At 37.5% G+C, this 72,089-nt stretch overlaps 5 protein-coding genes across 5 annotated transcripts; 3 read left to right on the forward strand and 2 right to left on the reverse strand.

Moving 5' to 3' along the window:
• Positions 1 to 5,645: 5,645 nt before the first annotated feature.
• Positions 5,646 to 9,321, reverse strand: LOC126696282 (uncharacterized). The gene is made up of 3 exons (XM_050393048.1): positions 9,313 to 9,321; positions 6,680 to 7,036; positions 5,646 to 6,610 (listed from the first exon to the last, which is right to left on the reverse strand). The coding sequence occupies exons 1-3, from the start codon at positions 9,319 to 9,321 to the stop codon at positions 5,930 to 5,932; spliced, it is 1,047 nt and encodes a 348-aa protein (XP_050249005.1). The 3' UTR covers positions 5,646 to 5,929.
• Positions 9,322 to 11,380: 2,059 nt separating this feature from the next.
• Positions 11,381 to 15,983, forward strand: LOC126712905 (protein FAR1-RELATED SEQUENCE 6-like). Its single transcript, XM_050412436.1, has 3 exons — positions 11,381 to 11,543; positions 12,238 to 12,296; positions 13,333 to 15,983. Exon 3 carries the CDS (start codon positions 13,334 to 13,336, stop codon positions 15,338 to 15,340), a length of 2,007 nt encoding a protein of 668 aa, XP_050268393.1. The 5' UTR covers positions 11,381 to 11,543; positions 12,238 to 12,296; position 13,333; the 3' UTR covers positions 15,341 to 15,983.
• LOC126712906 (vesicle-associated membrane protein 711) lies at positions 15,853 to 18,139 on the reverse strand. Its single transcript, XM_050412438.1, has 4 exons — positions 17,765 to 18,139; positions 17,332 to 17,522; positions 16,905 to 17,068; positions 15,853 to 16,321 (listed from the first exon to the last, which is right to left on the reverse strand). Exons 1-4 carry the CDS (start codon positions 17,979 to 17,981, stop codon positions 16,231 to 16,233), a joined length of 663 nt encoding a protein of 220 aa, XP_050268395.1. The 5' UTR covers positions 17,982 to 18,139; the 3' UTR covers positions 15,853 to 16,230.
• A 31,308-nt stretch (positions 18,140 to 49,447) lies between these two features.
• LOC126712907 (14 kDa proline-rich protein DC2.15-like) lies at positions 49,448 to 50,151 on the forward strand. The gene has a single exon (XM_050412439.1). The coding sequence runs from the start codon at positions 49,511 to 49,513 to the stop codon at positions 49,883 to 49,885; it is 375 nt and encodes a 124-aa protein (XP_050268396.1). The 5' UTR covers positions 49,448 to 49,510; the 3' UTR covers positions 49,886 to 50,151.
• A 21,227-nt stretch (positions 50,152 to 71,378) lies between these two features.
• LOC126696297 (uncharacterized mitochondrial protein AtMg00310-like) lies at positions 71,379 to 71,987 on the forward strand. The gene has a single exon (XM_050393063.1). It carries the CDS (start codon positions 71,379 to 71,381, stop codon positions 71,985 to 71,987), a length of 609 nt encoding a protein of 202 aa, XP_050249020.1.
• Positions 71,988 to 72,089: the final 102 nt, after the last annotated feature.

The raw sequence follows: 72,089 nt of genomic DNA on the forward strand, positions 1-72,089 counted from the left end.
CATTCTCGGATGAGATTGAACGGGCACCCATGCCGAGCAGATTCGCGCGCCCACCATTCAATTCCTATGAGGGGAGGACAGACCCCGTGGAGCATGTCAGTCATTACATCCACATGATGTCGTTGCATGCGCACAACGACGCATTGATGTGTAAAGTATTCCCCTCTAGTCTCGGCTCTACCGCACTGAGGTGGTTCAATGGGTTGCGGAAAGGTTCTATACACAGCTTCGCCGAACTGATTCAGGAGTTCGGCAGCAGGTTCGTAACATGCAGCCGAGTGCAGCAACCGGTCGACGCGTTGCTTTCCATGAAAATGAGGGTCGGGGAAACCCTTCGGAGTTATGCCAGCCGATACTGGGAACTCTACAATGAGATTGGTGGGGGAAACGAGAAGATTGCGGCTAGCACCTTCAGGATGGGGCTCCCCGAGGATTCTGAACTACGGGAGTCGTTGACAAGAAGACCCCCGGAGAACATGAGGCAACTGATGAGACGCATAGAGGAGTACAAACGCTTGGAGGATGACCGGCTGCAAAGCAGGGGGAAAGCCCCTTTTTCGGGGAGATCTCGGCAAAACATCTTGCCGCCAAAGCCGAAAAGGGACTTCAGAATGCAGGAACCCGAGGTGCAGTTCGAAGGGGTTAATGTGTTGTTTAAAGAGCCCGTACACAAGATACTGGAACAGATAAGGAACGAGCCATTCTTCAGATGGCCGAACAAGATGGGGGGCGACCCATCTCGGAGGAACCAAAGCCTATACTGCACTTATCACAGAGACAAGGGGCACACCACCGAGCAGTGTAGGGTATTGAAAGATCATCTCGGGCAGTTAGTGAAGGCAGGGCACCTGAAAGAGTTTGTAGCAGATTTCACTGACCGGGAGACCGAGCAAAGCACCCCACAGAGAAGGAATCCCCTTCCACCACCCCGGGGAGTAATCAACGTCATTCATGCCGCACCGAGAGGGGCAGCGGCGGCTAGGATGGTGATGACAGTGGCTTGCACGGAGGGAGAATCATCCAAGAAGCAGAAGAGGGCTGGACGGCTAGACATCTCGTTCGGAGAAGATGATTTCGAAGGAACCATCCAACCACACGACGACGCTTTAGTGGTGACAGCCCGGATAGGCGGATTCCTGGTGAAGAGGGTGATGATTGATCAGGGCAGTGGGGCTGACGTCATGTACCCGGACCTCTTCGAAGGGCTCGGGTTAAGAACCCAGGATTTGGCGAAGTATAACACGCCATTGGTCTCGTTTGACGGGAGAATTGTGATTCCCGAGGGGCAAATCTCACTCCCAGTGGACATGGAGGGCAAGGAGGTTGCAGTTACGTTCATAGTAGTCCGATCGTTCGCACCTTACACTGCAATCCTGGGGAGGCCATGGATTCACACCATGGGGGCTGTTCCGTCCACCCTTCACGTGAAAGTAAAGTTTCCTACTGAGTACGGAGTTGTAGAGGTAAGGGGGAATCAGCAGGTGGCGAAGCAATGCCTCGTAGCCGCGGTCCAGTGGGAAAAGGAACAGCTCGGCCAAGCTGAGCACGCCGAGAAAAAGACTGCATAGCAATTACAGATACCCCAGGAAAAGGGGGCGGACGTTGCCGAGGAGGTACTGAAGGTAAGAATTCTCCCAGATAGTGACAAATACTTCCAGATGGGTACAAGCATGAATGACCGGGAAAGGGCAGAGATGTTGCTGTTCCTATTGCAGAACATAGATGTCTTCGCGTGGAACCCGTATGAAGTGCCCGGCGTAGACCCCGAGTTCATTGTTCACAAACTCAATGTGGACCCATCATTTCCTCCGAAAAAGCAGAAGCCGAGAAGAGCGTCAAAGGAGCACGTCGATGCAGTAAACCTGGAGGTCCAGCGGCTGAAGGAAGCTGGGGCCATAAAAGAAATATTCTTCCCGAGATGGCTAGCAAACACTGTCGTAGTAAAGAAGAAAAGCGGTAAATGGAGAGTTTGCGTGGACTTCACCGATTTAAACAGAGCGTGTCCCAAGGATCCGTTCCCCATGCCCAAGATTGATCAATTGGTGGATGCCACGTACGGGCACCCGAGAATGAGTTTCCTAGACGCCTTCCAAGGCTACCACCAGATTGCCTTAGCACCCGAGGACCGAGAGAAAACAGCGTTTATATCCCCGAACGCAAACTACCACTACGAAGTCATGCCGTTTGGACTGAAGAATGCCGGGGCTATCTACCAGCGTATGATGACAAGGATGTTCCGGGAGAAAATTGGTTGCACGGTTGAGGTTTATATCGACGACATGGTAGTAAAGAGCAGAAAAGAGTCGCTGCATACTGAAGACCTTCGGGGAGTATTCGAGATACTACGGCGACACAGGTTGCGCCTCAATGCCGAAAAGTGCGCTTTCGGAGTGGGGGCTGGCAAGTTCCTGGGTTATCTGATCTCCACTCGGGGAATAGAGGCTAATCCCGACCAAATAGAGGCAATCAATCGCCTAAAACCACCGAGCAACCCTAAGGAGGTGCAGGTGCTCACCGGAATGCTGGCCGCCCTGAACCGATTCATCTCCAAGTTTGCCGATCGCTGCCGGCCATTCTATCAGCTTCTAAAGAAGTGGAAGGGGTTTCAGTGGGACGAGAGCTGCGATGAAGCTTTTCGAGAACTAAAGGAGTATTTGGCAAAGGCACCGAGGTTGACGGCCCCGGAACCCGGGGAGGATCTGTTTATGTACCTAGCAGTGACCAAGCATGCCGTAAGTGCTGTATTACTAAGGGACCGGGGAGTGCAAATACCAGTGTATTACGTAAGCAAGACCTTGGTCGATGCCGAGACAAGATACCTGCCTCTTGAAAAGCTGGTTCTGGCCTTGGTACACGCCACGAGGAAGTTACCACACTACTTCCAGGCACACACAGTGTTCGTCCTCACCGAGTATCCATTACAATCACTGTTGAAGAGATCCGACTTCACAGGACGGATTGCTAAATGGGGGACTCGGTTGGGATCGTTTGACATAAGATACCGACCTAGAAGCTCGGTGAAAGGGCAAATTCTCGCTGATTTCATCGCAGAATTCACACCTAAGAATGAAGGCCAGATAATCTGTAGTGCGGAGATTCGCCCGTGGAGGTTATTTGTGGACGGCGCATCGAACGCTATGGGGGCCGGGGCTGGTATTGTCATAATTACCCCTGATGGTATGCGACTAGAACATTCCTTCAGATTGGGGTTCAAAGCCTCAAACAATGAAGCCGAATATGAGGCCCTGTTGGCCGGACTAAGGGCAGTATTGCATCTGGGCGCCAGGGACGTAGAAATCTACTCAGACTCACGGCTGGTCGTTTATCAGATCACTGGGGACTTCGAAGCTCGGGATCCTCGAATGAAAGCTTATCTGAGTACGTCAAAGCAGATTATCGGTCAGTTTGAAAAGGTAAAGATATCACAGGTGTCCCGGTCGCAGAACAAGCATGCAGACTCTCTTGCTACGTTAGCCTCATCGGCTACCGAGGACACCCCGAGGCTTATCACGATTGAACTTGTTAGGGAACCAAGCATCTCTGTACAGACTGCCCTCAACCGGGCCGGAGTAGAAGTGGCGCAGGTGGCGGTGGCCGGACCAAGCTGGATGAACCCGATCATAGACTTTCTTTCTGAAGATAAAGTTCCAGAGGATGAGGCCGAGGCTAATAAGATTCGACGAATGGCTCCCAGGTACTGGTTGTCTTCGGACCGAAAGTTGTACAGGAGGTCCTTCGCGGGCCCTTACCTCTTGTGCCTGCATCCTGAAAAAGTTAAGGAGCTTCTAACCGAGCTTCATGGAGGAGTATGCGGCGGGCATGCCGGGGGACGATCTCTAGCACACAGAGCGATGACGCAGGGGTTTTGGTGGCCACAGATGCAGAAGGACGCCGCTGAGTACGTTCGGAATTGCGAACAATGTCAAAGGCACGCCCCGATGATCCATCAGCCTGCCGGACATCTAAATCCTGTCAGCAGCCCGTGGCCATTTGCACAATGGGGGCTTGACATCCTCGGTCCATTCCCCCGAGCAACGGGGAACCGCCGTTTTGTATTGGTGGCCGTGGATTACTTCACAAAGTGGGCTGAAGCTGAAGCCTTGGCCAATATCCGGGATACCGACGTGAAAAAGTTTGTGTGGAAAAACATAGTTACAAGGTTTGGGGTGCCGAATTCACTAGTGACAGACAACGGGCTACAGTTCGACAGCAACGCTTTTCGGACCTTTTGCGGCGAGCTCGGCATCAAGAACAAGTATTCAACCCCGGCGTACCCCCAGAGTAACGGCCAAGCCGAAGCAGTAAACAAGACTATATTGAATGGGCTCAAGAGAAGGTTGGATGGAGCTAAAGGAAGGTGGGCAGAAGAACTACCCAGCGTCTTGTGGGCCTACCGCACAACCCCCAGGAAATCCACGGGGGAAACCCCATTTTCTCTGGCATACGGAGCAGAAGCAGTGATACCGACCGAGGTAAGCCTATGCAGTGCGCGGGTTGTTGGGTTTGACCCTGTACAAAACGCCGACCTTATGATGGAGCAGTTGGATTGGCTAGAAGAATGCAGGGAGGCGGCGACCGTGCGTCTTGCCGAGTATCAACAGAAGCTAGCGCAAAGGTACAACCGAAACGTAAGGACCAGGGAATTCAGTGCCGGGGAATTGGTGTTAAGAAGGGTAGTAGGGAACATGCGGGACGTAACTGCAGGGAAGCTTGCTCAGAGTTGGGAGGGACCATACAGAGTCACAGCCGTCGCAGGGGCAGGGGCTTACTACTTGGAGGACCTGGACGAAAGGCCGCTCCCCCGACCATGGAACGCCAACAACCTGAAGAAGTTCTACGCGTAACCATCGATGTAAGCCTAAACTTGTATTCTATGAAGATTAAGAGTATGATGAACTTTTTTGTCTTTGCTGCTTTTTCTTTTTACCCTGTAGCCGCACATCAAGAGAATCTCCGAGCAGGTGCAAACCTTACAAACAAAAGCCTAAGGACAGAAACCTGACCCTCGGCTCGATCAATATCGCCGAGCAGGTGAAAACCTTACAAACAAAAGCCTAAGGACAGAAACCTGACCCTCGGCTCGATCAATATCGCCGAGCAGGTGAAAACCTTACGAATAAATCCTAAGGACAGAAACCTGACCCTCGGCTAGATAATATCGCCGAGCAGGTGAAAACCTTACAAACAAAATCCTAAGGACAGAAACCTGACCCTCGGCTCGATCAATATCGCCGAGCAGGTGAAAACCTTACGAATAAAGCCTAAGGACAGAAACCTGACCCTCGGCTCGATCAATATCGCCGAGCAGGTGAAAACCTTACAAACAAAAGCCTAAGGACAGAAACCTGACCCTCGGCTCGATCAATATCACCGAGCAGGTGAAAACCTTACAAACAAAATCATAAGGAGGGAAACCTGACTTTCGGTTCGGACAAAATCACCGAGCATGTGTGAACCCTGCAATTAAATCAATGAGGGCGAAAAAATTGATTCTCGGTTAAAATCAAACGTCCGGACAAACGGAAACTTTGCAAACAAATGCTCGAAGGACGGAAACTCAATTCTCGGTTAAACCAAAACCTGATAAAAACCTGACCTTTTTTTAAAAAAAAAAAAAAAAACAAAGTCCAAATAGCGCTCTCAAAACTACTCACAGCTCCGCACAACAGGTTCTCGGGGGTACATTCTATTGAGCGGCCATAGCATTGGTGTGATTCAAACAGGGCACAAACGGATATAATTTCATTCAACCAAATTGAAACAGGAAAAGAAAGCGGACTTCCAATTAAAAGAGTAAAAGCAAATTGTTCAGTCACCACAGCCCGGTGACATAGGCAAATAAAACCAATAAATTAAAACAAAGGTTCAATCACCACATCCCGGTGACATAGGCAAATAAAAACGAAATAAAAATAAGCTAAAAATAAAATCAACTAGGGGGTTGAGTCGGTGGTGGCACTTCCTGTTGGACGATCAGGGAGAAAGGCTGGGCCTCGTCAAGAAGTTCCTGCACGGTCGGTGTGCTCGTAGCCTCCAGTTCCTCGGGCTCGGCATGAGAGTCTATTTGCTCGACCAACTCCCTCATACTGGCCGTCTCCTCCTCATCTGGAGCAGCCGGGACGTTCTGGATGGCTGGTACAGGACTCGGAAATGGAATCTGGCCGGGGTCTCTCAGCGGCGAATCTTCAGGAACTCCCATTGCTTGAAGAGCAGCATACCACCCGGCCTCGAAACCCATATGCCGAGCCCGAGCCACCACCGGCTCTGCGGAGTTCTCGGCGTCGGCGAAGCCCACGTCGTACCACTTCTGCTCCGCGGCCGCCAAGCCCGCCCTGAGATCAGCTATCTCCTCGGCATGAGAAGTGTTGAGACTGAGGGCTTGGGCCAGTTTAAGTTCAGTCTCATTTTGCCTGGCCAGGAGGTCAGCACACCTCTTTTCGGCAGATGCTCGGAACTTCTCCGCGGCAGCAGCCTTATTCTCGGCAGACTCAGCAATCTTGGCCTTTTCCTTTGCCGTTTTTACTGCTGCCTCCCGCGCCGCCTTCTCGCGCTCATTTTCCTCGTCAAGCTCCCGTGCCCGGGCAGCCACAATGTGAGCTAGTTGAGCGGCCTAGCAAGCGTGAAGGTTAGCAAAGTGGCAAAAGGAAATTCACATGGAGTAAATAGACAAAAGAATTACCGCAATGGCGTGCCACTCTAACCGGCGCCCCACGGACTCCTCGGACCCGTCCTCAAAGGCGTGCACGTCCTCGGGAAGTTGGAGAGCTCCGGCCAAGGTTTGGGCAATGCGGCCGCCCTCGCCCTTATCCCATATCCGGACAGAGGCCGTTGATGGCAATGGTTTGCCATCCAGAAGGAACTTTGGCTCCCACGCCGGAGCCACTTGGGAGGAGGATGCGCCCCCCGTGCCGGCTTCGGTCTGCGGCTCGCGGATGACAATCCCCCCTGTTGGTCGGGGAGGAGTCCGGGCAGAGGCGTCCCCCGGGGCCGTGGAATGTGGCTCGGCCACTTTCTGTTTTTTCCGGGCACGTCCGGACTGCGAGGTTGGTTGAGGTTGAGAAACTGGACCCCGACCCTAGGTAGGCGGGGGCTGGTTGGTCGGCCGGGCACCAGGCACGAACCTGTCTAGGGTCATTGTTTGCCTTGCCACCATGCTTGCACCGGGCTGGATCGCTTCAGCTAGCAGGTTAGCCGCGTCTGTCACTTGCTGTTGATGCTCGGCGGGTGGATCCTCGTGATGGGTCTGCTCTTGGGCTTGGTCCCCTTGTTGTATAGCTTCGTGGGCTCTCTCTCTAAGGCGCCGGGATACTTGCTCCGCGGAATCGTCTCGAAGGGGAACTCGTTCGTCCGCGGCAGTGAACCGCCTACCAAATTCCCTCGCTTCCCCGGTTGTAAGCTTCGGCGGCAAGAAGTTCACGTACCGGACGTCTATGTACGAGAGCAGGGGGCTGTCAACTATCAACGCCTGCTTGAATGATTGCCAAGTGGAGTAAACTGGTTCCACGCCGAGGATCAGGTGTGAGGCCCGGAGTTGCCCGTCCCAGTGCACGTAGATCTCGGAACGAAGGACGAAGTTTAAGTCGTTGACGTGGACGGCTCTGAGGTCCTGAGTAAACACTTTGCCGTCTGCAGAAGAACAAGTAACACGTTAGCTTTTAACAATAAAAGATTTTCTTTTACTCAAACAACTATAAGAAGGGGAAGGTACGAACCCACTTCACGCCGTGTGAGGGGGCAAGGGATCTCCCCGGCAAACCAATTGCCGCGCATCCTGACAAACTCCCCGGCGGAGTTCCTGTTCGAATCGGGTAGGCACGATATCAGCCGTACCCGAGCATCCCTTGTCTTTAAGTAGTAATTTGTGGATTTGCTCCCACAAAGGCTGTACATTTGGTTAATATCATGGTGGTCTAGTTGTAAGTTAAAGGTATGGTTCAACTGGCCGACACAACTAACTACCCGGTAAAAATTGGGGGGAAGCTGGTCGGGGCACAGCCCATAGTAGGTAAGTGTGCTTATCAGGAGGGGATCTACCGGGAACCTAACCCCACCTTCTAAGATGGACATCAAAGGGAAGAAGGCCGTACCATGCCCTCGGTGGAGTTCCATATCACTCTCATGGCAGTAAGCCACGTCCACGTCACTGGGGATACTAAACTTATTCCTAAAGTTGGCCAAAGCAACCGGGGTATCTAGAAGGTAAGAATAACCCATTTATAAAGCCTAAAACTACGAGAATAAAATCAAAGAAACAAAACTGAAGGAACAGGAAGGGAAAAAGAGACTTACGTTGGGTTCTAAGGAGGAAAAGAGCGTTGAGCAAGCAAGCACACAGAAATGTGGTCGGCAGAGAGTAGGCGCTAAAAATCAGAGGCAAAGGAAAAGTGGAGTGACGTTTGGAGAAGAACTATTTATAGAGCCAGAAGAAATGAGGAGAGAAGAAACGCTTGATCAAACAATAAATGGGCACAGCAAGCGAGCGACCCAGCAAATGCCAGGCGTAACTGATTTGCGCACCGCTTCGGTTCACGAACCGTCAGGCAATAATGACGTCTGCGCCTGGCGCCACGGAACGGCGCGTCTTTTGAGATGGCTATTAATGAGAAATGACAGCCAGAAGTCCCAGACTAAAAGATTCCCGAGGTCAAGAAGCCCAGGCAGCTCCTTGATTCTCCTCGGCAACCGAGTATGAATCAAGGGGGGGCTATTGTACGGCACGGAGCTCCCAAAGCCCATACAGGCCTTGGGCCCAGACCCATCTAGGCCCCGGGCCCAAGCCCATACCAGCCTTGGACGCAGGCCCGGCAGATAGTTCCCGTTACCTTATGCCCTTCTTAAAACTGCCTTAGGGCCAAAAAACAAGTTTTGGTTATCAGGCTCTCGGGGTTGACCGGTTAACATTTCCCGGTATAGCGCGTGAGTCAATACCCGGGAAGGTCATGATATGCACGGGAACGTGAGTCGCCGAACACAATCGGTGAAAAGGGAGCCAAGTTCCAAGATCATAAATGCTGCACCGCCCTCTCACCTAAAACAGCCACTTTAACCAGATAATACTGGACCTTCAATAGCACTAACGATGAACATAATCATGGTCTCCCCACTAACATTGGCTATAAATAGAGGAAAGTTGGGAGAAGAAGGGGTTCAGAAAGATGGAGAGAAAATAGTCAAGGAGAGAGCTTTTCAACTGAATGTTGTTTTGAGTCTCTCTGCCGAGAACGACCCATTGTAGGAAATCCATAAACCCACTACAAATAAATTGTGAGCCCAAGGGATCTAAGGCCCAGAGTTCTTGTACTTGGTTCTTACAAATACCATTCTTATTGGCCGTTTTGAACAAGTGGTCACCTATGAGGGCATCCAAAGACTATGTTTCTCTTGTGGCAGAGTAAGGCACAAAGTTGAAACATGTCCATACACTATCCAAAAAGGGAAGGAATCGCTAATCTCGACAGAGGAAGTGCATGGTTCTCAGGTTAATGACGACGGCAATGGTCATGAAAACCACCGAAATTTGCACAATATTGACACGCATAATGCATGCGAGGAAACGAATAAAGATGGGCAATACGGGCATTGGATGATTGTGAGCAGGAAACGACACGGACAAAAGGTAATAAGGACAGGCCATAGCACAGGAGGTACTAGCAGCTCAACCTGGAATTCACCACCCCACTTTGATCCAAAAATTCCAGATAAAGTGAACACAACCTCTGGTGGTCCTACCCCCAGCAAAATTTGGTGTAGGAGAGATAAAAATCTTAAGGATAAGGCCAACTCCAATAAGGGGGAGATGAACTGGGCCTCCAAATTCCTAAGCCCACTAACCCCTCAACTTGCGAAACACCAAGGTATGGTGAGTACAGGTCCAATTGAGAACCAAATGGAATGCGGAAATCCTTTGTGTGTTGAAGTTGACCAAGAGCAAGGCACAAGCCCAAGCCCACCATCTCGAAAACACTTAACCTATCCTTCCTCGGTGAAAGAAAAAAAGGTCATTGCAAGAGGCAAATCATCTAATATTTCTCACAAGCACGCCGCTACCTCTTAGTTACCAAGTTTAGCTGAAAAACTCACATCCCTTTCCTTCCTTCCGCCCTCCCCTTCTATCCATAGTCCCAATCAAACCATCAGTCCCACTTTTGAATTCTCGGCGTCTACCAATATCGAGAAGGAATGTAAGATTGGAAGGACTGATCTCGGAAACAAGGAAGTTATTCAGGCAAGGGATGCACCGGTTCAAGCTCAAGATGGGAGGTGCAAAGAGCTCACCCTTCTCACTAATAAAGGGATGCATGAAAGTGGTGCCAATGAAGGTGGTGCCAAAGACAAAGTGGAAGCTCGTTTGCCACCACTGTACTCGGATAGTAAAGGTGAGAGTATTGAAGATGACTAGATGGTATTTGAAAAGGGAAGCGAAACCCCTCCCTCCTCCTAAAATGTGCTCCGCACCCTCATTTCCAGTTCATCATAAATATTCTAATTTGGAATAGCATGGGTGCCCTGAAGCTCAATTTTCAGGGTCATATCCGTGACTTAGTGCAAGAGCACGACCCAGCCATTTTTGTGGTGATGGAGACCAAACTAGGTGGTGAAAGAGCTAAGGCGATTATTGAAAATTTACTGATGGATGGAGCCATTCATACTGAGACCATTGGTTACTCTGGCGAGTTATGGTTACTATGGAATTCAAACAAAGTGGAGGTGGAATCGTTGGCCAAAACAGAGCAGAAAATTCACGTTGAAATCAAGGCACGATCTTCTAACCTTGCTTGGATTTTCTTTGCTATCTATGCTAGTCCTAGGAGTGAGGAAAGATGCATTTTGTGGGAGAATCTTGCCAAAGTTGTGGAGTTAATTGTGAAGAGCAAGTCCGAACAACACTCCCGCTGCGTAGCTTTGCGTCGGCAACAAATACGACGTCATTGCCATATTACTCTAAAGTTTGAAAGTCGGAAATTCGAAGCTGACGTTAAGTATATACTAGCATTTTGTGGAAGTTGTAATTGAGAAGAGAACAATTCTTTCTTAATTTTTTGAAAGGAAAATCTTATAAATTTGGAATCAAGATTCAAAATAATGAGAACAAATGAGTTCCAGTTAATTTAACTGGTAAAATATCTTAAGGTTGAATAAGAGACGTGAGATTCAATATTCGTTTATAAAAAAAATCGATTAGTGTTTTGATTTGATAATAAAGACTATTATCAGAGTAGACGCACATAGGTTGAAAGTTGAAACTACCTTTAAAAAAAAGTTTTTTATGTTAAGAAGAAGAAAAAAAAAAAAAAAAAAAAAAAAAAAAAAAAAAAAAAAAAAAAAAAAACCGAAACAAAAGGTAGAAAAAAACAGTGCCCCCATATTTGAACCCACGTGTCAGCTTACCAAGTCGAAAGATCCCTCATTCCTCTGTAAGCCCCAGTGTGACTCACAATTTCTCCTTTGGCTAGCCAACTCGGACTGAGGAGTGTTGGACTGACTCACCCCCAAATCCCACCGTCGATTTTGCTTTCCTCCGAGTCCGACTCGGTGAATTCGCTGTAAGATCGTCTCAATTCTCACTCTATTTTCCTAATTTTCGAGCTCAACACTGTAGAATCTAGATAGACCATGATTTGCTTTGACTTAGGGCTTCAATTTTTTCGTGCTTGTTTGGTTGCTGGGAAAAGCTTGGAAAATACAGACAATTTTAGATTTTGGGGTGGGAAAAGACAAGAAGGTTGTAGAACTTTTGTATCGAGCTACGAGTTTTCATTTGATTTTCTCATTAATTTTCGTAGCAACCAAACATAACAGACTGACATGGATTCTTTTTTGTACAAGTTGGTATGGTCAAAACTTTTGGAAGTGTGTTACAAATTAGCTCACATTAAATTACACACACTGCACACGTGTGTGCATATATCTATATATAGGTATGCATGTCTGTTATGTATATTATATATATATATATATATATAGGACAAAACTTAGGTACAATTTCTTACCTGCAATACCTTAGATTCCCCAATTAAATTCAAACGGATAACTGGATTGAACTTAATTTTACTTGGAAAAAATGTTACAAATTGTGGGGTATTGGTAGATGCAACCATGTGTTTGAATATTTTGTGAGTCGCACGCGTGCGGTTGTGTTATTTAATGTCAGTTCTTAAATTTAATTCATTTGGCATTTTCATTAGATGGTTGATGGTTTAGAGCTTTACTTTATTTTTGATTTGATGATGGAGCCAGGAAGGTGATATTCTTCAGCACCAACAGCATGATCAGCAATGATATAGTTTAATCTGAAGGTACTGTTACTAGTGACATTGGATATATTTTTTTTGCAGCTTCTTATACTAGCTTGTGGAAGTTGTAGAATTCCTCAACTTGAATGTATTAGTTGCATGGTTTAAATCTCTGTCTTATGAGTAGTGTTTATGTTTCTCTTTTAAGTATATGTATCAAACACCCAAGATATTTAAGAAATATCCTTTTATATACCCAATTAAAGACATGAAATCTTTGTGTGTATCTGTCGCCATAATGTTTTTGTACTCTTACTCCCCCATGACTGGCAAATTGCTGTCAAATATTAGAAAGAATGTCTATTAATTGAAGTTTGGTCCTTGCCAAGAGCCTTGTAGCTCAACTGGTTGGCACCTCTTGGTGTCTCCAACAAAGACATCCAGGGTTCAAATCCTCCCTCCCTGTTGTAATTATCAAATTATCAACAACAACAAAAATGTTTGGTCCTCCAACTTAAATCTCAAAAAAGCTTTGATATAAAGAATCTACAAATACTTTACTTGATTGATAAAATAACAATATTCCGAAATACAACCTGATTTTACTGCAAATCCTTAACAACTAATAACTTTGGAAGATTTGCTGTCGTGCATTGATTGCATTCCAAAATAGGATTTGGAGTTCAAGGTTACCTTTTGAATATGACGAATTGCTAATGGCAGTGTAGTAGTAGCCAATGCACTGATCTCGTATGTAAACACTTTTTTGAAAGAGTACTTATTATAGATTAGCTTGTCAATAGACCTGATATCAGAGATTAAAGGTTTTGTCACTTTTTAAGTAGGTTCCACATCTGCCCTGTTATCTTCCAAAATTGCTGAAAATTACTGAAATTTGGTTCTTCTTTGAGTACTGTGAAAATGGCTGTGAAGCACTGTTTTGATAATTTCCTGTGGTTCATTATGAAAATTGATGCTTAAAGTTGTCCATGTCATCTGGGATCTTGTTTCAAAATGATGTTCTCAAATTATGTAAAATATAAATAAATGCCTGTGTATTATGCTGCAATTGAACTGTGATGTTCAACTTGCATTTCAGGATGGAAGAAGTTTGTCTCAATAGCGAGCCAGTTTTTGATGAAGGTGATGAGTATGACGTTGAAGGAGACTGCACTCTGGTGGAACATGATGATGAAACTGGGGAAACACAATTGAAGAAGGAACCCCCATCGCCAACTGTGGGTTTGGAGTTCGATTCTTTTGATGAAGCTTATGATTTTTACAATATGTATGCTAAACAACAGGGTTTTGGCATCAGAGTGAGCAATTCATGGTTTAGATCAAAGAAAAAAGAGCGGTATAGAGCAAAACTTAGCTGCAGTAGTGCTGGTTTTAAGAAAAAGAGTGAAGCCAACAATCCAAGACCGGAAACAAGAACAGGTTGTCCTGCAATGATAGTCATCAGACTGGTGGACTCCAAAAGGTGGAGAATAGTTGAAGTTGAGCTTGAACACAACCATCAAGTGAGTCCTCAAATCAAACGGTTTTATAAGTCGCATAAAAAGATGATTCTTGCTGCCAAAAAGGCACAACCATCTCCAGAGCCTGTTACAGAAGTACATACCATTAAGCTGTACCGAACAGCTGTTTTGGAAGCTGACCATATTGGATACTCAAATTTCAATGAAGGTATTAATCCTGTTGATAACTCAAAACATTTGGAACTTAAAGAAGGTGATGCTCATGCAGTTTATAACTACTTTTGTCGCATGAAGTTGACAAATCCAAACTTCTTTTACTTGTTTGATCTTGATGATGATGGGCGCCTGAGAAATGTGTTTTGGGCTGATGCCAGGTCCAGGGCTGCATATGGTTACTTTTGTGACACAGTTGCAATAGACACAACATGCTTGGCCAACAAATATGAGATCCCGCTGATTTCTTTTGTTGGTGTGAATCAACATGGGCAGTCTGTGTTGTTGGGTTGTGGCTTCCTTGGACATGAGTCAGTAGAGTATTTTGTTTGGATTTTGAGGGCATGGCTTAAATGCATGCTTGGATGCCCTCCGCAAGTTATTATTACTGATCAGTGTAAACCCTTGCAAACTGCAGTCTGTGAGGTTTTCCCTAATGCTCATCATTGTTATTGTATGTGGTATATCATGCAGAGAGTTCCAGAGAAGTTGGGAGGATTGAAGGGATATGAAGCAATCAAAAGACAACTGAACAAAGCAGTGTATGATTCATTGAAGATAGCTGAGTTTGAAACTTCTTGGGCTGACATGATCAAGCAGCATGGACTAGGGGATAATAAGTGGCTTCAAACATTGTATGAAGACAGGCAAATGTGGGTTCCAGTTTACTTGAAAGACACATTTTTTGCAGGAATGATTCCTATCCGAGAAAATGAGGGCTTGAATGCTTTTTTTGAAGGTTATGTACATAAGCATACATCTTTTAAAGAATTTGTTGATAAGTATGACCTGGCTCTACATAGGAAGCACCTCAAAGAAGCCATGGCAGATCTGGAGTCAAGAAATTCAAGCTTTGAAATGAAAACAAGATGTAATTTTGAGCTGCAAGTCTCTAAGGTGTATACAAAAGAAATTTTTAAGAGATTCCAATCTGAGGTGGAGGGGATGTACTCCTGCTTCAACACAAGGCAGGTGAATGTTAATGGGCCTATAATAACGTACATAGTCAAAGAACGTGTTGAGGTTGAGGGAAATGAGAAGGAAGTTAAATATTATGAGGTTTTGTATGAGACAACGCAGGTGGATATCCGCTGTATTTGCAGTTTGTTCAACTATAAAGGTTATCTATGCCGGCATGCATTGAATGTTCTTAATTATAATGGTGTCGAAGAAATCCCATCTCGCTACATTCTGCAACGTTGGAGTAAAGACTTCAAATGCAGGTATCTTCTAGACAATAAGTCCGGTAATATTGATGCATATAATCCAATGCACTGGTATAATCATCTGCATAAATGTGCTCTTCCAATTGTTGAAGAAGGGGCACAATCTCAAGAACATTATAAGATTGCGTTGCTAGAATTGGAGGAATTGTTAAACAAGTTTAATAATGTAGCAAATGACTTTGTATGACAGAACGTTAAGGTGCAGGATTTAAGAAATACCAAAGTCTTTATTATAAACCAGTGCCCATTCATTCTTCTTTTCTTTTTTTTCCTATTGATATGCTGTGTGTGGCAACTGGCAACTGAAATAATATTTGATGATGCTGGAGGAATTCTTTTTTTTTTTTTTTACCCCATTTTCCCTAATTCCTGCATCTTATTCTTGTATGTCAAGCGTTCTGATTTCTAATGTGAAAAAGAATAGTGGATGAATAATAAAAAAATGACATTCTGGTGCCCCTGAAGGGTCTTTAGAATTAGGAGAACTGGTCGAGAGGAGAAAATCTTTAATGTTTCTGATCAAACTTCAACCAAAGAAACCTACGGCAGATTTATGTGAATTTCATCATGATTACATTTGTATTTTAGGATTTGAAGAACAATTGATACAGTAAATTGTTTGATATAAATTTAACAATAAATGATGTTGTGACTTTAGAGATTTTTATCTTATATCCTTGACAATTCAGATCCATGTAGTAATAGAACTCCTTCAATAAATTTCATTCATCTGTAACAAAAAAACTAGATGGTTTTCAATACATGTCAACTCACCAAGCCTTCTTCCCAAAAAAAAAAAAAAAAAAAAAAGAAAAAAAAAGAAAAGAAAATCAAGCCATAGCTTGAAACGACAAAGAACCTGAACCACTTCAAATCTACTATCAGTACTATGGTCGATGAGTAATACTCAAACGGCACACGTAGTGACATTGAGTATTTCAAACTGCATAAATAAGAATTGGAGAAAACTTACAACAGTGGAAGCTCAAATAAAAGAACCCCATATACCCACACCAAGAAGGGGAAAAAAAAGTTGAAAACAGGAAATCAAATGCAAATCTGGCTTGATATCACTCTTCACTTCAGGCAGGTGGGTAGTGTAAGACCATGGCAAACAAAAGCCAGCACAACATAAACAATCACTAGCAGCAAGAGTATAAGTCCAGCACTGCAAAATTCAAAGCGATTTCATCAGTGATCAATAGAGTTATTCACGTCCACAGGTAGATAATGTTAAGTTAACACACAAGAAACGCCACTTCCCCAGACCATAGGGCTGAATTAATGATAAAATTTTGTGGCTTTATAATTGTTTAAATTTCCAAAACATCAGAATGTATTCAGGAAACTATGAGAAAGTAACGAGAGAGAATCAAAAAATGGGTTGATTCAAAGCAGAAGGTTGATTCCTATTGAAAGAAAGTGTACGCTGCTCTTTTAAAATGATTTAATATTATGGGATATCATTGAATTAACTAGAGGTTAAACAAATCCTGAGAATATATTGGATTTCCGTCCTATATTACCAAACTAAATAATGATGAAAGTTCTTCCCATTCAGCCTAATGGAATTGTATGTTCAAATCACAAACTTAGGAATATAAAATAGTTAATCCTGATGACCCCTTTGAAAGATTCAAAGTATACTGATATGTCAACTGACACAATGCTTATAGATGCATAAACAAAAAAAAAAAAAAAAAAGCTCCATCCATCTTCTCTCTAATGCAAGTTTTAGTTGAAGAACATACGTGAGCTTGACGTTTCTCCACCACACAGTGCTTCTGAAGCGGCGAGCTTGCTTTCTGAAGCGGAAGGTATTTCCTTGCATGTTAGCCGTTTTGTCAACCAACAATTCAAGGCGATCACCTCTTTCTAAAACTTTGTCAATATTCTCTATCATGACGTTCCGCACCTATTCAAACACAATTTCAAGATCATATAATCATCCTCATTTTATGGTCTCACATCATAAACATCACATTTGAGCAAAATGGTTGGGGTTAATTAAAGGAAACATCTGATTAAGCAATTCAGAACCCACAAACATCTGATTAAGCACAAAAACTATATTTGCTAAAGCAGAGAGACTCTCAAACACAATGACTTCATACATTTCCAATACTTAAAAAGGATCAAAAGCATTAAACCAGAATGGGAATGCATTTCACAACATACCTGACTCATTTCACCTTTTAACCGATTTATCCTATCAGCATTTGGGTCACTCGAGTAGTATTCCATTTGCTGACTCAAAACCCTCGAAAACTCGTCATTCATGGCATAAGCGTGGGCTGAAATAACCGCGCGGCCATAATTCCTAGCAAATCTCTGGTGAATGTCTTCAAGAAACGCAAACGGAATTCTTCCTGCACAACAAACATTCATAAGATCTACCGATCATCTACAATTACTCGATACATCAAAATAGCAATCGAATAAAAAAACACACCAAATTATAATCTCCTAATGCCGCAATTGACAAAATTAGAAAGAAATTGAGATCTCATGGACAAAAAAAAAAAAAAAAAAAACCCTAACAAAATTGAGAAATACAGAAAATATTGAAATAGAACAGAGAAATTGATGAGAGAGAGAGAGAGAGACTAACTTCCGGCGGTTTCGTCGGCCATACAGAGGACGGTGAGGGCATCGGTGCGCTTGACGTGGAAGATGTAACGGTCCTGAGAGTAGGAGACGTGTGTATCGTTGTTTCCCGGTATCTTCTCCAATATCTGTCTCGCGATCGCACTCGCGTTTGTCGACGTGGCGCTGAACTCCGCCAGTACCACCGATCCCCGAGCCACCAGCGCGTACAGTATCGCCATCCCCCAATTATTTGATGCAGCTACAACCCTATAGATCAATTACTACAGCTATAATAATAATAATAATAATAATTTAAAAATTTTTCTCTTTTCAGAATTTGGGGTCCCCAAATCATTCAGCACAGCTCAACCTTTTTTTTTCTTTTCTTTCTCTTGAGTTTCAATTTTCAAACATTCTTTCTCTCTCTCCAGAATCCAGATGGGACAGGCAAAAGGTGGATTCCTTTTTTATTTTAACTGGGAGAAGTAAAAAAAAAAAAAACCTCCTATTTTTTTATTTTAATTTTCTCTCTCTTACGTAAAATTGAAATTCACGTTGGATTTGGCGGAAAGGGGAATTGAAAATTTGGGAAACCGATAAGGTCAAAAATCAAAATTAAGTCCAGAGGGATGGGATGTTTCCTCTATTTAGTACTATTTTTTTTTTTCTTTGTGCTCGAGAATGTAGTGGAGTGCACGTGGAAGTGTCTTTCTCGTTTTTCACTAAACGACAAGTCGTACATACGTAAGCTGGCTCACGTGTCGTTTAACTACTGATAAAAGTCCAGTGCTGCCTACAATCTGTCGTTCATTTTAGTAAGCCAAAGGGTTCTGTCGTTCTTCAATTACTCTTTGTCACAGGCTTGTAGCTGCTGCCGTTGTAGCTATTGTTTATCTGTTACGTTAATTAGAAGTTTGTTTTGAATTCTGTTATGTTTTTATTATAACTATTAAGTTTAGTTAATACTTGCATATATACATTTAGTTTAAATTAGAGTAGAATTTTTATCTTATAAAAAAAAAAAAAAAAAAAAAAAAGTTAGGATCCGATACTTGTATAAATACCAAATCATGTTCAGTAGTAGAATCGGAATCAATAATGCAAAAGAACGTACTTGGATATATACCAAATAAGTCTATAGCAGTGAGAATAGTTGCTGGAACATTAGAACAGTAATAGAAAATGTATTGTATCTTAATGGTGCATTTGGATGGAATGATTTGAGCATTTGGATTTGAGTAATTAAAATATAAATTAAAAAAATGTCAAATCCAAATCCTTGACATTTTTTAAACTTTTCTTAAATATGAAATAACACCTAAAATCAATGAATTTCAAATCAAGACATTTCAAATTTATTAATTCAAATTCAAATTCAAGTTTTCAAACACAACTTAAGAGTTCTTTCCATGACTACTCTTTCTCTTGGGTTAAAAGAAAGTTAAATTATGTTGCAAGGCAATCTCTCCCTCCAACCCAAGGGTCTGTTGTAATATTTCTTCCTTGCCCCCCTTTGTTTTGGGTGCATGAAGTTGGATTTGGCTACCCGTTAGTTTAATAGAAATGTTGTCTAAGCCCAAAAAAAAAGAAAAAAAAAAAAAGAAGAAAAAAAAAAAAGAATGCAAAAGATTGGCCAATTCTATCTAAGTCTCTTAGAAACTAATTCTTGTTAGAACACTTGCCCTCAAACTCGGCTTTGATACCACTTGTTGGGAAGAGAACAAGTTAGGCATAGGAGACTTCAATTAAATAGTTAATATAAGGCAAAGATGCAAAACACATCCTCTAAGATTGACGTTAATTCATTTCAAGTCTCTAACTTTACTTTTGTTCAATATAATCCTCTAAATTCTAAAATTATTCAATTAAAACCTCCCGTTAGCTTTTGTTACATTACTCCATATAAAATACAATATTTTCTGAATATGTAATAACCAAAATTATTATTTCAAAATTAAAAAAAAAAAATTTACTAAAAAAATTTCCCCATCTCCAAAACTCTTCAACCATGCCAACTCACCAAATCTCCCCTTCCAAATCCCAAACCCAAATAGCATCTTCACCCCTCAACTGCCACCACTACCAAATCACTCCTATAAAAACTCCTCCCCACCTCTCATAGCGTCCATTGCCACCTTCTCCATCCTTTTATTCCTCATCATCCTTTACTATTCTCTATTACATAGTTGTTAGCATCAATTTGAATTATGTTAGAACATTAGCATTTAGCACACCAACCGAACACCAAAAAGTAGTAACATACTTCATGAGATGTGTCAAAATCCTTTTTTTTTCTTCCCTTCTTATCCTTCTTATTAATGCATTGAAGTTTAGAAGAACATACTTCATGTTGTTTTTTTCCTTCTTATTAATGCATTGAAGTTTATCAAAAAAATACTTCATGAGATGTGTCAAAATCCCTTTTTTTACAACATGCCACAGTGAAGTGTACTATAGCATGTTTTTTATAACAAAATTTATTATTTTTTTAATACAAGTTTTCCATCTCCTCTTAGATTTTCTCATTTCTGTCTCTTCGCTTTCTCACTAACTCTTACTCTCGCTCCTTTCTCTGGTACATACCCCAACAGACATCATTGCTGATTTTGGGGTTTGTTTTTTTTTTTTTTTTTGGGTGGTTTTGACCGGTGGTGGTTGGGTTGATTTTGGGTGGTGGGTTTGCAGATTCAATGGGTTCTGATCTAGCAATGGGTTCTGGTCTCTCTTTTCTCTCACTTTTTCTTTGACTTGGTGGTGGGTGGCTTTGGTTCTTGGCAGGGCTGGGTTGGGCTGTGGGTGGTGAGTTGCGTTGCAACTAGGTTTTTATGTGTTCTATTAACATTTGGCATAGAATAGCCTATTTTAGTGCTCTTATGTTTTTGTTATAACTAAGTACAACTGTTAAGGTCCAATACTTGTATAAATACCAAATAAGGTACAGTAGTAGAATTAGAACTAATATTCCAAATGATTGACTAATTTTAGTCTCTTGAAACTTCTTTATTTCCTTTCTTATTTTCTTTGCATTTATTCACATTTTCCCACATGGTATCAAAGCTTTCAATGGATTCCTCATCCTCAAATTCATGTTCCTACACTAACACCAATTCCTTTCCTTTAACACCTCTCTTATTCTTTGCATGCAATTATGTCTCTCCTAATGTCTGTAAAGCTAGATAACACAAACTAAATTTATGTTGGCACTTGCTTACCTTGATTCTCAAAGCTTATTCCATGCTTGAAGTCACTAATGGTACTTTGGATTGTCCAGATCAATTTCTCATGGACAGGACAGGAAATTGGACACTTGAGCCAAATCTTGAGTATCAGAACTAGATGACCAGTAACCAAGCCTTGGTTACACTCATCAATTCCACATTGACTCTGAATCCTTCTATGCTTTCCCTAGTTGTAAGTTAAAATTTAGCTCAAAGTGTGTGGAAGGCCCTGGAAAATAGATTTACATCAATGTCTAGATCCTATATCATAAAAATTTCAAGATTGAGTCACATAGAATAAGAAAATGTTGGGTTATAGATTGACCCGGTTAATTAATTCAATTACCTAAGTTGATTAATTATATCAAATTACATACAAATCATGGAGGCACTAACAAATCCCCAAATAAACTAAGTGCAACGGAAAATAAATAGACATGGTGATTTGTTGACGAATGGGAAAAACCTTTCACAAGGCAAAAACCCCCTGGGTGAATTTCAGGTCACCACTCCCAAGAATCCACTAATCAAGAACAAGCAATTACAAGTATAAGGAACCTTACCACTAAACTAAACTATTCCAAAATTCCAACCTACAGTTGAACCTTTACTCCAATCTCCAATTAGACTTGATTTTGTAGAGATTTTTTCTTTTGCACAGATCCCAATACGTGACTAACTCTTTTGCATGGATCCCAGTATGTGACTAATTCCACAGTAACTCTTTGATTGTTGCAGTTGATTTGCAGCAGCTTCACATAGAAACACCAATAAGATTTTCAATGTCGGTGCTAGAGACTTAGTTTGGTTACAAAACCTAAAGGCGTACAAGAAACGCAACAACTGCTTATCTCGACACTAGCATCTATCGAGACTTAATAAAGAATTCTCAACACAGCAACTAGTGTCGAGAATTACTGAAACTGCTTTTCTTCACTTGTTTTTTGGATCAATCTTCATGTCTTTAATAATACCACTTAGGATATAAACTTTACACACTTCTTGATATATTAAACCCAACTTAGATTAACCCAATTACAAGTAAAATGCGTTTTATCAAAAATTAAGCCAATACATAGAAAATATAACCGTAACAAAAAAGAAAATAACTATATTGATGATGCTTAAATGCAACAGATTAACAAAATGAAGGATAATTAGTTAGTTGTTACAATTCATATGTATATGATAATGATCTCCTTTTTGATTAACAATTTGAAACAAGGATAAATGATTAACCTTTGAAGAGCTACATACCTTGCTGAATACAAAGGAGCAATCCTTGAGGAACAACTCAGATGGCTATAAATTAAGATCCATATACAATGGCCATGATAACTTCAAGCTCACCTATATCAAGGCTTAGGTAGAGCTTGTGGAAGCAACAACAATCAAAGAGGAAGAGTCAGAGGCAATCGCCTGCAACATTCACCTACTGGTCTAGTTTGCACAACCCTCTTTTATTAATCATCCAGATGAGAATAAGTGGTAAACCAATTATGCAAGGCTAGTGTGTCAGATCTATGGCAAGGCATGTTGGAGTATGTGTGTTTCAAACACTTAAACTATGCTTGTGTCCCACATTGGTTAGAGATGAGTTTTCATATATGTTTATAAACCATAGCACCACTTAAGTGTTAGCTTGAAAGATAATGGGCTAAGGGTTAGAGTTAGGCTTGGGTTGGGTTTAGGCTTGTCTCTATCTCTCTTGTTCCTCATTCCTTTTCTATTTCTTTTCCCTTTAGTCCATTTTGGTTTTGCCCGTTGGGCATTAAACAAGCCATTGGGGCATTTAATGCGCTGCTCGTTGGTGTAGCACATCAGCCCTCACATCAGTTAGCTTATAAACCCTACAACTTACACTATTCAATACTCATATTTTTCTCATCTTCTCTAGCCATATCTCTCTGTTTTTGCTCTCTGTTCTGCTCTGGTTTTGTTGCACAGAAATTTCAGCTTCAATTTTTTTAAGGAAAGGAAAGGCAAATTAAGGTTGTTCTTAGTTCTTCTTGCTTGAGTGTGTGATCAACTTGAAAAAATCACTATAGTCTAATTTTGGGGGGTTGTTCGGTCAAGAGAGCCATTCATACTGAGTTCTACTCTAGATGGCACGAATCTACCTTTAAAGACAACGCATTTTGCGTGATTCTATAGTTTGTGAGATCTTTCTAACTCTATCGATTTATTTTTGTCATTGCAAATTTTTTAGGGTTTGTATTGTTGAATCAAAACTTGTTTATTTAGCCATATTTTCCAACATTTTTAAAGGTTGATTTTTGTGTTTTAAAAATGAAGAAACAAGTTGTTAATTCTCTTAAGGTCATTTCGGAAATTACAAAGCTTGAGGCTTTTGATGGAAATAATTGTAAATGTTGGAAAGAAAGAGTTTTGCCCATCTTGGAATTTACCGAAATTAACTGGGTTCTTTATAAGCCTAAACCCGAAGAAGATCCTAAAAATATAGCAAAGTAGGAAAAAACAAATAAATTGTGTGTTCATGCTATTAAGTGTGGTTTATCTAACAAGTTGTTTGATAATTATCGTCATTTTACTTGTACTAAAGATTTATGGGATGAACTTAATGGTCGTTATGGGTTTGAGGATGAGGGTGCTAAAAAATTTGCTACAGCTAAACTTATGTCTTTTCAAATGGTTGAGGAAAAAAGCATGGTTTTAAAACCCGGGCCGGACCGTACGGTCCGATCGGAAAAACCGTGAACCTCTCACAATCACGGTTCTTTTATGCTCAAGAACCGTTCTATGCCAAAAAAGTAGGTAACCGTTCGAACCGCGGTTCAACCGCACGGTTCTGAGAACCATGATTAGACCGCTTCTCACGATTCCTTTTGAATCTGAACCTTAAAAAAAAATAAAAAAAATAAAAGAAGAAGAAAAAGAAACACAACTCCCTCTTCAGAGTAACACAGAAACACAACTCTCTCTCAAAAGAAAAAAAAAGTACATCATGTCTGCCACTGCCATCTCCAGAGAAACACAACATGTCTTTATGTTTCTTCTTCTTCTCTCTTCAGAGCACATCATGCAGCTCCCTCTCTTCAGAAACTCTTCTCTTGGGCGAAGCAAGCTTTAAATTCTAGCTTTGTTCTCCACCAAGAATGTGTGTGTGACAGGGTGAGAGTATGAGAGAAAGAGTGAGAAACAGAGAGATAGAGATAAAGAAAGAAAAATAAAAGCAGAGGACACTCTGTGTGGAGAAGGAAGAGTCTAGAAAAATAAAAACAAGATGAGAGGAGTGGGGATGGGGAAACGTATGTGGAGGAGGAAAAACAAGAGAAAAAAAAAAAGAAGGAAAAGAAACGTATGGATGCAAGGAAGGAAGGGAATAATAATAATAAAAAGAATAGAAAATCACAATTGTTACTACAATATTTTCACAATATTTTACAATAAAATTTAAGTATAGATTGTTATTAGTTAATATTGGTGAGTAAAAAAATAATTTCAATAGTGAGTTCAAATTAAAACTAATAACAATTTTTTATATAAATTTTGTTGTGAAATTATTGCTAAAAATGTTGTAGTCTTCTTCATGCTTCTGGAGACTTCTTTGCTGTGCGTGTCAACTACTCACATAAATGCTTGCTTGCTGTCAAGCACTTCTTGGGTTTTGTTTTTTTTTTTTTTTTGAACAGTAAAACGATATCTTGGGTTTTGTTATTTGTTTAAACTTTAACAATTTTTAAATGCATGGACATCTTCATTCTTCAGATCTAGCTTTTGATTTTTTTTTTTTTTTAATTCATAATAAATGGTGAAAAGTGACTATTCAAATGGGCTTGGGAAAAAAAAAATGATCCAGTCAAATGGGCTTGGCCATGAGCAAATAAATTAATTTGTTTCTTAACTATTTTATTGGGTTTCATAAAATAAAAATTATTCAGTACTAAAGTGTGCTTTTTCATGACTTAAAAATAATTTAGAAACTCAATAGCTATTTATGTTTTTTTAGAATTTAATAATTTTTATTTGTATTATGAAAGTTATGTTATAAAAAATACTATCTATATTTGTTTTGGACTATTTTAGTTAATTTTTCTATTTTTTTATTAATTTAATGCTTTTATATATATATTTAAAATAATTATTAAATTAATTATGACGTCATCACGGTTCGACCTTGATTCGACCTTAAAAACCTTGAACCTCTTTCTTTTACGTTTCAATGAACGGTCTGGGTTTGAAAACCTTGGAAAAAAGTGTTTCTAGTCAAATTGAAGATTTTCAAAAATTAGTATCCGACCTAGCTAAAGAGGGTAATGTTTTACTCGAGAGGTTTGTGGCTCATGGCCTAGTGTTTAAGTTGCCGGACTCTTGGAAAGAGTATAAACACCGGTATAGTCACCATAGAACCTATTTGAATCTTCAACAAACTATCGTTGATATTCAAATTGAAGAAACAAATAAGATGTCGGAAAAGATTTCTAGAGTTAAGGAATTTACTTCCAAGGCTAATGTTGTACAGGAGGACCCTCTAGACCTCCATAACATAATAAGAAACATGATTTCAAGGAAAAATGAAAATTTCATAATAAAGATGGCCCAAATCTTCAAATCCAAAAGAAAAAGGGTAATTGTTTTATTTGTGGCAAGGTAGGTCATTATGCAGCAACATGTAGGGCGAGAGGCAACTTCAACAACAACAAAGGCTCTACATCAAATAAGGCAAATGTAGTGCAAACGGAAGAGATTATTGCAGCCTTGGTGTGTGAGGCACACTTGATGACAAAAGTGAAGGGATGGGTAGTTGACTCAGCTTGCACAAGACACATTGGTGCATTCAAAGAGGAGTTTAGTTCCTACACTAGGAACACCCTCAAATTAAAAAAAAAAAAAAAATTATCTGTTCAACTTTCAAGCAAAAAAAAAAAATTGAACTAAAATTTGAAAGAAAAAAAATTGTAACAAAGCCAAGCCAAAATTTATCTGTTCAACTTTCAAGCAAAAAATAAAAAATAAAAAAAAAAAGCCCAAAAAAAAAATTGAACTAAAATTTGAAAAAAAGAAAAAAGAAAAAAAAAATCTGTAACAGAGCCAAGCCCACGACGAGCCCAACAGAGCAAACCCACCCACGGATTCTCAAAAAAAGAAAAAGAAAAACCAACATAGAGAATCAAAAATCAAAGCCACGGTCACATTGTTGGCAAAGAAAGCAGAGAAAACCAAACCCTAATACAGTCTATACAGAGCTTAAGCAAAACAAACTCCAATAATGTGTTTATCAAAAAAAAAAAAAAACTCAATACAAAGCCTCTATACCAAAACCAAACTTTAAAAACCCCAATACTCGCTCGTCGTCATTGTAGCTCGCTCCTCGTCGTCATCGTCGCTCGCTCGCCCCTCATCGCAGATCACAGGTCGTAGATCGTAGATTGCTCTGCTCTGGTGCTCGGTGCTCCCTCCTTCAAGGTATTTTTCTCTCTTTTTCTCTTTGACTCTCTCTCAGTCTCTTAGTCTCTCTCTCTTTATCTCACTGAAAGTCTGAAATGAAAACTAAATTAATGAATGTCTCTCTCTCTTTATTCTTTAAGAGTCTAAGTGTCTAACTCAATAGCTCTCTCTCTCTCTCTCTTTGATTGGCTGGCCGAATGAATGAGCTTTATTTATATTTTGCTTTTTGCTTGTTTTTTGTCTTTTTGAATTTGGCTTTATCTTATCTGTTGGTGTTGGTCAGTGTGTGTTGGTATTGGTGTTGGTGTTGGTGAGATATTAATTGTCTTTTAGTGTAATGTGTATTATGATTTGTGATTGTGAAATTTTCTGATTGGCAGGCTATTGTGATTGGGGCATCAGGCATGAGGCTTGTGCTTGTCTGTTGAGCAGGGTGGGGGTAGATAGGCTAATGGGCACATGGGGCCGGGTAAACAATAATTAAAGCAGTGTAATGTGCAGCACATTACATTGCTTTAATTATTGTGTTGCACATGAGATGTGTAATGTCCGACTCTTTTAGTGTAATGTGCATAAGGGGCTAAATAATATAACAAATTAAAGCGGTATAATTAATGACAAACAAATTAAAGCAATATAGTTTATTGTTATGCTAAACAACAATAATTAAATCTATATAATTAACCAATACATTATAAACTAATAAAAGACAAATAAATTAAATTATGTTAGGCTAAATAATAATTAATAATTTTATAATTAATGAAATAACAATATAACAAATTATAATTTATAAAAAACAAACAAATTAATGAAACAACTAAACAATAATAATTAATAATTTTATTAATAGTTTAAATGAACTTATAGTTTATTGTTTATTTTTTTGCTAGAATTGTGGACAAATATTTGATAAGAAAACCACGTACCCAAGATTCATCTCCTATGCAAGATTCATCTCCTGTGCAAGATTCGTTTCCTAAACAACTAAACAACAATAATTAATAATTTTATTAATAGTTCAAATGAACTTATAGTTTATTGTTTATTCTTTTGTTAGAATTATGGACAAATATTTGATAAGAAAACCACGTACCTAAGATTCATCTCCTATGTAAGATTCATCTCTTGTGCAAGATTCATTTTCATCTTCTAAGTGAATTCGTGTTGACTTTAACTTACAAAATATTCTTTCAGATCCTGGGCTACGACAAAAGATATCATCTTATCATCCTAATAATCATGATGAAATAAGAAAACATTATTTAACAAAAGGCCCTTGTCAACCTATTCTTCATGATTACCATGTATCATATTTTTCTGAAAAGTCCCGTCGATTTAGATCTGAATGGTATATAAATAGAAAGTGGTTGGAATATAGTATAGACAAGGATGCGGTATTTTGTTTTTATTGCTACCTATTTGGGTGGCAAGATGTTGGTAAGTAAGGAGGAGGTGAGACTTTTGTAACGAAGGGATTCAAACTTTGGAATTAGATTGCGAAATTAGATTCCTATGTTGGAGGAGTTAATAGTGTTCATAACCAAGCTGTCAAGAAAAGTGAAGATCTACTGAAAGAAAAGCAACACATTCAAAGTGTTTTGGTTAAGCAATCAAATAAAGATAAACTTGATTATCGGGTTCAATTAAATGCTATAGTTGATTGCATAAGATTCCTTTTATGTCGGGGATTAGTTTGTCGTGGTCACAGTGAATCTCAAGGTTCAAGTGACAAAGGAAATTTTCTTGAGCTTCTGAAATTTTTGGGAGATCACAGTGAATCTATCAATGAAGTGTTGCAAACAGCTCCGAAAAATTGTAAGCTTACCCACTCGGATATTCAAAAAGACATTGTGAATGCAATTGCACGTGAAACACCCAAAGCCATCATCAAGGATCTTGACAATGGATTATTTTCAATATTAGTTGATGAGTCATGTGATATCTCAGTGAAAGAACAAATGTTCCTCATTTTTCATTATGTGAACAAAAAAGGAATTATTTTAGAACGGTTCCTTAGTATTGTACATGTTGCAAGTATCATTGCTTTGTTACTCAAATGTGTTATTGAATGTTTACTTTATAAACATAATTTGTGTTTGTCAAATCTATGTGGGCAAGATTATGACGGGGCTAGTAATATGCAAGGTGATATCAATGGTCTCAAAACTTTAATTTTGAAAGAGAATAAGTCAGCATTTTATGTCCATTGTTTTGCTAATCAACTTCAATTGACACTTGTTGTCGTTGCTAAAAATCACATTAACATTGCTAAATTTTTTTTATGTGGTTAGTAATTTAGTAACTGTTGTTGGAGGCTCTTGTAAGAGACGAGATGCTCTTCGAGATGCACAATTTGCCAAAATTAAAGAAGATTTAGAGAATGGTATACGTAGAAGTGGGCAAGGTTTGAATCAAGAGACAAATCTTAAATACCCTGGTGATACACATTGGGGATCATATTATGGGACTATTCTCATCTTGATTTTGATGTTCTCTACTGTTGTTGATGTACTTGAGATTATTGAAGAAGATGGCCTCTTCGACCAAAAAGTTGAAGCTCGATCTATTATGAAGTCAATTCTATCTTTTGAATTTGTCTTTACTCTACACTTGATGAAAAATATTTTAAAGATCACAAATGAGTTGTCAATAGCATTGCAAAAAAAAAAAAATAAATAAAAAATTAGGATATAGTAAATGCTATGGATCTTGTTAAAGTGTCTAAGCCGATTTCAAGTGATGACAGATGATGAATGAAAATCTTTATTGACTAAAGTGTCTTCATTTTGTACCACGCATAATATTTCTATCATGAACATAGATGAAATATTTGTAGTTAATGGGAGGCCGCGACGCAACACTCAATAAAATACAAATTTACATCATTATCATATTGAACTATTCTACACAGTCATAGATATGCAACTTCAAGAGCTTAACAACCGTTTTTCTGAGGCGAATACCAATTTGCTACTTTGTATGGCTTGCTTGAATCCAAGTAATTCATTTGTGGCTTTTGATAAGGAAAAGTTGATACGTCTAGCTAAGTTCTATCCCTCTGATTTTCTTGAGACAGATATTTTGGCACTTGATTCTCAACTGCAGAATTACATTTTTGATATGCATAGCAATGACTTCTTTTTAAAGCTTTAAGCAGTTAGTGAACTTGCTGAAAAGTTAGTGAGCACAAGGAAGCATGAGACTTATCCTTTAGTCTATTTGCTTGTGAAGTTAGCTTTGACCCTTCCAGTTGCTACTGAAACAGTAGAAATAAGTTTTTCAGCAATGAAATATATAAAGAATGAACTGCACAATCGAATGGGAGATTAGTGGATGAATGATTGCTTGATTGTGTATATTGAAAAAGATGTAACTTGTAGCATTGATAATGAGACTATCATGTAACGATTTCAAAATATGAAAACTCGTAGAAAGCAATTGTAAATTTTATGTATTTGCGTGTTTTTTGATTGTTGTTGTTATCAATATATAAAATTTTCTTTTTATTAAATTGTGTAATTTATGCTTGTTGAGGAATACCCTAACAAAATTTCCTGGAGTTGCCACTGCTCCTATGGCGGAAGGCACCGAATGTGTCTATGTTAGGGACAATAGGTCCGTGCCGGTAAGTGGTAAAGGGAAGGTACTCTTGAAGCTAACTTCCGGTAAAACTCTTTCACTCAATAATGTCCTTCATGTACCTCACTTTCGACATAATCTCATTTTGGTATATTTGCTTGGTAAGGCCAGTATTAAAGTTTTATTTGATGGTGGCATAGTTACTTTAACTAAGAATGAAGTCTTTGTTGGTAAGGGCTATGATGATGAAAGTTTCTTTGTACTTAATGTTGATCAAGTTATTAATGAAAAATGTTCATCTTCTTGTGCTTACATAGTTGATTCCATTGATGTTTGGCATGGTAGACTTGGACATGTTAATCTTGGCTATATAAAGAAAATGAAAGAATGTAGAATTATTAACTCACTAAGTGAAGCTAATATGGACAAATGTGAAATTTGTACTGAAACTAAAATCACCAAGAAACCTTGTAAATCCATAACAAGAAAAACCGAGCTTCTTGGATTGGTACATAGTGACTTGAGTGATTTAAAACACACTATGACTAGAGGTGGTAAAAGATTTTATGTGATATTTGTTGATGACCACTCTAGATTCACTAAATTTTATTTACTAAGAACCAAAGATGAAGCTTTAGAGATGTTTATAAAGTATAAAAGTGAAGTTGAGAACCAAAAGAATAAAAGGATTAAATGACTTAGAACCGATAGAGGTGGTGAATATGAGTCTAATCCTTTTAAGGAATTTTGTGAACAAAATGGCATAATACATGAGGTATCTCCACCTTATTCACCGGAATCTAATGGAATAGTCGAAAGGAAAAATAGAACTCTTAAAGAGATGATGAATGTTATGCTTGTTAGTTCTAGTATCCTCCAACATGTGGGGGGAGGCCATTCTTTTGGCTTGCCATATTCAAAATAAGGTACCTCATAAAAAAACTGGTAAAACTCCTTAGGAACTTTGGGAAGGGCGTAAGCCTAACTTGGAATACCTCAAAGTGTAGGGGTACTTGGCTAAGGTCATGCTATCCGAGCCTAAAAGGAAAAAGCTTGGTTCTAGAACATGTGATTGTGTGTTTATTGGCTATGCTTGTAATAGTTCATGCTATAGATTTGTTGTCATCAAAAGTGATATATTAGAATCATACACCATTATTGAATCCAAAAATGTCATATTCTTTGAGCATGTGTTTCCTTTGAAAAATAAGGAAAAAGAATTGCATGATTTTATTGAAATTTCTAATGACTTTGTTGATAATGTGCAAGAAATAAGAAGGAGCAAGCGAGTTAGGGAGGAAAAAGATTATGGTAATGATTTTCTTACCTATGTCGTTGAAGATGAACCTGTAAGTTACTATGATGCAATTAAATCTGTAGATGCACCATTTTGGTTGGAAGCAATTAATAATGAATTAGAATCTATTATGTCTAATCATACTTGGGAATTAGTTGAGCTTTCACCCAAGGTTAAACCTATTGGTTGCAAATAGGTGTTTAAAAGAAAATTAAAACCGGATGGTACAATTGATAAGTTTAAAGCTCGCTTAGTAGCCAAGGGCTATAAGCAAAAACATAATGCGGATTATTTTGATACTAATTCTTCGGTTACTAGAATTGCATCTATTAGAATTTTATTTGCCATTGCTTCTATTTACAAACTTGTAGTACATCAAATGAATGTTAAAACTGTTTTTCTAAATGGTGATCTTGAAGAAGAGATTTATATGGAGCAACCCAAGGGTTATGTAGTTCTTGGACAAAAACATAAAGTTTGTAAGTTGGTTAAATCTTTATATGGTTTAAAACAAGCACCTAAACAATGGCAGGAAAAATTTGATAATGTTATGCTTACACATGGGTATGTGATCAATGGTGCCAATAAATACATATATAGCAAGTTTATTAATAATGAATGTGTTATTATATGTTTATATGTTGATGACTTACTTATATTTGGAACTAGCCTTGATGTTGTGCATGATACTAAACATTTTCTTGCCTCTAATTTTGATATGAAAGATTTGTGTGAGGCAAATATAATCTTGGGCATCAAGATTCTTAGGGATAATGATTGCATTACACTATTACAATCTTACTATGTAGAGAAAATTCTTAAAAAGTTTGAACACTTTGATATATCACCTATGTCTACTCATTTTGACTCAAAGGTGCACTTGTTTAAAAATCATGGTGATAGTGTTTCACAAGGTAAATATGCACAAATTATTGGTAGTTTGATGTTTTTGACAAACTGTACTCACCTTGATATTGCATAAGCTGTTGGTAGATTGAGTAGATATATTCATAATCCTAGTATTGAACATTGGGATGCAATATCTAAATTGTTAAGATATTTAAAGAGTACTTTTGATTATGGTTTGTCATATTGTGATTATCTTGCTATATTAGAAGGATATTGTGATGCTAATTTGATCTCTGATACAGATGAGGTAAAACCCATTAGTGGATATGTGTTCACACTAGCTGGAGGGGCTGTCTCTTGGAAATCATCCAAGTAGACTTGCATAGCGAGATCCACCATGGAATCAGAGTTAGTAGCCTTAGAAAAGGCTAGGTACGAAGTTGAATGGCTTAGGAGTTTGTTAATTGATATACCATTGTATACTAACTGTATTGCCTCTATTTGCATGCATTATGATTGTTAAACTGTCATAGCACGTGCTAAGAACAAAATCTATAATGGGAAAAGTTGGCATATCCGATGGAGGCACATTATTGTGAGGCAGCTCATTGATAATGGTGTAATGTCCTTGAACTTTGTGAGGTCAGAAAGGAATTTGGCCAATCCTCTGGCCAAGCCACTAGCAAGAAGGCTGGTGAGTGAGACATCGAGGGGGATAGGACTGATACCCAAATTGTGACTTTATGGCCAATGCCCAACCTCTATGACGGGTAATTCCATGCAAGGGGTTAAATGTGTAGAAGTCATTTGTGGTCTATATAGGCACTGTCAGTTATTATGCATTCTGCTATCTCATTGAGGAGATTAGTAATGAGTCCATCCCTATGGTGTAAGATAGTGCTAAGTTGCAGATTGTTGGAGGTTGAGCTAGCTCTTAATGGATCCATAGTTCCTATCTATTGGGATGGGGTGTACTGCACATACTCTTGATGGATGCCACCTATGTGGGAGTGGAAGTTGTGCCGCTTCCTGTGAGACTTGGGTAGGTCTCTAGAACTCTCATGAAACCCAATGGCTTATGTCTTGTATAAGGCGCCAACTCGCTTATAGAACAACCTTGGTAAAGAAAGGTATGTGGGTGGTAAGTTTGGTTATCTAATAGCTTGGTTAAAAGAGTCTAACTCTACCATTGTTTAGTAGTTCCTACTTATTTACCCTAAGTATGGTTAAAACCTTAGGGTACCATATCGATGCATGCTTTCTTGAGTTTATTGTCTTTCCTAGTTTAGTGTTTGTAACATGTGGGGGATTGTTGGAGTATGTGTATTTCAAACACTTAAACTATACTTATGTCCACATTGGTTAGAGATGAGTTTTCATATATATTTATAAACCATAGCACCACTTAAGTGTTAGCTTGAAAGATAATGGGCTAAGGGTTAGAGTTGAGCTTGGGTTGGGTTTAGGCTTGTCTCTATCTCTCTTGTTCCTCATTCCTTTTCTATTTTTTTTTCCCTTTAGTCCATTTTGGTTTTGCCTATTGGGCATTAAACAAGTAGTCTGTTGGGGCATTTAATGTGTTGCCCATTGGCATGCACAGTAACCGTTGGTGCAGCCCATCAACCCTCACATTAGTTAGCTTATAAAACCTACAACTCACACTATTCAATACTCATATTTTTCTCATCTTCTCCAGTCGTATCTCTCTGTTCTGCTCTGGTTTTACTGCACAGAAATTTCAGCTTCAATTTTTTTAAGGAAAGGAAAGGCAAATTAAGGTTGTTCTTAGTTTTTCTTGATTGAGTGTGTGATCATTGATCAACTTGAAGAAATCATTATACTCTAATCTTGGGGGATTGTTTGGTCAAGAGAGTCATTCACACCGAGTTCTACTCTGGGTGGCACGAATCAACCTTTGAAGACAATGCATTTTGCGTGATTCTATAGTTTATGAGATCTTTCTAACTCTATCTATTTATTTTTGTCATTGCTAATTTTTTAGAGTTTGTATTGTTGAATCAAAACTTGTTTATTTAACCATATTTTCCAACAAGGCAAGTCACATGGAACTTGATTATTTTCATTGGATGGACTTTGCCTACCAAGGAATGCATCCTCCAGTCAAACTTACAACAATGGTCTCAGCTTCCAACAGTGCACAGACTAATGAAACTTGGCTGATAGATCAAGAGGACACAAATCACATCACTTTCCTTGGTGGCCTATCCAAAATTTGATTCATTTTGTCCCTCTGCGTTTCAAAATTATCAATTTGACCCTTTATATTTGATTTAATTTTCTGTTTGGCCCTTTACAATTCAAAATTTTCATTTTAACCTTTCATTTTACAATTGAAATGAAAATTGTGAACCATAAAAGGCCAATATGAAAACAAAGCTAACATTAAATGTCAAAATGATAATCTGAAAGGTAAAAAACCAAAATCTTTAAGAGCAAAAATGTACCTTATTTTTGTTTTTTGTTTTAAGAATTCTTCTATCACCCCCAACAAATCTCATAATATTTCACAATAAATTAAGTTGTTAGCCCACCACAAGTCCAAAAAAAATAAAATAAATCAAACAACCGCCACAATTCAAAACAAACGATCTCTCTAGAAGGAAAATGAGAAATAGCTAATCCGCAGTCAACCGAATAACAAACGAAAACGTCTGTGTGCCTTTGGGCTGGGTTGAGTCACTCAGGCAATTTGGGCTGGGCATTCAGCGGCCAGGTTTTTTTTTAGCTAAAATTGGGCCGCACTTCTTTTAATAATTTTATAAAGATTAGGAGTTCTGAGCCATTACTATTTACTATTCTATATAATCAATTTTTTTAATAGCTCTATTTTTTTTTCACTATAATTCTTGTGTTACTAAGTAATGAAGAACAAAAATAAAATGTTAGAGCATTTTAATATTAATATTATATTATTTTAATAAATTAATGGATAATAAGTTGGCAAAATTTTAATGAAAAAATAGGGGAATTTAATATGGCAAATGAAGAGTTTGTGTGTTATCAAATTTGGAAGCCCAAATCCCACAAAAATTTTTTTTTTGGATTCCCACATTGATTTTTTTTTTTTTTGAGAAAAAAGAACATACTGCATTATTATTCGTGGACTAGTAAATTAGTCAAATCAGAAGAGTTTAAGTTCAGTGGAACAAATTCCATCCAAACTTGTAAAGGGAAGGAAAGTCTTGCTCTCTGAGCTAAGACATGTGCAACTGCAATACCTTGCCTAATAATATGAGAGAGAAAAGCTCTATAATAAGCTTGCACAAGATAGAGTGTCTTTTACAAGGTGGCCAACAAGAGATTGATCCATACCACCACTACATAGAGAGTTTATAACGGTCTCTAAATCTCTTTCAAAGTAAGAGTGGTGGAAAGCCGTTTCAAGGGTAAATTATACTGCTCGTCTTGCCGCCAACAAATTCAAAGTCAGAACGGATGGCGGTTTATGATTTTTTTTCTAAAAGTGCAGCCATAACTTCACCTTCAGAATTGTGAATGACCATTCCAAGACTTGCTTCATCTGAATTATCAAACATTGATATTTATTGGGACTAAGTGTAATGTAAGCGAAATGGGTTAGAAATGTTCACATTGGAAAGTGAATGGAGTCCTAGCATACAACACAACGAGCCATTTAGACACACTTACACACTTGAGAGCATTAGAGATATTTTGAGCAAAGAGATGTGTTATATTCTGGTTTATAAAGTTTGTGTAGAATTTGAAGCCATATTGTTAGGTTGTTGTATCGTATAGGGCTTGAATATGATTTAAATAATTTGTGTAGAAGTTGAAGTTAGAGAGATTTTGACAACTTTGAGCATAAAATAAATAGTCTATAGTTTAAATTGGTAATTTTATTGAAGATGAGATCTCCTCTCATTGAATCCTCTAATTCCTTCCATTTTTTTATATAAATGTAAGAAATATTGTATTTAAATTTAAATAAATGGCACGTGTTGCAAAAAGATGGGAGGATTCAATTAGAGGGAATCCTTTCCCATTTAGAATCCACATTAATCAAATTTTTAGTTAAGGGTAGCCACTTAGTATAAGAATAATAAGAAGCCACTTACGGAAGAAAAATTTACAACTTGGAACAACTACTGAATCTAACTTTTGTTACACAGTATATAATAATATAATATGATACAGAATTACTATAAGTTGAAGGTCATTAAAAAATTCTCCATGCTTTGGCCCTTTGGATAACAATTCTATTTATTTTGATCTAGTATTTGCTTTTGTCTTCGCAGCTTTGTGTAATTTTCTTCAACATATCTCTATTTTTGCAATAAATCTAAATCCCCACAAATTTTATAATATTTTTTTCATACATGTTTTGGTGACAAGTTGTAATTGGTGTAGTTTAATAAGAATGATATCAACAGTGGCCCTATATAAAAATAGTATTGCACTAACTTTGTTGATACTTTTGCTAGTTACTTCTTTCTTTACTACTGGTTTAGCACTTTATCTCGCTTGTAGTTGTTTCACTTGTTTGTCTGCATCTGCGAGGGGTTAATATCTATATGAATATGAATATAGGCCACACGCAATGAAAAGCCACAGATAAAAGACAGCAAAGCTGGAAGCCCCAATTCACATGATGTTCAAGGGTCTCTAGACATAAATATCTCTCTCTTCTCCCCCCAATATATATATACACCTAGTGTAACTCTAAGCAATGTTACACTATTCGATATTTTTTTAATTAGATGCGAATTTTGACAAATCCACCGCTAGATTACATTATCTTCGTATATTCTTCATTCTTGCAAATTATCATGGTGATCAAAGATTAATAACCATGTCATTAATCAATTGTTTAAATTTAAATTTTTGTAATTTAAAATTATGCATAAAAAATGAATTTATGGATCGAATAGCAAATAACATCCAATTGATATGAAAATTGCAAGAATGTTAAAAACATGTAATTCAATGGTGAGATTTTCAAAATATAAATTTTATAACAAGTTATTGGGTGGTGTAACATTACTAAGAGTACACCATGTATAACTTAAACTCAACTCATATATGTGTGTGTGTGTGGGGTGTCCGAGGACCGACAAGGACAAGGAGCATGACGTTCCTCACCAAGCCATTTGTAAAGTGCCTCAGATCCGAGAAGGTGGTCTACCAGAGTAGAGGATGGGAAAGAGGCATGAGGTTTTATGAGAGCCCAAAGAGGACAGGTAACACTCTAGGGAAGGAACAGTGGAGTTGTAGGAAGTTACCTGAAAGTGTATACCTACCACCCCCACATTGAATGCTCTGTAGCAAACTTATCCATTACATTAATGAAGAGGTGGCCCTTGAATAGTGTTTTCACAACTAGCAACTCCTTCTACCACCTTTAGTAGAGTCTCGATGGGACAAGTATTAGAGGGAGAGTTTTGGGACGTACACGTGTAAGGTCATGATGCAAAGAAGTTATATAGGAAGAAACAAGTTTTGAAATGGGAGGACTTTTTTTTTTTTTTTGGAAGAAAGAAAGAAAAAGGAGAAAGAACAGTGTATAAGAACACATCCTCGGGAAGGATTGAGGATAACTTCTTCTTCTTTTTTTTTTTTTTTTTTTTGCTTATTTGACTCTTGTTTTACCTTCACTGTGACCTACATCATTAGCCTGAAACTTAACGTAAAACTGTGTTGTGATTACCTTCCCATCTCAACATTAAAACAATTCTAATGTTTGGGCTTGGGTTGAAGTGCAAGGCAACATTAATTTAAGTGGGCTTGGGCTTCCAAATCTCTTACCATATATATAGTGGTAGAGCTAGGATTTTGGTCCAACGGGGGCAAGATTAGAAGACAATATTAAAATAATAAAAAAACCAAAAAATTATTAATCTATATTAACAAAAAAATAAATAAACAATGTAGGAATAAAGGCCCAAGATCATATATTGAGCCTTGGGCTTTGTCCAAAGATATTGATAGGTCCGATGAGGAACAAACAGCTATTAGGAGTTCCCAGTTAAAGTCTCATTGTAGGGGATGAGTGGAGGGTGATTTGAGGAGCAACTCCTCCTCGGATATGATGAATGCAGCTCAAATATGTACTCCGGAAATTAGAGTGACCCTCCAAGAAGCTCCCATGATACGAACGTGCCTTACAAACATACTAGAAAGAAGAAACCTAAAAATATCTAAGGAAAAGCTGCTACCATCTCATTAAATGCACTACAGCTACTTTTCTGACCATTTATGTGGAAAAGACCTCCAAACAGTGCTGCCTTGGCCACCACAACTCACAGAAAGCTAGAGAGGGTGTCTGATGGGACGGGTATTCAAGTAAGGGCTCAGATAATCAACAAGTGTAAGACCAAGATGACTTAAAGGGAGTTATATAATGTGAGAGACCCTCCATGAGAGAGGGATGAAAAAAATAAAGAGAGAATACTGTAGCAATCTAAATTATCTTTGTGTCCATCTGTGATTAACTTATACAAGGGTGACCTCCTCGGACTGAAAGTCTATTAAATTTAAAATCTATTATTTGTGTTTGATTGTTATTCAATTCAGTATTATCCGTTGTTCAATTTATTAGAGCCTAATTCTTCGACCTACTTTCTACAAATTTATTGTCTCATTGGGCCAATATCTCATGCGTTTTGGGCTTGGACTGTAAATCAAGACCCTACAAACAATTATAAATGACTATAAGTGTCATACAAAAACTAATATAAATGTAAACTATAGTTAGGCATCTAAGTTAATACTATAAAATAAGTTGCGAAAATAAATCAATTTGAAAATATTAAGAGCATAGCAATTTATTTGCAAATTTGTATATATATATCTCACTACCTTGATTGCTTTTAAAAATATAGGTAAAATTCAACTTTCTATCCATTTTCAAAGTTTTTTTTTTTTTTTGGAAATTTGGATTCATATCATAAACCCACAATTTAAAATTGACATGTCAAGAAATTGAGAAAAAGGAAAAAAATATAGGACAATCAATTGTGTAAAATATAGGACTATCAATTGAAATACTATTAAAAAAAAAACACTTAAATGCTTAATTATTATTATTACTAGTTACTAACCCGTGCGATGCACGGGAAAATTATCATGTATAAAGATGCGAACTATTCTTTTTCTCATAGTTTCCTATCCTTAATATGAAACAATAAATTACGTAATGAAAAATAGAAATCAAACTTAAGTTTAAATTAAAATAAATATGGTCATCTTTGAGCTATCTTCAACCTTTAATTGAATTCTATACCTGATAAGAGAAATGACAAACATAATGTTAATATCATATTAGTTTTTGTGTATTTTAATATAAATACATTAAAAACATGAATCCAAAACAAAGCACTTATTGATCTTTGAAATTAGCAGTCTTAGGAATTTCCAAATCAATATAAACTCTTGTTCCACTTGTTGATGATAAGTTATACTCTCCTTCAATGCACGAAATTCATTAAAAAAAGGTACAATTATCTATTGGGCAGTGCCTTACTGACTCCATTTGAATATGGTGTTAGCTTCAAAATCACTTAACAGTACTTCAACAATCTTACATTATAAGTATATCTAACATGACCATAATCAACAATCTTACTTTTCCTATATATCTCTCACTTTGAAATGTACATCATTTATGAAAAGTTCAAAGTACCAGTAATATAGATGCAGAATGAGTAGTACAAAAAACATATGAATCCAACAGGACCTAGCACCTCTAGGACCAAAAGGTGAACTGAATTTGCATATCCAATTTCAAGGGCCATATTTACATTGATTGGCAGGTGGCTATAGCATCAAATGTCTAGCCTGAAAAGGTTGAAGACATTTGGAACTTGAGAGGGATATTAAACACCTCATGGCATCGAGTTCAAGTTTGAGTTGGTCACTCATATATGTAGACCAATGTCGAAATAGTATCAAATAAGTAATTGAATGGCTCAACACCCTTTTCCTTTTTTAACTCTTGGTTTAATTGAACCCCATTGCTTTCCTTAATCTCATTTACAAAAACAATAATTTCAGCATGTTGGATACCATTCAGTGGATATTATTTTGAATATTCTGTGGTGTGCAAGTGGCAGTTCAAAACTCTCATCAACCTTGCTTCTTATTTGCCAAGATTTTTACTTGATGGATGTTAAAAGCCAATCCTATCAGGTCTTATATGCATGGACTCTAATCAGCCATGCTTTTATTAGGACGCTATAACCTTTGCAGGCCCAAGGGTAGGCTTACTGTATGACCCTAGTTGCACCAGGTGTTTACTTTTTCTTGTAAGGTTTTCCACATGTTATAATTCAATCCAATCAATGGTCAATTGAAACCGTTCTGGTCTGGACTGGTCATATCCAACTGCCATTGTAGTACATCTCTCTCATTTCACATAAAGGTGGGCTCTTATGTACAGGGATCCAGCTCATTCTTATGTTAGAGCCTGAGAGGAGGATATAGTATATGTATACTCATGGATTATCACACCATCTCCACCATCTAATATTTGTCTTTAATGGTTAAAATTGGTTGAAAAAGTAAATTCCAAAGCCATCATCTATTTATTATTCTAAAGGCAACCGCATACAAATTCATCTAAAGGCTAAATTGTTAAACTATGCATAATTACTTATAAAGAGAAATAGAGAAGAGAAATTAACTTGCCTTTAAAAGTCTTGACAGTTAAACATGTAGCTATTATGATAAAAGGGCCCGGATTTTCAGTAAAGAAGCATATTATCAATAAATGTACAAGAAACAGTATAAAATAAAGGAAAGATTGGTAAATACCTGACTGTGCTCGTCTTGTAATTGTATTACCAAATAACTCAGATAACAAAATGCCAAATCCCAACTTGCAAAATAGTAAGAATCCGATTTTCAGCCAACATTCAAGAAACATTAATAGAAGTATGTATGAACTTTTTTGTTGATTGGAAGTAAACTTAATGATGCATGCTGACTATTTTGAAGGATAAAATTTTATTCATAATGGTCAGAAGCAGAATTGTCTCTCCTCGTATCTCCCCTAAAAGAGTTCTACATATATTTACTTATGATCATATTTTTTTCATAAGTTGAAGCTCTCCAGCTGTGGTGATATTGGCCCCCTGTATATGGGTTAATCAATTGTTAATGGGTCAAGCATTGCCAACGTTGTGAGAATGAAAGAGTAGAAAGGAGCTTGAAGGGATCAAGAAAGATGCCAATCTTTTTTGCAAAATTGAGAATTAAAATTAAGGTACTCTTTGTTTATCTCTCTTAAAGTTCTTTCTTTTTTATTCCTCTACTATTTTGATATCAGTTTAAACTTTGTTTTCCTCTCTTTTCCCTTAGTCTCTGATGTACTATTTATCTTTTCTTTGTTCTTTACAAAAGGAACAACAATGGTTAAGAAAGACAGTAATGACATTGCTCACAAATTCTCAAGAAAAGGGACCTGAAGATGAACAAATGGATCATGCAAGAAAACAACACAAAAAGTGAGAATCAAATCAAGCTTCTAAAGACTTGGATCAAAGTACTGAATAAGGAGCAACAATATTTAAAAAGAAAGCCAACAATATTTGATTGAAAATTTTCATCTTTTTTCAATATTTTTGACAGAAATTTGTATAATTCCACATTTAGATTTAAAAAAAATCCAATTTAGCTCTTATAATCAAGTTTGTTTCTGAGAGAAATAATTGAAAAAGTAAATTATAGTAATTGACTACTTACAAAACATATAGTGACTTCTTTAGGGATTTGATGAATATTACTTTAGAATTCATTCAAAAATACCAATCTAAGAGGCATTTTATCTTCTAAAAAACCATAGTAAAACGATTTGGAGGAGGTGTATAATTCTCCTCACTTTCAATCGGTTGTCCCTAGATAGAGAAGCAGATGAAAAGCATACACAAAAACCAAAAGAGAAATTAATAGTCCAATTTAACTGGAAAAAAAAAAAAAAAAAAAAACCCACTATTGAGACAGTAAATTCAACGTCAAACCACCAGTAATATTGTGTTAGCGAAATTTGAAGAAAGTCTTAACGCATATTTACAGATTAATAGTAAACTCACTTGACTTTAAAAATTACCTGTAGAATACCGCAAGGTCATGTTTGACAGATAAAAGTCGTTCCTGGCCCTTAGGGTTAGGATGGGTTGAATCTGAGAGGGTTTAGTTTGCATATTGTAGTGAGAATCTGATTAGGATGATTTCAAATAAGTGAAAGGCTGGGGTCTCTGTGACTCAATCGAGGAGAGAGGTTGGTGTTTTGTGATAAAAATTCCTCAAGAAGCCTTGGTTGTTGAAGAGGTTGCGTCCGAAGTTAGTGTGTAGGGTTTTAAACTAATTAGGCTAAACGCTTTGAAATAGGAAAAGAGTCCTAGACGTGTCTCTTAAGCTCAGTTTTTTTTTTTTTTTTTTTTTTTTAAAGATAAGTATCTGGTTTTGTTTTTGAAAAAAGAGTTTTTGATTTTATTTTTTACTGTGCTGATGTGGAAAATTGTGGGAGCTTTAGAAGCTTCGATTATATATATATATATATATATAGATTATTATTTTGTTAAGTTTAAGTGTTTAAATAATTAAAAGCTAACAACCAAGACGAGTCAAATCTCCTGGTGTGTGATCATCGCATACCCTTAGTGCGATGGTCACTCTACAAGTATAAGTCTCTATGAGGGAAATTCACACACATATATACTTAGATTAGACTAAGTAGAATTTCTATCCTGCATTAAAAAAAAAATTCTTGATGTGTGTTATTGTGCCTGGGAAAATTTTCCTTTTACGCTTGTGTAGGAAGCTTTTTCCTATTTTGGGTTTTCCTTTTCTGCACTGAGTTATTGTTTTTGCTTTATTTCAGCGGAGTTAGGAAGCTTTTTCTCTCTTTTGTGTTTATTTTCCTACATCAAGGAGGATAAAGCATTTAAGAGATTCCTAACAGTAGTAGATATGATTGAAATCAAATGGTTAACTCAATCAAATCTGCATGAAGATAATGGTACAATTGGTAGATATGTACATTTATTCTTCTTTTATCTCCAGCTAGGTATTTATTTGAAGTGTACGTATTCGTAGAAAAATAAGGGGAAAATTTACTTCTGTGATAATGAGCATACCAATAGGAAGGAGACCGGAGAAATTTACTTCAGGTGCAGAGTTTACTCTCTCTGTTCATTTGTCAACTATATATTAACCCTTGATATCAATGGGAAACTTGAGGAATCAAATATCCATATTAGTTGACACGTGCAATACATTGCTGCCAAGTGCCAAGCAATAAATCAATGGGAAACTTGAGGAATTAAATATCCATATTAATTGACACATGCAATACATTGCTGCCAAGCAATTTATTCTTACTATTCTCTTGGCATGAAGGCCTTGAAGATCTCTCTCGGTACGTAGCAAAAAACAGATACCACTTACTTTTTGGGTGGTGCTCCATGTCGATCACTGTGGTCCATAACTGGCTCTGTCGTCAATGCCGTGTGTATGTGGAGCTCTTGGGTTACATTGTGCCAATACGATTCAAGTATTTAAGTGCATATCTCTTATCATATCTGTTGGAGATCACAATTTGATTCCCTACAACCACTCTAAAAATAGATCTGTATGGCGTGATGTCAAATGTCATAAAAGATTTGAGTGTGTCTTTCTCATCACTAATTGGTTTTAAGGTGGAATAGCATAACTCACGGTCTGACAAAAAAGAAAAAAAAAAAAAAAAAAGAGAGTAATTTCTTAGTTCCCTAAACTCAATTCAAGTTATTCCAAATTTCCGTGATGTTCCTTTTCTTTTTAATCCTCACAATGAAAGAGATTCTATTTGGAAATTTCATATAGGAAAAGACAATGTGCTTGGCATTTTCCCCCAGTACAATATTAAAATAATAAAAAAAAACCAAAAAATTATTAATCTATATTAACAAAAAAATAAATAAACAATTATAAATGACTATAAGTGTCATACAAAAACTAATATAAATGTAAATTATATATAGTTAGACATCTAAGTTAATACTATAAAATAAGTTGCGAAAATAAATCAATTTGAAAGTATTAAGAGCATAGCAATTTATTTGCAAATTTGTATACATATCTCACTATCTTGATTGCTTTTAAAAATATAGGTAAAATTCAACTTTCTATCCATTTTCAAAGTTTTTTATTATTATTATTTTTATTTGGATTCATAACATAAACCCACAATTTAAAATTGAAATATCAAGAAATTGAGAAAAAGGAAAAAAATATAGGACTATCAATTGTGTAAAATATAGGACTATCAGTTGAAATATTATTAAAAAAAAAACACTTAAATGCTTGATTATTATTATTATTATTATTATTATTATATTGTTAAGTTTAAGTGTCTGAATAATTAAAAGCTAACAACCAAGACAAGTCAAAGCTCTTTGTGTGTGACCATCGCACCAAAAGTATAAGTCTCTAGGAGGGAGCTATATACACATATATACTTAAATTTGGCTGAAGTAAAATTTCTATCTTGCATTAAAAAAAAAAAAAAATTTCTTGATGTGTGTTATTGTGTCTAGGGGAAAATTTTCCCTTTACGCTTGTGTAGGAAGCTTTTTCCTATTTTGTGTTTTCCTTTTCTGCACTGAGTTATTGTTTTTCCTTTATTTCAGCGGAGTTAGGAAGCTTTTTCTCTCTTTGTGTTTATTTTCCTACATCAAGGAGGGTAAAGCATTTAAGAGATTCCTAATAGTAGTAGACATGATTGAAATCAAATGGTTAACTCAATCAAGTCTGCATGAAGATAATTGTACAATTGGTAGATATGTACATTTATTCTTCTTTTATCTCCAACTAGGTATTTATTTGAAGTGTACGTATTCGTAGAAAAATAAGGGGAAAATTTACTTTTGTAATAATGAGCATACCAATAGGAAGGAGACCGGAGAAATTTACTTCAGGTGCAGAGTTTACTCTCTCTGTTCATTTGTCAACTATATATTAACCCTTGATATCAATGGGAAACTTGAGGAATCAAATATCCATATTAATTGACACATGCAATACATTGCTGCCAAGTGGCAAGCAATACATCAATGGGAAACTTGAGGAATTAAATATCCATATTAATTGACACATGCATACATTGCTGCCAGGCAATTTATTCTTACTATTCTCTTGGCATGAAGATCTCTCCCCGTACGTAGCAAAAAACAGATACCACTTACTTTTTGGGTGGTGCTCCATGTCGATCACTGTGGTCCATAACTGGCTTTGTCGTCAATGTCATGTGTATGTGGAGCTCTTGGATTACATTGTGCCAAATACTGTTAACGTATATTAGGGTATGTGAGGTAGAATAGCATAACTCACGGTCCAATAATAATAAAAAATAAATAAAAAGAGTAATTTCTTAGTTCCATAAAGTCAATTCAAGTTATTCCAAATTTCCTTGATATTCCTTTTCTTTTTAATCCTCACAATGAAAGAGATTCTATTTGGAAATTTCATATAGGAAAACACAATGTGCTTGGCATTTTCCCCCAGTACAAACAACGACTGTGGAAACTTCGCCCAATGGTAAAAGTTAGATTATGTCATGAATTACATTTTCCTTCGAGAATAAAGGAGATTTTCTAAATAGAAATTGTACATTTTCAGCTGCTTCTTAAGAATTCTCCTTTAATTCACGTCTTCCATTTGTACATACATGCACTCACACTCAAAGCTTTAGCTAAAAAAAATTTCCTTCCTACTGAAAGTCATCGAGAGTTATTGTTTTTATAGAAAAGTTTAAGATTTGATTTCCCATCCAACACGTTAAACGTTCACTTCAATCACCGTATACCATCAAATACTGGACCGACAGGCGACAATTGAATCCATTGCATGTGATCCTTAACCGCGTTCTCGACCTCATTGCTATCAATAATTGAATATATTAAAAAAAAACGGAATATTGGACAAGAAATAAGACAAGGGAATAACAAAATTGTTCACACATGTCACAACTTAAAAAGCTGGAAGCCATTAGTGAACGTGTCTTAGCTGCAACTTGCTTGCTTTAGCAAAACCTCTTAGTTTCTCCAAACATTCCAAGGGAACTGTGAAAATAGGGCAAAAATTATTCATGGGCTCCGCTCAATACTGTGGGTACTGGCATAGTAAACTCGTGAGTGATGGTATCTTCCAAGATTATGGAGTGCCCCTTTCACTGAAATGTGGACCCCCATGCATTTCAATGAGAGGGGGCGCTCCATACACCTGTGCATATGATAATTTTCGGTGATATGGAGTAGTTTTCAGGAGTTAAGAGCACTTAGGACCTTATTGGGCACTAACCAACCTTCAAGGTGGTGCGGTTGTTCATCTTGGAGAATCAAACAATACTCTGTAGTGTAGTAATATTCTAATAAACAGTGGAAACTACCATGAATTTTTAAGTAGTGGGACATTATTCTATTTGTTAAGAAGCAACATATTTATAAAATGAGTGTAGTTGAAATGAAAATATTAAGGTGAATAAATGAATATACATGGAAAGATAAGAACCAAAACGAGAAAATCCACTTAAAGATAAGAGTAATTCTTATTGATGAAAAGATGAAAGAAAGAGTCACTTAAGATTGTTTGATTATTTAGTGAAAAATGATTAATGCACCAATAAAAAAAGAGTGAGTTGATTTAAGTTGAGAGAATTAAAAAAGGTTGAGAAAAAATTAAAATTATATTAGTAGAAGTAATAAAAAATGACTTATCAATTTTTTTAAAGAAAAAAATGACTTTTCAATTAAGGAAATAACAAAGAACATGACTTCAAATAGACTAGAATAGAGGGCAAGAATAAATGTGGCCAACATTAATTTATCTATTGAAGATCCAAAACAGACCCCAAATTTTTGAGATTAAAACTTGTTGTTGTTGTTGTATTATTGTTCTTACCTATCAATATTTTGAGTTTTAATACTTGAATTTGAGTAATTATCAAGTATGTTGATGCATGATACAACAATGTAATACTCCTTACATAATAATAGCTCTACTGAATAAAAATTACGGTAAGAGGATTAGCTTTACTTTGAAAGTACATAAAATTAATTAATTTTATGGTTTTTATTTTTAATCTTGAGTTTCCAAAAATGTGCATATATATATCAGCCTCATCACATGCGCTTTGCACATACAAAGAGGCTTTTTTTTTTTGTCGTCTAGTGTCGTAATTTTTCTTTTTAAAAAAATTGAATAAGTTTATTTAGAAAATATGGATTAGTAGGAGAGTATCATATTTTGTAAGCATTTTAAGTGGAATTTGAAATATATTTTTACTGGGTTGTCCTCAAATTTATTTATTTTTCTATTAAACGTAAGGTTTAAAGATATTTTTGAATCATATAAAAAGTCAGCCAAAGAGAGAAACCCTCTTATAAATAGTATAGATTATATGAAAAGGCGGGAATTGAATGGGAGTGAGTCACTAAGAGTTTGTTTGAATGGGATGAAAACTGAGTGGGACCCACGATTGAGTATTTGTTTGGAGGAGTTTTGAGTGACTATTTTCATGACTCAATGACTCAAAAAAATGGATGTGGGTGATGGAAAATGAAAACAGGTTTTGGGTGTTTTCAAAACTTGAAAACTGAAGCTTAGTGGCAATATGGTAATTTCATTCAACTTATGGGACCCACAGTTTTGTCTGGTCAAGTCATGCCAGTGCATCCAACGGCTCTCTTTTTCTCAGACTCTCACTTCTTTCTTTTTAGTTTTCTTTCTTTCTATTCTCCTTATCTCTTCATTCTTCATTTTTTCTTCTACATAGAGCCTCCACCGATCACTCTAACTCAATTTCTTCTAGCTCTCCACTGAACCCCCACTGCTCCTCCACAAACCACCAATTGCCGCTACTACAAGCCACCACCACAAATCTCTCCGTTCAAGCTCAACCAAGGAAGGGTTGAAAATCCTAAAATCTTCCTTCGCCATCAATTGAACCAACAAGTCTTTGATCTAAAGATTTTTGAGTTTGGATTTGCTATGTTTGTGGGTTTGAGTTTCCGGTGTTGGTGAGGGAGTTGCAATTTCGAGTTTTCAATCTGTGTTGATAGGTTTGAATTCTTGGTTGTGATTGAGGTGGGTTTGTATGGATGTTGGTGTGTTTGGCCGTTGGTGGTGGTGTTGTTGATGGTAGCTGATTCTGTTGGGTTTGCTGTTGATGGTGGCCAATTTTGCCATCACCACCACAGCTACCCACCGACCCTCCAAGGCTGTCCACATCTGCCCACCATCGCCACCAATCACCAGCGATGAGCCGAACGAAAAGATCAAGATATGGGTTTGATTTGGGTTTGGTGTTTGAAAAATGAAGTTTGATATGGGTTTGGTGTTTGAAAAATGAAGTTTGATTTGGGTTTGGTGTTTCTAAATAAAATATTTTTGTTTTGGGTTTTGGGGTTTGTTTCAAAATGGGATTTGATTTGGGTTTGGTGTATCTAAAAATGAAGTTCTCTTTTGGGTTTTAGACATTGTTGGTAGGTTTGTTTGTTTTGATTGTGAGTTTGAGTTTTCTTTTGGAAAATCCATACAAAAATGGAAGAAAAGAAAGTAAGAACTGAAGAAATGAAAGAGGCTTGAAATGAAGAAATTATTGAAAGAGAAGGGGCACACGAGTAGGCAACTACTCGTTCTAACCCAACAGAGTAAATGGGTCCCACCATTTTATGCAAAATTATGAGGTATAGTGAGTGTTTGGATCTGGCGTTTGCGTTTTTTTTTTTTTTTTTTTTTCCACACGTTTTCTGCTTTTTGAGACAAATAGCACTGTTCATTACTGTTCAAAACACTGTTTATGCACTGTTTACATACTGTTCACAGGACCCACAGCCACTTTATTCAGAAAAAATATTAAAAATGGGTTCCACGGTACTATTCACACATTAAAAAATTATTTCTACAGTGTTTTTAGTTTTCAGTTTCAACAAAAATAAGTTATATTCAAACAGACCCATAGATACCAATATATGAAACCAAACAAGTTTTATTTTGAGTGAGTGAAAAAATAAAATTTGAGTAATGAGTGACCTTTTTTTTTATCCAAACAAGCTCTAATACGCAGCTCTGAACCCGTGGGGTTAACCATTTGGACAGGGCCTTGACTGATCAAGCCCAGCCCATAACCTGTAGTATAGTGTAGAAAGTTTCGAGGATATTATTATCAAAGAATTTAATGCACGTTCTACTAGGAAACAAGTAAAAATCTAGCTAGCTAGCTTTCCAAATGCATCCAAAAAATTACAACTGGTGCAATATCGTCGTTTTTAAAGTTTTCAATCACTTCCACTCAATCAAACTTACAACATCCACCTCACAATTTCCTTTAAAAAGACCCTTCTTCCCTCCAACAAAAGCATCCAATTAGCCCTTAAACTACTCAAGCTAGCTAGCAATGGCTTCCAAAAAGCTCTCAGCAGCCATTCTAGTAATCTCTCTCCTTTTCTACTCAACACTCTCTAGTGCTTGTAATTCTTGCAACCCCACTCCAGTAGCTCCTGCTCCTGCAGGCGAATCTTGTCCCAAAGACACATTGAAGCTTGGAGTTTGTGTGGACCTTCTTGGACTCATTAACCTTCAGTTGGGAACCCCTCCTACCAGCAACTGTTGTGCATTGCTTACAGGCTTGACTAACCTTGAAGCTGCACTATGTCTTTGCACAGCCATTAAGGCCAATGTGCTTGGGATTAACTTGAATGTGCCTGTTTCACTTAGTTTGCTTCTTAGTGCTTGCCAAAAGACAGTTCCTGCTGGCTTCCAATGTCAATAGAGTGTAAGGGCTCTGGGTTGCCAATTTGTTCTGCACTGTGTCCTAATTAGCTGTTGGGGTGTCTTACTGCTGTTGGCTTGTGTGTATTTTGGTGGCTTCAGTGGAGTTTAGTCTTGTTTTTTCTCTTTCAATTTGTTATATGGGGGTGGGGTGTAGTTTTTATTACTATTTACTCAGATGGGCTGAAATCTGATTTGTTCAAATAACTGCATGGGCAAGTTTGTCTTCATGTGTGTTTATTATCAAAATTTAGTTTCTTTTTCAAATTATGCATTTGTTTTTAATATTCACTCTCTCTCTTTCTCAGTTTTCTTTCAATTGAGTTTAGATATGTAGTGCTGCGGCTATTCAACGTTGGAAATCTCAAAGAATTAAAGGTAATTTGAAATATCTTGATGTTTATAAGTCAAGTGATAGAAAATCACTAAATTTTGCTAATTTCCAAATTCAAACACACATTTGCTGCCAGAATATCAATGTAATACCTTGAGGAGGACTAACAGATTCACTTATTTTTGAATAATTAACTCAATAGACAAGTTCATGGGTTTTAGTTAACTTAACTAGTAAAATATTTTATCATCGAATAAGAGAATGGAATTAATCGCATTTTTCCTCCTAAATTAAAGAGTAAAAGTTGCATAATCATTTTACCTAGTTTTTCAAATATACTTTCCAATATATTTTTTATCCAATAAAATGTCATTTCTTCATTATTTTTTTATTCTCTTTTTAAGATTCTTTACTCATCATTCTTTCAAATGCATTTTTTTGTCATTCTTTTTTTTAAATCAAATTTTTTTTTTTGATAATGAATGGTGACTTTTCAAACAAAGAGAGTCATTATTCATGAGATTTTTTTTTTTTCTATTTTAGAGAAATTGTTGGACATTTAAAGGTATACTCAATAAAATAGAGTGAATTTTGACTTTAGTTCAGCTATTGGAGATGCTCACCGCTTTGCTGATTTAATTCAGTACTCTAATTCTCATGATAACTATGTATACAAATTTTTTTCCAAAACTCCAACTAAAAAGCTTTATGATAAAAAAAAAAAAAAAATCGATCTCTTTGGTGGTCATATTGATCAATTTCTAATATATATATATATATATATATATATTTTATGAGTGGGTATGGCTTAAAAAATAAAATAAAAATAAAAATAAAAAAAATAAAAGAAGAAGAAGAAGAAGAAGAAGAAGAAGAAGAAGAAGAAGAGGAGGAGGAGGAGGAGGAGGAGGAGGAGCACTAAGCACAATTCTATTTTATCCTCATGAGCTAACTAGTCACTAAAGTCTAAAAGCAGGGTTAAATATAAATTACCATCCTAAGCTATTTGGTGCATATATATTACACTTTAAAATTTTACCATCAACGTCTTAATTATTTTTTTTAAAAGAAACATCGTAATTAAATTGATTATGAGACCTTTTTTTTTTTTTTTTTGAGAATCAATTTTTTGATAATCAATAATCAAAAAATTGATTATGAGACCTTGAGATTGTGTCTATTAGCAATTTAGCATCCTATCATTTAAATTAATGTTAAATTTCAGTCACATGATTTGCTTGTGAGATATATACTGATTGCAAAAAGACATAAATACTCATCCAGTTGACTTTTTTTTTTTTTTTAAGAAACAAACACACACATACAAAGAAGAGGGAAAATAATCCTAACTCAAAAGTATATCACAACTCTATTTAAAAACCATGATACGATTGGCATTTAATATAATAAAAATACCTTGCAAAAAATTTCATCATATCTATAAAAAGAAAAAAATATTATCCTCTACCCCGATGTCGCTACTCCAACCCCTATAGAAACCTAAAACGCTCAGCTGTCACACCAAACAGTCACGGTTGTCGACAAACCCATTCAGTGTTGCTACCGAAACCCAAATAGGAACAACACAGGCATCATCTCCACTCAATTCAATACACACACACACACCCCATTTTAAGGATATAAAGTTCAATTTTATCTAAGATACTTTTTTAGTTGCTTGGGGTTCTATTAAATTATCAGTAAGCTTCGCCATGCCATCTATGTTCGCGGTTTGGCTCCCTAATCCCTGTAGCAATGCTTTATCTAGGTTTGCGGGACTCTGCATGACTGTTCCTACAATCCCTCATAATTGAAAAATAGGCACTGTTAAATGTAGTTTGAACAAGTCCTGCTTTTAACTTTATCTTTACAGCTTGAATCCTATGTTAAATACAAAGATAAATCCCATCATTAATCAAGGCCTACAACTCAACTATTACGCTTGTTTCGGAGTTCATAAAAGAATGTAATGAAATAGAATGTGTAGAATATAAAAGAATAGAATGGAAGAGAATGTTTCTAAGTAATGAAATAGAATAGAATTAAGTCATCTTAATTGATGTTTTAAAATAAAATTAAAAATTTGGAAAAGAATGGAAGGTAAGTAATTTTGTTTGGGAATAGCATAGAGGAAAATAAATAAAATCATTTTATAACATTATTACTATTAGCCCATATTTTAAAATAAATTGCTAAATATATAGGGGTATTTGGAGAGTTTAAGTGAAAATTTCATTAAACTTAATTTTATTCCTTCCGATTCTTCCCAATTTTGAGGGATTGAAAACTTGAACTTTTGAGAGAATATAAATGAATGAATTTTCTCTCATACTTATTCTATTTATTTCCACTTAAACTTCTAAACAAGATAATGGAAGAAATATTCTAAAAAAATTCTTTTCATTTCAATCCTTTCCATATCATTTTCTCCTCCCATATGGATTGGTGCACCAATATTTTTCGAGTAGCCATTTACCCTTAATCCCATGGAATCTCAAATAAGTCCTCCTCCTCCAGCCACACCTAAGTTATCCAATGAGGATCCATACATATTAATATTGAACTGCAAAGCCTGCGGTTTTTTCCACCATCCTCTTGTGATAGGTTCTGAATTATAGGTTTATTGTATGCATAATATGTACAGGATTATGCGGTAAACAATGGAAAGAACATAAGAACAGTAGTCTTGGAGGCACAAATGTATCCTTTTTTTTTTAAAATAATATTTGTTCCCTCTTAATTAAATTTGATATAGAATTATGGGAGGGTTTCATAGTCTCAGCCCCCAATTAGCAAGTATTGTCCGTTTTAGCCTCGATTTGTTCATGGCCTTTACGGTTTTGCTCATTGAACCTTCGATGTCTTCCAGCCATTGTCTTTGGGTTCCGAACCTACATCCGCTATCGTTGAGGAGTCCTACACCACACAGACCACTGCACATATCATCACCACCGTGAATATTACTCCGAATACATTTTTGCAGGTATCACTGAGATTGCCTTGCGCCGATTTACATGTTGGTGGAAGACTTGCAGCCATCGGAGACCGCACGCGCCAACAGTCTTCTTCACACGCTTACACACTCCAAATCTGCACCTACTGACGTCAGCCTTAAGTGACGTCATCACTGCCACGTCATTTGCTCACATCATCGTCCACTCATCAGCTGACGTCACCCGCCACATCAGCTGACATCATCGTTGACCCGCATTGACCATACCATTGACCCATGTTGACCAGACCATTAACTTTGACCGAAGGTTGACCTTGACCATTGACTTTTCTCTAGGGTTGACTTTTTGCAGTCCAGGTGCTCATTACCCAGTTTTTTGTGTAGATTTCATTTTTGCAGTCCATCTTTTGCATTTTTTGCTTCTAAATGAAGAATAAGGACAGGTCTTCTTCTTGTTGCAATAATCGTCGTCGACAATCCAACAAACGTTTTTACAATTTTTGCAAACGTCTTGGCCACAATATTGAGACTTGCTATCATCGCAACAAATCAGCTGTTTCAATTTTTGCTGCTACTATTGCTAACATTGAGAGTGTCCAACCAATGGCTTCTCTGCAAAGTCTCAATCTTCATGATCCATTTTCACCATTTCCACAGATGACCTTATAAACATCATCGCTAATGTCATTCGAATAGTTGGTAATGCATCTTCTTCTTGTTGCAATAATCATCATCGACAATCCAACAAACGTTTTTGCAATTTTTGCAAACTTCTTGGCCACAATATTGAGACTTGCTATCATTGCAACAATCAGTTGTTTCAATTTTTGCTGCTACTGCTGCTAACACTGAGAGTGTCCAACCAATGGCTCCTGTCTCTGCACAGTCTCAGTCTTCATGATCCATTTTCACCATTTCTAGAGATGACCTTATAAACATCATTGCTAATGTCATTCGAATAGTTGGTAATGCATCTTATTCCTCTTCTCTCTCAGCTTTATCTGGTATGTCTCCTACTTCTTGGCTTATGGATTCTGCTTGTTGCAATCATATGACACCTCACTCGTCCTTATTTTCTAACCTTAAACCTACACCACACCCTCTTAATATTTGCACAACAAATGGTTCCACAATATCTGGTCATAATATAGGTTCCGTTTCGACCTCCAACCTCTCGGTTCTTGGGGTTTTTAATGTTCCTGACCTTTCTTACAATTTATTTTTTGTGGGACAATTAGCTGAGTTGGGTTATCGCATTATCTTTGATTATTCTGGGTGTATTGTGCAGGATCCGAGAACAGGACAAGAGTTTGGGACTGGTCCCAGAGTTGGGCGTATGTTTCCCGTGACCAACCTTCGTCTTCCACTTGTTGCTCCTATTTCTGTTGCTGCAGCTGCTGCTATTTCTTCTATTCCTTCCCTTACATTTTGGCATGCCCGATTTGGTCACGCATCTTCCTCTCGGGTTCAAGAATTGGCTTCTAGAGGTTTGTTAGGTTCAGTGTCTACAGAAAATTTTGATTGTGATTCATGCCAGTTAGGAAAACAACCAGCTTTGCCTTTCAGTACTAGTGAATCAATATTCATTGATAGTTTTGACCTTATTCATTCTGATATTTGGGGGCCTTCCTCTGTCTCTAGTATTGGTGGATCTCGATATTTTGTTGTCTTTGTTGATGATTACTCTTGCTATAGTTGGATTTTTCATATGAAACATCATTCTGAATTATTGCAAGTATATTGCAATTTTGCAAAAATTGTTGAAACTTAGTTTTCCAAATGTATCAAAATTTTTTGATCTGATAATACTCTTGACTACACTCAATATGCTTTCCAAGCTATTTTGCATTCCTATGGCACTGTTCATCAACTAACTTGTCCAGGTACCTCTCAGTAAAATGGTAGAGCCAAATGAAAATTTCGTCATATTCTTGACACTGTTCATACTCTCCTTCTCTCTGCCAAAGTTTCTGCTCCTTTTTAGGGAGAAGCTGCACTTCATGCTGTTCATACTATTAATCACATTCCTAGTCCTGTCATCCAAAATCAAACTCCATATGAGTGTCTTTTTAGGTCATCTCTAGATTATCTCACCTTCCCTCCTTCGGTTTTGCCTGTTTCATTCTTCTTCAGCCATATAAGCATAACAAACTTGAGCCTTGGTCAAGGCTTTGATGTTTTCTTGGCTATGGCAAAACTCAAAAGGGGTATCGGTGTTATGATCCTGTTTCTCATCGTCATCGTATCTCCCGCAATATTGTCTTTTGGAAACATCACCTCTTTGTCGAGCTCTCTCACTTCTGTGCCTCCCTATCTTCCTCCATTGTCTTAGATCTTTTTCCAGATGAGGCACATATTCCTTCTATAGCTGCTCCTGATTCTCCTGTAGACTTTTCTGTCCAACCACTAGATATCATTGATCCCTTTCCTAGTTCAACCTTTAATGAATAGGTGGAAGATGAACAGGTCGAAGACGAGCTACCCAACCCTAACCCTAAGCTTAGGTTCCCTGCTCCTACTCCGCCTGAAGATCTTGCACAAGACATTCCACCTCGTCACTCAACTCGGGTAAGATCCATTCCTACACATTTACTTGACAATCATTATTACACTACCCTTGCTACACTACACGAGCCTCACACCTATCGTGAGACTTCCACTGACCCTTTATGGCAGATTGCATTGAAAGAGGAACTTGATGCATTATCTAAAAACCATACTTGGGATTTGGTGACACTCTTCCCTGGGAAATCTGTGTTTAGTTGTAAGTGGATTTACAAGATTAAGACTCACTCTGATGGGTCCATTGAGTGTTACAAAACTCGTCTTGTTGTAAAAGGTTTTACACAGGAGTATGAGATTGATTATGAAGAAACCTTCGCTCCGATTGCTAGTATCTTATTTGTTCGTGCCCTCTTAGCTGTTGCTACTGTCAGTAAATGGGACCTTTTTCAGATGGATGTCAAAAATGCATTCATTAATGGGGATTTAAGTGAAGAAGTTTATATGCAACCTCCTCCTAATCTCTCTGTTGAATCAAATAAGATTTGTCACCTTTGACGTGCACTTTATGGCCTTAAACAAGTTCCACGAGCTATGTTTGCCAAATTCAGGTCTACCATCTCTCGCTTGGGTTACATGGTCAGTCATTATGATTATACCTTATTTCTTCGTCGCACTGACAAATGCACTATTTTACTTCTCCTGTATGTAGGTGATATGATCATAACTGGTGATGACCTCAGTGGCATTCAAGAACTTAAGGATTTTCTCAGTCAATAGTTTGAGATGAAAGATCTTGGACATCTCAGCTACTTCTTGGGTCTTGAAATCACTCATTCTACAAATGGACTTTATATTACTTAAGCCAAGTATGCCTCTGAACTTTTGCCTCGAGCTGGACTCACTGATAGCAAGTCTGTTGACACTCTAGTTGAGCTTAATGCACATTTAACTCCCTCAGGGGGGGAAACCGTTGTCTAATCCCTCTCTTTACAGACGCTTGGTTGGTAGTCTAGTTTATCTCACTGTCACTCGTCCAGACAAATTTTATGTTTTTCATCAGGTGAGCTAGTATCTGTCTGCTCCACGATCGACTCACTATACTGCTGTTTTGCACATTCTTCGATACCTAAAGGGCACTCTCTTCCATGGTCTTTTTTACTCTGCTCAATCTCCTCTTATTCTCCATGCATTTTCTGATGCTGATTGAGCAAAAGATTCCACTGATTGCAGGTCCACCACTGGTTATTGCTTTCTTCTTGGTTCTTCTCTAATTTCTTGGCAAAGCAAGAAACAAACTCATGTGGCCCGCTCCAGTACTGAAGTAGAATATCGTGCCTTTGCTGATACCACATCTGAGCTTCTTTGGCTACGATGGCTTCTCAAGGACTTAGGTGTGTCTACATCCTCTGCTACTCCTCTTTATTGTGACAACTAGAGTGTCATTCATATTGCTCACAATGATGTCTTCCATGAACGAACTAAACACATTGAGATCGATTGTCATTTTATCCGTTTTCATCTTGTCCATGGTGCTCTCAAGCTGATCTCAGTCTCCTCTAAAGATCAACTTGTAGATATCTTCACCAAGTCACATCCTAAGGGACACCTTCATACTTTGGTTGACAACCTCAAGTTGGTCTCACATCCACCTTGAGTTTGAGGGGGGCAATTAATGTGTATAATGTTGTGGGCTTTAGGCCCAACTAGATTACTTGTATAGCACACATTCTTGTACTACATTCTTACTTATATTGCACACATATTTACTTGTACTGCACACATATGCCTCCTATATAATGACACTCACGTATATTCTTTTATAATAAAATACAATACTATTGATTTCAGTATTTCTAACAAAGGACATCTAGTGTGTTCCAAGTGGAAACTACTACACAAGACTACTGCAATGAAGCTAATGTTGTGGTGAGTTAGTCATAGATCAAACATTTGTGCATTGGTATCTTTTGAAAATATATGTCATAAGCTTTTTTATGATGCCTCATTTGAGTCAATTTGGGATTGGTAGGATAAGAACCTAGTTGGGGAAAGTGGAAAGAAAACTTGGAAAAATCCAATTTTTTGCATATAATAAGCTTGGGGTGCCTACTTTGTGTACAAATTTGATGCTAACTGCATAAATTCGATCCTAAAAGCTTGTATTTTATGATGCAATCTAAAAACAATTGTCGCAAGGCTCTACACCCTGTTTCAAATGGCATCGTTGGATCATCTCCGGCTTGCCTAAAATTGATCTAGAAAGATTAGAGAAAATCATCTTCGTAAACTAACAAGATGAACCACCCCAACTTCCGGCTTGAATAACTTTTTGATTACTAAACCAAATTGCATAAAGTTGGTATCTTGGAAAGTAGATATCATAATCTTTCCAATGTCACCAAAAGCACTCAATCCGTGGAGAAGTTGAAGAAGCAGTGTTATTATGCTTAGGAACGGAAGCTCAAGCATGGAGGACCTCCGCCAGCTCTATCTTTGCAAGAGCCGTGCATGCAAGTATATAAATACTAACCCTAATTAAATTTTCTGCATCGTTTTAAAATTCCTACATAATCCTAATGTTATTTAAGGAAATGATGAATGTGCAATTGTAGCTTAGGGTTTTAAGTGCGCTCATCATGTGATGTTCATAAAAATCTACTTTGAATGACGAAAATGAAATTTGATTTTTTTTTTTTTTTTGGCAAATCTGAATATGTTGAATTCAATTCTATCAATTGCAATGAACAATTTTCCATATTAAGGTTGACATTATTGGAATGCTATAGTGTGCTTGTATGATTTCATGAAATTAAATGCTCGTTATTTTCTAGAAGATCAACTTAGGAAAAGTGGAATAAGTGTCTATTACATTCTCATTTCTGTAATGTAGCCTTCAAACTTAGATCATTGGTTTAAGACCAAGAATTTCCATTGTACCTTTACATTTTTAGAATGTAACTAGGAACCAAAATGATGTATTAATTTTTCCTTAAATTGTAACTAGGATGCAATTTTTTTAGTGTTTTATAATTATGTTCTATCACGATATGTAGGGGTGTTTGCAATGCAGTTTTGGGCCATTTTTAACACCGCACTTTGCGGTGCGATTTAGCCAAAACCATAATCGCACCACAACTCATTCTGCCGGTCACATATGTGGTGTAGTGCGATTTAGAGTTTAGCTAAAACCATAACCGTATCACACCTTATTTTTGCGGTCACATGTGCGGTGCGGTGTATAAGATGTGGTTTGAAGTCAGTATATTTTTCAAATTTTGGGCTTTTCCTGCCTAGTCCAAAATTGATTTTTTTTTTTCCTTTGTTTTGTGCCAAGTTTTAAACTATTGAGCTAGTTTTTCTTTATTTTGGACTAGCTTTCTTAATCAACACTTGCGAGGGTTATTAAACTTTTTTTTTTTTTGAAAACTAAGGTTATTAAACTATTAATAATATATTTGATATTAAAAAAATAAAAATATTAATATATAGAGAGGGTGTGGTGCGGTGCAGTTTTCTTATTATTAAACCGCAAACTACACTACACCATGTGGTGCGGTGTGGTTATGCTATTTTATGGGCAGTTTTAGTGCGGTTTTTGCGGTTTGTTGAATACCTCTAACAATATGAATTCAAAATTTTCATCGAAAATAAATACATATTTCATCATTTTTATTTTCTTGCTTTTATCTTGATAAAACAAATGGTGACTCCAAATGTAAAATCTTCAAAAATATAATATTGTTAGTTGAGTCATCATTTTGAGAAACAATATTTATGGCCTAACCTATTCACCCTAGTTCATACCCAAAGTAGCAGTTTTTCACAAAAACATTTGGGCTTTTTTTTTTTTTTTTTTTGAGAAATAATTACAACATGCTACTAATCCCACAACTCAAACCCTAAACCCCTAAGCACTTTGTGCATATTCAACTACAAGGCCTTTGGCAACATTTGGGCTTATTAATTGAGAATTTTTATTATTATTGTAGGGCTCTTGGGCCCAGGAGTTCAATATCTACCTGTATATTGGGCCTATGGCCCAAGCCGAGGACAAAGATCTATTTGAGGAGGAGAAGTCTTTGTCAGAAGAGACTGTATTGATGAATAGAAAGGTTAGTTTTGGTCATAATGGCTCAAGAGAGTGGGCCGAGGATGAATACGTCATCGGCTAGACAAAGCCGAGGTCTTAAGAGATGGCCTATCAACAAGGGTGACGATCCTGGAAATACAATTGGAGCGGATAAGCAATGCAGAGACATCAAATAGGGAGGAGTCCTAAAATATCTTCGAAGAAAGTTGTTGCCTCCGCATTAAATGCACTGCAGCTAACTCTCTAGCTGCATTAATGTGAAGGTAATGCCTGAACAGTGGATTTTAGCCTTACAACTACTACATAAGGACTTATGGGGAGTGCTGATGGGACAAGTATCTACACTAACCGTCTGGCATGCACGTGGAAAGTGGAGATGAAAAGGAAAAACAGTATAAAAGAATAAGGAGTGAGTGAGAAAGGAGGATCGGAAAAATCAAGAAAGAAACACTATAGCAATCTAGAACCAGACTTGTAAACTTGCCTAAGAACATTATATAAGAGCCAGTATTCTTGTACTTTTCCGATGACGTTTTTTCTTCAATTTACACTTGTATATTTTCATTTTTTTTGTCATCAAACCTACCTGACTTGTTGTTTGGTTAACTAAAGCCCAATTTTTCTAACTCATTCTCTACAAATTTATTGTTTTAGGCTTTTTGGGCCTAAGTTCATTCATACCTTGGGCTAGGATTTCAAATCTAGTCCTTACAATTATGTTTATGAGGCTTAGTTGATAATGGTTGCAATTCATATCATTGACGATAGTAGGTTTTGACTGGTGGTCCATGTCTATAAGCATAGACTTAATAATTCCTTGTTAAATATTGTTGTCTAGTATTAGTTTTTTTATTATTTTTTATTGGTCACAAATTACAACACAATTTATAAATATTTAGAGTCTGTTTGGAAACAGCTTATTTAGTTGAAACTGAAAACTTTTTACTAAAAATGTAAGAAAGAAAAGTTAAAAATTAGCTGAATAGTATAATGAGATCTATAAATAATATCAAAAAATGCAATAACACCTATAAATAGTAAAAAAAAATAAGCTAAAACCTAAATAAACTAAACTATAAAATAAAATAAATAAATAAATAAATAAAAAAAAAAAAAAAAAAAGAAGGTCATCCCAAACTTATCCTTAGTGTAACTGTATGACAGGTCAACAACGACAATCTAAGTAACTGGAGTGGAAGCCAACAAAGGGACCATATGTAGGGCCCAAATTGCTCTGTGCCCGTGTTGTGAGATGTGATCGTCCTCCAAACATACTTTGACAACAGTAGCCTAAATTATATTATATATAAATATATATATATATATATATATAAAGCTTTTCCTCTTCAACAAAATACGCCCCATCTTCATCTCTCTCTCTCTCTGCCTCAAAACATGTATAAACTGGGGTCCCGGTGCTACTAGGGTTGAGATGATCAATTGTGTATGCGGGTTTTAAAGGGTCCTCTCAGTGATCTTCCACGGCTTTCTTGAACTGTATTAGGGAAGCTTCTTCTGAGGAAGGTGATCCCATGCAAAAGAGATGTCATAAATACAGTTCAAGGAAACTGTAGAAAATTGCTGATAGGATTTGTAATTGTAAGTGTTTACTATCATTAATTTTTTGCCCCTTTGAACTGTTCTACTGATCGTGCAAGAGGTTTGCTGCTCGTAAATCCAATTTGCAATTCTACTGAGTAAGTTAGATTTGTGTTTGCTGATTTTTTTTTTCTAATGTTTTTTGGAACTTTTAATTTTTACCATTAATCAGATTTTCTCAAAATTTTCGTGGTTGGAAGATCTCTCCAAAAATATGTGAGAACCGCTTCATGTAGGAAAATTCTCATTTGATGACAAATAAGTTGAGTTCAAAAATGGTTTGATCACAAGTACTTACACGTGCTGAGGTGCAAGCAAGCTTAACAATGCTTTATTTCCTTGAAAGGCCCAAGGCTCTTGTTTCTGTATTTATCTCTCCATCAAGAATTCAAACAATCCATAACATTTTAGCCATTTATATTAACCCATGGGTAGTGATTTATAAACAATTCGGGTTTAGTTTTATAAATTAAAAAAAGCTTGTTCATGTTTATTTATTTATGAAAATAATAATAATATTTTTAATATAAGTTTGATGATGTGCTTCATTATTTATGTTAAATCTTGAGATCAAGAGCTTGATACTAAGCTCAAGTTGAGCTTGATCGATATTGAGCTCAACCTTGACTTAACTAATGAATCAAGTTGAGTTTAAATTTTTGGACTTTTTGATGAGCTCGAGTTTGAACATTATTTTGAGACTTAGTTCAAACTCGAGTTGAGTAACAATTTACTTTTGCTTTTTAACCAAACTCGAACATACAATACTTGACAAAGCTTTGACTCTTTACAACCCTTGGAGCTATATTTTGGTCTAGTAGATTTAACAGTAGAGACTGCATTGCCCAACAGAGGGGAGTGGGCGCTCAGTCTACACATGCTCAGTGTTAAATGTCTAGTAAGTACTAGCGAGCTTTGTGCATCATTAGGTATGCATGGTTTTTACATTTTCTTATATGTATAACCTAGAGTAAATAGTTTCTATAAATAATAATAATAATAATAATAAAATAAACCTAGAGTAAATGACTTGGTGTAAGTATCTGGTAGAAAAACATATGTATGGACAATTAATTTTTCACCAAATACTCTACATTACGTACTGTAATAATTTATGGATAAAACTACAATTTAAGACCAATCATTTCAACGGATACGAACTGTAACTGTTTTGATCATCAAACTCCAACCAAATACGCACCAGTGTAGCTTGTTTTGGTACAGATATCTAGTGACAAACAGGTACAACTACAATTTAGGACCACTACTTAGGGCGTTGTAATTCATGGCTAGTGGCTACATAACCTTTAGGAAGAAAATCAGTTAGAATTGAAAACAACTCATGTACTACAGAAATAATTGACGTGATGAAAGACGTCCTAACTCATAAAGGTTGCAAAACTATCATCCGTGAGGATATTGATATGTTATTTTCAGAATTTGACATCTCCTCCCTTCACCTCCCTTTACGCATATATCTAGTCTAATATCTGAATCAATACATATTAGTCCATTAATCACCACAATTTAAAAAAAAAATAGTCTTTCTTCTTTTCAATGTGAGATTAAACATTTTCACTAATTCTTCATTTTCCTATTAACTTCTACATCTTTACAATTATGTCGTAATATAAATCAATTTTAATTAATTAATATAAAAATGCTCAAACACTTAGCAGAGATGCTTCAGTACTGTATATATATGTGTGTGTGAAATAACCCAAATCTGCTTGGCTGGCTGAAAGTTTGTTCATTGTCAGGATCAACTTCCATAACCAAAGGGTTTCTCTTCCATGGAAAACAATAAGTTCACAACATAACTGAATATATATTTAAGGGAATTAAGCCTTTGGCTTACTGCGGAGGACCAAGTTTTTAATGTGAGTAGTAAAGAGATAAGGTCAAAGTGCAAATTGTACAATATATCTAAGTTGAAATTTCAGTCCTTTAACTCCTACATCTTTACAATTATGTTGTAATATAAATCCATTTTAATTAATTAATATTAAAATGCTCCAACACTTAGCAAAGATGCTTCAGTACTATATATATATATATATATATATGTGTGTGTGTGTGAGAGAAATAATCCAAATCTGCTTAGCTGGCTGAAAGTTTGTTCATTGTCAGGATCAACTTCCATAACCAAAGGGTTTCTCTTCCATGGAAAACAATAAGTTCACAACATAATTGAGTATATATTTAAGGGAATTAAGCCTTTGGCTTACTGCGGAGGACCAAGTATTCAACGAAAATAATAAATTCACAACATAACTGAGTATATATTTAAGGGAATTAAGCCTTTGGCTTACTGCGGAGGACCAAGTTTTTAATGTGAGTAGTAAAGAGATAAGGTCAACGTGCAAATTGTACAATATATCTAAGTTGAAATTTCAGTCCTTTAACTCCTATATCTTTACAATTATGTTGTCATATAAATCCATTTTAATTAATTAATATTAAAATGCTCCAACACTTAGCAAAGATGCTTCAGTACTATATATATATATATATATGTGTGTGTGAGAGAAATAATCCAAATCTGCTTAGCTGGCTGAAAGTTTGTTCATTGTCAGGATCAACTTCCATAACCAAAGGGTTTCTCTTCCATGGAAAACAATAAGTTCACAACATAATTGAGTATATATTTAAGGGAATTAAGCCTTTGGCTTACTGCGGAGGACCAAGTTTTTAACGTGAGTAGTAAAGAGATAAGGCCAAAATGCAAATTGCACAATCTAAGTTGAAATTTCAGTCTTTTAATTTTACTTTCGTTCAATAGGGTCCTTTGAGTTTCAAATTTATTCAATTCAGGCATTCTATCCAATTTTGTTTAAAAAATTGCCATTATTTTCAGAAGAAAAAAAATATATATAAAATTAGTAAAAATATTTTATTATTTTCATATGAAAAAAATATATAAAATTAATAAAATATTTTATAGATTTTTTATGTAAGAATTTGTTTTCAAAAAATCTTTTTGCATTAATTAATTGCATACTTAATGGAAAATTTTTAAACAAAATTGGACAAAGTGCCTGAATTGAATAACTTTGAAATTTAGAGGACTCAATTGAATGAAAGTAAAGTTAAAAAATGAAAATGAATTTTATTCAAACTTAGAGGATGCATTATCACTAGTATATATATAATCTGTATTATTATGAATAAATATTCGGTTATTTAGACCCCAATTGTTTATTATGCAACAAATTAATCAAGTTATTCAAATTAGTTTGGTTATGCCAATATATCAATTATACAATGACACAATTTAAAGCATATATGACATGTAAAATATGGTGTCACCAATCACTCAAAATTAACACAATGAGACTACAATATGGTGACAAAATGAAAATTTTAAGAAAAACTATTCAAAAAAAAAACCCTACCCCAAAAAGATAATCTACTATATCAAAAGAGTGTGTTAGTATATAGCTTAGTTTAGTCTAGCCCATCGGGCCTAACCCAGTATACTGTACTTGTAGTAAACTCATATTACTTGTACTTCACACATACTTAGCCTATATAAGACTCTCTATTGTACAATATTATTTACACTATTCAATCTTTCTCTCTTTTACTTTATATTCTTAACATGATATCAGAGCCATTGCTCTAACATTCTGGTTCCTATGGTCATCTTCGACGCTCTTCCGCTGCCCTCGCCTTCATCTAGTAGCCACTATTAGAAGTGAGTTACTGCCATCACATCCACAGTCCCTGTAACTCTCGAATCTCATCGTTTTGTTCATCAAACTACCAAAGCAAAAGCAAAAGCATAGCGTGACAGAACAGCCAATCCTGAGCAAAACCCAACCAAGAACAGCCAGAAAGGACAGTACACTCGCCCACACGCACTGCCTGAATCTTCTGACTTTCGAACACGCGCTCCACGCGCCACCACGCTCCACCATCATCTCACACGCACTACAGGTGCCGATACCACGCCTCCACGAGCTCCACGTGCTTAAGCCTATCAAGCTTCACTCCACGTCAGCCCTAGGGTGTCGTCATCCTGCACAAGTCATCATCTGCATCATCAGCTTACGTCAACACCTCGCATCATCAGCTTACATCAGCAACTTATTGCGTCATCAACTTTCAATCAATCCTCATTAATTTTCGATCTATCTAGTAGCCTCAAAACCTTTTTTTGATCAATCAAAAGTTGTCAAACAGCTATCGAAAAGTTGTTGAGAATTCAAAAACCTGAAAATTTATTACGGAACTTTAGCAGTTGTCTTGTCTTCAATAAACTTACTTCTAAACAATATAAAAGACATATTTTGCCCACGGTTTTCCAACCTAACTAAACGTCACTACAAAAAAAGAGGGCTATAGCCACATTTGCAAAACGCAGCTATAGCATATAAAAAACGCAGTTATAGGCTATAGCTGCGTTTTTATAGCTACGTTTCCAAACACGGCCTATACGGCGAGGCTATAGCCCCCTGCGGGGACCTAGAGTTGCGTTTCTAAAAACGCGACTCTAGATAGTTCTATAGCCGCGTTTATTTTGCCCTGTAGCCGCGTTTTTCCACACCCATAGATTTGGGACCTATAGCTGCATTTTGTAGAAAACGCGCCTATAGGCCTAGTTTGGGCTGCGTTTCAAACGCGGCTATAGCCTTTACCTATAGCTACGTTTTTAAAACGCGGCTGTAAGCTCAAACCTGTAGCTGTGTTTTTTAAAGCACGGTTATAGACCATCTTTGGGCTGCGTTTGGAAACATGGCTAAAGCCCCCTGCATTGGTTTGTCCATAGCCGCATTTTTAAAAACGCAGCTAATGGGTCCTTTTTTTTTTTTTTCCTAAATACAATTCCTGCCCAAATAATTTACAATTCTGTAAGCACTCAACAATTGCCAAAACCCAACAAGTTCCCAACCAATTACTAGCAAACAAAACAACTTCAACAATTACATTTTTTGCAAATGTGATGGAGAATCACTGTCCATGGCATTCCACAAAATACGCAGAACAAAACAATGAAATAGCATCTCAAGATACATGCTGAAATGAGTAGCATCCTATGGAGATAGAATATCTACAATAAACTACCTTGCAAAAATTTAGTAACTCAAAAATATCCAATCTTCAGCTCATGGATTTTTAAGAGCTACCAACTGCTTCTCAAGCTCATCAACTCCCGAACTGCATGGGCCAAAATTCCATGGTTGATCAAAAACAAGAAAGAGTAGAGAATTTTATTTTATTTTTTGAATAGCAAGGAAAGAGTAGAGAAAATGAACACAGTTCTGGATTTGCAAATGAAATTCCCCGTCTGCCTACCCCAAAATGAAGATACAATTTATTGCAAAAAACTAATAGACAATTATTTTGGTAGACATGCAATGCACCTCACACAACAATAAAAAATATATAGTCTATAAGAAAAAGAACAAACAAGTGCTTTAGAACAACACATTAACATCGATATACCTTCTCATAAAGACGTTGGCACGCTCCCTTGATGGAGGAGCAGACATTTTATCCAGCATCAAAGACATATACTCATATAGTATGGGATTGTACCAACAAAGTCACCAAAAAATTTTCTCTCCGTACTCACACTAGTACCTTCTCCCCTTCACCTTTTCCCTAACCAAAATCATCCGTTTGCGCCACCATCTCACCACCTTAGTCCTCTGCTTCAACCCCCATTCCGTTTGTGCCTCCATCTCCCACCTTGTCCCCTGCTTCAACGTCCACTTCGTTTGTGCCACCATCTCCCACCTTGTCCTCTGCTTCAACCTCCATTCCACCCTCTTCCCTGCGCATGTTTATGCTAACCATTTCATCCACCAACATCTCCGACATCTCCCTGCACAGGTTTCTGCTACCCATATAACCCACCACCATCACCAACATCATCAACACCCTTCTCTACCTGTTACCCACACTATCAGTCATTGTAGTTTCATCCAAGAATGGAGGTCGCCGACCTCGTAACCCGCACAGAGAGGATATCGTGCAAAGAATCCAGAATAGAGCTCCCTCCAAATCAAGACCCCTCGTTTTCCCCTAACCTCACCTTAATCAGTAAACTCATCACTTCCAAAGATACTGGTCTAAACTATGTCAAAGACATTGCTGTGAAGGCTTGGAAACCAATCTACAAAATGGAAGTCAAACGCCTCGAAAATAACATTTTCATGTTTTCCTTCCAACATGAAGTGGATGCTCATAGAGCATTTCTCCGGCGGCCATGGTCATTCAGAGGTGGCCACCTCATTTTAAAAAGATGGAGCCCCGATATCACATGGAAAGAAGTCTCCTTTTCTACCTCCATGTTTTGGGTTCAGATTCACGGGCTCTCAATCCTGTGGAGAACGGAAAACAACCTAAAAAAAATAGGAGCCCATCTTGGCCTTGGTCTTGAAGCAGATATGGTCGGCGATCCCGGCGGCAGTTGGAAAAAATTCCTACGGGTCCGAGTAGAAATCCCAATTGATAAGCCTCTTTTACCAGGTTTCTTCCTACCCCAGCCTAACAAATCTGATATCTGGATTGGTTTCAAATTTGAGAAACTAGCAGATTTTTGCTACAAGTGTGGAATCATTGGGCATGAAGAAAAAGCTTGTAAAGGAAATTTTTTCCAGCTTTGCAATCCTAAAGGCACTAGCTTCAGGGCAGCTGGCCCTTGGCTCCGGGCCGGAAATGATGACATCCTGCCAGATGCATTTTCGTGTACGGAGGTCCCAGCCAGCCCCTCCGGTAGCACCGAACCTCTGCCAGTAAACACACAGGTAGTGACAGACTGTCCTGTACCAGCTACACAGAAGGACGGGACGTGTGTAGTAACGAACTGTACTATCCCAAAGGATGACACAGTGTCGACCATACTGCACCAAGCGTGGTAGGACCATGCCACTCCCACTACACCTGAGCCTCCTAGCAAGAGTACAAGTGCAAAGGTGCATTCCCAAACCTTTCCGGAGTTGGGCCCAAAGAGATCAACCAAGCTACATCCGATCCCCACAGAGCCCAATGAGCATGCGAGCCCTTCCACATCCAATCATTTGGGTCTCCGCAACCTCTTTCGTCTAACCCCTGTGAAAGTGGGCCTAAAGCCCATGAATGAACCCCCAGCCTTCTGCCCTCAAAGTCAAAATATCAACACTGAATCTGTTGACACGGGTATTCCAAGAACAAATCCAAAATCCCTAAAATCCTCACCTGACCCATTCTCCTCAACTCAGAGAGACACCATCACTATCACGCCATACACCAACCCAAGCATAGTGCAAGCTCAACCAAAAGATTTCACCCAGTCTCTACAGCCTCCCTTGTCCAAGAATCTTAAAAGGAAGATCACAGAAGAGGAATATGGTATTCTTGCCAAACGGCTAAGGAAGGCAGCGAGTGGCTCGGAATCGGTTTTCTTTGATCCAGACACCGTATCACTCATCACTCAGTCAAGGTTAGAGCAATTCATCCTTCAAGAAAGGAAAAAATATGAAGATGAAGAACATGCTCGTAAGTTTTTCCCTCATTTGCACTCTCACCCCTGCTTACCCATTTATGATAATTCATGCTCTACTACTATTGTGGCTGAGGAGGCGGGCCTTATCATGCCCCCACCATCCCCATGAAACTCCTTAGTTGGAACTGTCGGGGCATCTGCAACGCCTCGATAGTTCGAGCCTTAAAGGCTCAAATAAAAGGGGTAAAACCCGATTTAATTTTCTTGTCTGAAACAAAAGCACTTGTTAGTAGAATGGATTTTGTTAAAAGTTCTATTGGGTTTGATAACACGTTAGTAGTTGAAGCTAAAGGAAAAGCAAGTGGTCTTTGTGTCCTGTGGAAATAAGGTATTTTGGTTAGGGAAGTTGAATTCAATAAAAATCTCATTGCAGTCACCGTAACTAATTCTGTTTGTGAGTGGCTTATGGTTGGTTTCTATGGTCCTCCTTACTTCTCTAAAAAGAAAAAGGCTTGGGAAAACCTTATGGCTCTGCTTGAGGCTTACCAAGGACCCTGGATGTGCATGGGTGATTTCAACTATGTCATCAGTGAGGATGAAGCCTCAGGAGGAAGGAAAGGCTATTCCTCAGCTACAAATTACCTCAAAGAGTTGATGTTTGAATTTGGAGCAATTGATCTTGGTTTTTCGGGAAGTTCACCTGGGCAAAAGGCAGATGGGGAAATGCCTCAATTAAGAGAAGGTTAGACCGGGGTATAGCAAACATGTCGTGGAGATTGGCTTATCTAGGAGCCACTATCGTCCACCTTGGCGCTATAAATTCTGATCATGCTCCAATTCTCCTGGATACAAATCCTCGATCCAACTTTGCTCACCGCCCCTTTCGATTTGAAGTTACATGGCTTAGGGATGACCGGTGCCATGAAGTTATCAAATCAGCTTGGAAGGATCAAGTTGCAGGTTCTGAATTCATCAGATTGTACAAGAAACAAGGCTTAGCCAGGGATGCGCTTCGGAAGTGGAATAAAGAAGTATTTGGTAATTGTCAAAACAAAATAAATTCTCTGCTCCAAGCCATCAAGGAAATCCAGCAAGGGCCCCCCTCAGAAAATTCTTGAGCGGTAGAAGATGCGCTCCAGATAGAACTATCTGAGTGGTTGCTAAGAAGTGAAACCTTGTGGCGCCAAAAATCCAGGGAGCTTTGGCTTAAGCTCGGTGACAAGAATACCAAGTTCTTCCACCTGTCCACAATTATCAGGCATAAAAGGAATAACATTGATGCAATCAGGGATGAGCAAGGAGCTTGGATAACGGAGACGGGGGCCATTAGGAATCTCTTCTTAAATAGCTTCAAGAACCTTTTCAAGCAAGAGGAAGTTAACTTCCCCACTCATTTAGAACACCTGGCTCTCCCGTGCATTACGGAAGACGAAAATGATGAGCTTAGTAGAATACCCACTCTTGAGGAGATAAAAGCCACATTGTTCAATATGCAAGATCTCAAAGCCTCGGGTCCAAATGGATATCCTGTCATTTTTTACAAGCAGCTTTGGCCAACTATTGGGGATGATGTCATCAGGGCGGTCACTTCCTTTTTCCACATCGGGTCTATGCCTAGGGAGGTAAATAATTCTTTGATTGTCCTTATTCCTAAAATTTCTAACCCCACCTCTGTTCAACATTTCAGAAATATAAGCCTTTGTAATGTGGTGTACAAGATCATCTCAAAGCTCCTGGTAGAAAAGCTTAGACCACACCTCGACAAAATTATATCCCCAGCACAATCAGCTTTCATACCTAATAGGTGGATCGCAGAAAACCAGGTCATTGTCCAAGAGATGTTCCATAGTTTCAAAACCCGCAAAACTAAGCCTGGCCTGATGGCGATTAAACTGGACCTCCAAAAGGCCTATGATAGAGTGAGCTGGGATTTCATCCACATAGTGTTACTCCACTTGGGTTTCAATGAGGTTTTCTCTAGCTGGGTTCTATCCTGTATTTCCTCTTTCACATTCGAAATCTTGGTTAATGGTGGCAAGACTGAAAAATTTAGGCCAAGTAGAGGTCTGAGGCAGGGAGATCCACTCTCCCCCTACCTATTCATACTAGGGCAGGAAATTCTCTCAAGAATGCTTGACCTTAAGCTTAGGCAAGGCAGTATCAAGGGCATCAAAACCAGCAAAAGTGGCCCAACTATCACCCATGTGATGTACGCTAACGACATTGTCCTTTTCTCAAAAGTCACCAAAAGAGATGCTGAAACTATATCTGAAATCCTGGAGAAGTACAGCCGCTAGTCTGGGCAGCTAGTTAATAGAAGTAAGTCGGGTATTTTTTCTCCAAGCACACTCAAAGAGCCACCCAAAGGTCTATCAAAAATATTCTCCATGTCACGGCCCTTAAAAGAGATTCCACATACCTTGGTGCACCGCTCTTCTTGTCTAGGGCTCCATCAAAAGACTTTGCCTATCTCCAATCAAAATTGGAAGCCAAACTTGCTAGATGGAGAAGCAAGTGTCTGTCTTGGGTAGGGAGAAGAACACTCATAACTTCTGTAGCTCAAACCATCCCCATCTATGCCATGTCATCTTTTAATATCCCCAACAAGGTTTGTAACAACCTCGATTCCCTCACTAGAAGATTCTGGTGGAAACCCAAAAATCAAGAAGGAAATATCCTCGCCTGGAGATCTTGGGACAAACTCTGTTTCCCAAAAAAGCAAGGAGGTCTTGGCTTCAAAAAAGCTAAGGAAGTTAATAACGCTCTTTTGGCCAAACTAGCTTGGATGATTGCAACTAAGAGAGACAGCCTATGTATGAGCATCTTAAGAACCAAATATAAGATCAGTCAGAATTGGCTCTATGCAGACTGTCCCAAACGTGCGTCACCTATATGGAAGGCCATAGAGCAAGCAAAGAAAGTCATTGTAAAGGGAGCTTGTTACTCTATTAGGGATGGTACTACTATCAATGTCTGGCAAGACCCCTGGGCTCCTTGGATTCAGGACTTCATCCCTGCCCCCAGAGAAGCAGCAGACGCCCAAAGACCCCTACTGGTACACCACCTTTTCGATCCAAACCTACTTTGCTGGAAGGTAGACTTGGTCAAGGCTCTATTTGACTCCCCATCTGCACAAGCTATTTTATCAATGCTGGTGCCTTCCAAACCGTCTCCAGACAAACTCATTTAGATCCCGGATTCAAAAGGTTGCTTTTCAGTAAAATCTGCTCACCTTGTTGGCCTTGAACCCACCTCCCAGACAACTTCTTCTGAAGTAAACTGGAGCAAGCTA

Source organism: Quercus robur, chromosome 2 (genome assembly GCF_932294415.1).
Source record: "Quercus robur chromosome 2, dhQueRobu3.1, whole genome shotgun sequence".
Taxonomy (NCBI): Eukaryota; Viridiplantae; Streptophyta; class Magnoliopsida; order Fagales; family Fagaceae; genus Quercus; species Quercus robur.

Bases quoted from the DNA above. Each gene is read 5' to 3' on its own strand.
- LOC126696282 (XM_050393048.1), bottom strand. The intron at 6,611-6,679 runs GTAATTCTTTTG...CACGCTTGCTAG, and splicing joins TAGAGTGGCACGCCATTGCG to GCCGCTCAACTAGCTCACAT.
- LOC126712905 (XM_050412436.1), top strand. From the start codon at position 13,334: ATGGAAGAAGTTTGTCTCAATAGCGAGCCAGTTTTTGATGAAGGTGAT.
- LOC126712906 (XM_050412438.1), bottom strand. From the start codon at position 17,981: ATGGCGATACTGTACGCGCTGGTGGCTCGGGGATCGGTGGTACTGGCG. The intron at 17,069-17,331 runs GTATGTTGTGAA...GTGTTTGAATAG, and splicing joins TAAAAGGTGAAATGAGTCAG to GTGCGGAACGTCATGATAGA. The intron at 16,322-16,904 runs GTATGTTCTTCA...TGAATTTTGCAG, and splicing joins TGGAGAAACGTCAAGCTCAC to TGCTGGACTTATACTCTTGC.
- LOC126712907 (XM_050412439.1), top strand. From the start codon at position 49,511: ATGGCTTCCAAAAAGCTCTCAGCAGCCATTCTAGTAATCTCTCTCCTT.
- LOC126696297 (XM_050393063.1), top strand. From the start codon at position 71,379: ATGTCATCTTTTAATATCCCCAACAAGGTTTGTAACAACCTCGATTCC.